Source organism: Eumetopias jubatus, unplaced genomic scaffold, assembly GCF_037043125.1.
Source record: "Eumetopias jubatus isolate StellerSeaLion01/CBP00866 unplaced genomic scaffold, mEumJub1_p1.0 scaffold_5, whole genome shotgun sequence".
NCBI lineage: Eukaryota > Metazoa > Chordata > Mammalia > Carnivora > Otariidae > Eumetopias > Eumetopias jubatus.
Window position 1 is genome coordinate 5839824 of NW_028274811.1, and position 71806 is coordinate 5911629.

The window sequence follows — 71806 nt, forward strand, 5'->3', positions numbered from 1 at the left end:
GCATGCTTGCACTCATACCCTATGAGACCGGCTGTGTGAAATCCCTAAGCTATCATTGCTTATTGCTTTGGCTGGCCAATCAAACCAGCCTGTGTCAATTACCTATTTTCTCTTTTTGTTCCACAGCTCCCAGAAGGAAGAGAGGCTCAGTGCTTGGAGAAGGTACTGTCACCCCAGAATCAGTAACCAAACCCTGGAGCCTGGAGGACTCAGTGCTATTTATAGAAGTTGCCACTACTCCTTTAATTCCATCTTCAAAAATGTTCAGGTTCACTTAGCATGTTGACACAACACTAGGATTGCCAGATTTAGCAGAGCAAAGCAAGCAAACAAAACCAAGATGCCCAGTTACATTTGAATTTCAGATAAACAATAATTCCTTAGTGTATGTCTTATAAAATAACAATAATTCCTTGTTTATCTGAAGTTCACATTTAACTGGGTGTTTTGTTTTGTATCGGACAACCCAACTGGCCGCACACCCTGTTTCCCTTTACTTTGAACATCTTAAATCTTAAGGATAGATCTAGGCTGGACAGGATGTGGGCATTGCTCTTGGGAGGGGGAACATTTTGGCTTAGCCTCCTTCTGCTCTCCTCAGTTTTAATTGCTGGCGACATGCCCCACAGCCCCCTTCAGGGTTCTCCCATCCAGTAGTCACCCTTGGATAGGCAAGGGGGCACAAACCCCGCTCCTGCTGTGTCCACTTGACCTTCAGGTCCTCTTGGAACCTTGGCATCCAGACCTCAGAGATGCCAAAGGACAGTCGCCAGCCCGATCTAGCTGTTTGACGGAATCACAGTCTCCATAAGTGATCCTCTCCATGAGGGGCAGCCTACAGGGAGGACAGAGAATTGCATCCTACTCCACGCCTCCTGAGCCGACATCCCCAGCCTCCTTTCTGCTTCCAAGTCTATATATCTCAAAGATACATGCTTGCCTTTCCCTCAAAGCCTCTTCATCCCCTCAGAATTAGCACCTTTGGACTTGGTTTTTCTTCTCATTACTGTCCCCCCCCATACCACCCCAAGACAATTGGTCATTGCCTGAAATTGCTCACAAATGGATGGTTTAGGGAGGCGCTGGGATCTTCTCTGCCTCTGTGCCTCACATTTGATTAATGGCAAGAATAAATCTCACCTCCCAGTAAAGGCTTTGAGTCTGAGTAGTGAGCTTGGGGGCCTTCCAGGGCCTCCCTCCATGGCTTGGGTTGGGTTGTAAGATAGTCACCGTGTTTCTTCAGTGGGCAGTGAGCAGCACAAGGACGGGCTCCACATTTGTGGAAATAGTACATGAAGGAGAATCTGCTGCAGGTGGACAGAGAGGGGCAGTTGAAAAGTATGGGCCATGATCCTTGCCGTCCCTTCCTTTTGCTTTCATAAGACCTTTTCAGGAAACACACCTTCCTCCTTCTGATTGCCGAGATCCATCAACAGATCCCTGTTGCCCAGGCCACAATTTCTTCTGGGGCCTTCTCTCCCCTTGTTAACCCTTACTTACCCAGACCTTTCTGCCAGGGCCATCTGGGTTGTCCCAAGTGCTATTAAAAAAAAAAAAAAAAAAAAACCAACACAACAAAACTGATGTCCAAATGGCTGCCACTGGGATAAATGAAATTCTGTATTTAAAAAACAAAATAAAACCCTCATAGATATTTATGAAGATCTGCTATTTGGGGCTAACACTGTTAGGGTCACATAAGGTTAAGACACAAGTTCCTGCATTCAAGACTCATAGTGAAAGTCAAGATTTGAATACATTTAAAAGCCATTTCAGGATGACCCTAAAAGACTAGGAGATAATAAAATGCATTTTACATAGCTTCTAAAGGTCATCTAATGACACTGTCTTTCCTCATTTGTGGAATCAGAGCATTTGATCAGATTTTCCCTAAAGTTTCCTTACTTGTTCCAAATAGATTGTTCAAATTTTATATAATAAAATAACAAGATACTGTATTCACTCTGTGCCAGGCACTATTGCTGGCAACTCTTCCAGTCTTCATAAGAATACCATGAGATTATTCATTTCCCCCTCGGCAGGTGGGGCAATTTAGTCATGGAGGTTGAGAACCACCCAGCACTCCATTCTGGAGCTGGTATATAAACCCAAGGCAACAGGCTGTCACGTGCACATGACACAGACGTCCATCCTGCGTCTCTGCGGGCCTTTGCGCAGGCTTTCCCATACTTACTTTTCAGGCTGCACTTCTTCGCATTTTAAGGAGGGAGACCATATACTTGGAAAGCCTCCGCTATTTTCCATTACCTACAACCTTGGTCCTCTGGATTCAAACTGGTACAATTTGCAGCCCAGTTTCTAACATTTTAGAAACTATGTATCTATGGAACAATGGCTGTATCTCTTTTTAGGGATTTGGCTTACTGGAATCTGTAAATTTCACTCAGATTTTAAGCCCAAAGTCCTGCCTCATTCACTATGTCATGTTTCTTTCCTCATTTTCTCAAAATTGATCAGGTTAAATCTTCAACATTCTCTCTCTCTCTCCTACCCTTCTTTCTTGGTTTTGATTCCACAGCTTCCCAAGCAGGATTTCCATACAGCACTTCACTAAAACTTTGGTTTCCTCAGTGGCTGCTCACATCTAGCTACATTTTACAGCTGTTCACACTCCACTCCAGTCTCTGCTGGGGGCTGGGTGGAACTGAAGAACATGGGAAGAAATACCACCCGGACAGCTGCACCACGATGAATTCCAATACAAGGCAAAGAAGAATCAGTGCTGACAACTACTGTGGTTTCAAGGAGGGAGTGGCATTTGAGCTGGTAATAAAAGACTTCCAAAGATTTTCTGGGGGAAAGAGAAGCACAGAGTAGAGCCCAGGCTGCGGGAGGGGAGATGAATTCAGAGTCTCCGTGTCCCTCAGACCAAAGATCCCTGGTCTCTTCCCTGGAATGAAGTGCCTGTGCTATTCTAGGTATTGTCAAAGTCCAGAAAAGAGTAAATTATTTTTTTTCTTGGAATATTCTCCTCACTCTCGGTTGTAGCTGAGTATATCTGATCTATTTAATATATATGTGTATGTATAAAATAGCATACAGACACAAACACACACACAAACACACACCCAATTCTCTGCTGAAATTCCAGTTGTTTTTTCCCACTCAAGAAAGCATGTTAAATGCAAGCACATGGGGCACCTGGATGGCTCAGAAGGTTGAGTGTCTGATTCCTGGTTTCAGCTCAGGTCATGATCTCAGGGTCAGGGGATCTAGCCCCGTGTCAAGCCCTGCATAAGGCTCTATGCTCAGTGCAGAGGCTGTTTGAGATTCTCTCTCCCTCTCCCTCTGCCCCTCCTACTCGTGTGCATGCTCTCTCTCTCTCAAATAAATAAATCTTAAAAAAAAAAAAAAAGAATGCAAGCATGCAATCCTGGTATTTCCACAGACGTGTTCTCACATGGGTCTGATTATTTAGCAGGGTCAATCACCTGAAAAGGTCAGCCCTTTAACAGGTACTAGGAATCAATCAGTGTGTGACACAACACAGAGGTGATTGCCACACTGTAGTGAGACATTTGGGAGGCACAGGAAAGGATTATTAACTCCCAGAAGCCTGTGGCTTTCTTTTTTTCCTTAAACAGTTTCCAGATGATTCCTAATGAGTGTTTGCTGGGGTGCTGGGTTGCCTTTAACTTACATTCTTCCAATATTCCAAAGTAGCCTATGGTGGGGGTGTGGTGGGGTGGGGGGAAATGGGGGGACATATGTGGACACTTTTTCCTAGAATAAGATGGAAAACAGTGAATCACACATCTAGCAAAAGATCAGAGATGGTACTTTGAAAGATTTATGTATGTCCTTTCCTTTTTAAGACTAATAAGATCATTACTAAAAGTTACTTAAAATGTTTCCAATAATTAGAAATGGTTATTCTGGTTTAAAACCCATTTCAAAAAAGATAAGGGAATTATGATAAGGTTATAATGATAGTTTGGGGCTAATAGTTGTAATCATTTTCTCCCAAGTACTTTGAACTGCTCCTGTATGAGGAGCGTTGAAGGATTTGGTTGGGGTATGTGAGAGCTGGTCGCTGCAGTCAGGATCTTGAGTCCAAGCACCCTGATATCAAAACCAGCGTAGATTATAAGGAGTAAGAATATTCCTGTTTGAACTTGGTTCTGCTTGAAGTAAAGCATGCATGACCCCAAACCAGGAGTTACTCTCTCCTACCCTTTAAGACCTTGCTGATGACCCACTTAACCCCTGGAGATATTCCAGATTAATTTTTTTTGTCCCTCTAAACACTTCTTCAGTACTTCTGAAATGTCTTCAGTTTATTACTTGTACATTTCTTTATTCTTTCTTGAGAATAAGTCTCCTTTTTCCCTGTGACTGATATATTCTGAAGGCAAAAGGTACTTCTATTTTGGACAGTGCTCCCTTGACTTCTCCCTTCCCCTTCTCCTCCTCTCTCCCAGCTACACCCACCACCTGTGGAAGCTCAGTACAGGGAAACAGCCTCCTGGCATCAGGATTCAAGGTGTTTTACTCAGTAGGTAACTGGACAACCCTCACTAATGGAGATGGTCTATGGAAATGCTGACCCAAGCTGCTCTTGGTTTAAATGCAAATTCACAGATTTAAAAACAACCCAGTGACAGTCAGAACTTATAATTGTTAAAGGTGTTTAAAAGCAGATCAGCTTTCACTATGGCCTAATCATACTTTGAGAGCCCTGAAAAAGGGACAGGCCAGGTGAGAAACAGGAGTAGCTTCCTAAAGGGGCAAGGGGGGAAGGTGGGCCTCAGGGCTTTCTCTGTTCTCAGATGGAGAGGGCATTAAGTGATCTCCCATGAAAACTCAATGTGACCACCACCCTGGCACTTTCCGATTGCTATCTGTAAACTTCTAAACCCCATAGATATTTACATTGCTGTTTGCAGTTTTAAAAGAGTTCTCACAGCCATGGTTTCATTTGATCCTCATGAATACCTTGCCAGGGGTGAAGGATACATTTCATTATCTGCACGTTGGAAAAGGTAACCAAATCTTCCACCACAAAAATCAGAGGAGCCAGGAGCCAAGCTGGCATTAAACAAATTATACAAATTTGTTTTAACTGAATTAAACAAATTATACAAATTTATTTTAACTGAATTAAACAAATACAGAAATATATGAGTATTTTAAGGTAAACAGGTCTCTGCCCTAAAGAAACTCATAGTCCATTTGGGGAGAAATGCTCAAAATTAAAATAATTAAAATAACAATACAATTTAATAAGGAAAGACCAGATACAAGAGGGTCAGTGCATCCTTCACTGTGAAATGAAATGAAGAAAGTGCTATGATTCTAAGTGTACTTAAGTAGCTTTCATCCCATGACTGAATTGAAATACCCAGTGCACTCCACCTGCCACCTAACCTTCATCTCAAGTCTCTGCTTAATATTCTGGGTTTTACTAGGATTACTTACGTGTCTATAAGAAGTCCAGCTTCACACTTAGCTATGGTGATGTCTGAGCTTGTCACATCCTTTTCAGTCCTGTATTTGCAGTGCAACTTCTGGCGCTCCCCACCCTCCTGCCTTTTTTTTTTTTAAAGCCACAAGAAACATGAAAATGGGAGTGGGGGATATCTGTGTTCAGTGTTCCAGAAAAGTCCACCCTCACCTCCTGGATTTGCTGAAGGGAGTAGAGTTTAGAGAATGGTGTGGTGACTCATGAATCAGATACTAAGAAAGACATTTAGGAGGAGAGTGTTTTAGGAAAGAATACCGACCTGACCAAAGAGAGAGTGAGAAGACAAAGTCAGAACATGCCCACGGTCAGGACTATCTTCACCTGACAGAAGAATCATGGTGTGATAATTATGTGTGTATGGAGAGGGATAACTAATAGGGATAACAGATCATTTAAAATTGAGATTTCCAAAAATCTAGGATGGCACTGGGTATCAAAGCTCTCCAGAAAACACAAATTGTCCCCAAACGCCTCCTCCTTCATCTGGGGATTCTGTGGCCTTTTCTGTGGAGACTATGGTCTTGTCTCCTTATTCACTCCTTATATCACATTTGCAAAAACAGATATAAAAGTCTCTAGTCTACTCCTAAGTATTAATGTACTCTGAAGGCAGAGCATGGGCAGCAAGACCAGACTTCTGGCCTAACAGCTGCTGACACCTGTAATGTCAAATGAGCACAAAGACAGACTTAGAAGGCAAATAACAAACTGGGAAAATATTGGCAACATAAGTAACAATATTTTATTTTATAGTCTTTTTTTTAAAGATTTATTTATTTGAGAGACAGCATGAGGGGGGAGGGTCAGAGGGAGAAGCAGACTCCCTGCTGAGCAGGGAGCCTGATGTGGGACTCGATCCTGGGACTCCAGGATCATGACCTGAGCTGAAGGCAGTCACTTAACCAACTGAGCTACCCAGGCACCCCTTATTTTATATTCTATAAAGAGTTCTAGCAAATGAGTGACATGAATATAAAAGATAAAAGTAGGCAATTCACAGAAGTGACATAAAAACAGGTTCCATGCAGGATGCCTGGGTGGCTCAGTGGTTAAGCATCTGCCTTCTGCTCAGATCATGATCCCAGGGTCCTCGGATTGAGTCCTGCATTGGGCTCCTTGCTCAGCAAGGGAGCCTGCCTCTCCCTCTGCCTGCAGCTTCCCTTGCTTATGCTCTCCCTCCCTCTCTCTCTCTGACAAATAGGTAAATAAAATGCTTTTTTTTAAAGATTTGATTAGATTAAGATTTAAGGTTTTAAGATTTGACTATCACTGGGTTGTTTTGTTTTTTAAGATTTGATTATTTCTGGATGTTTTAATTTTTTCATTTTGCTTATTTATGGTTTACTGTTTTTCTCTAATGAATGTCCATTTCTCTTATAATAATTTTAAAAACCGGGTAATTACGTGAAAATAAAAGGATAGAAGTAAAGGCATTAATAAATTCTGAATTCACTGGAATTAAACTGTAACTGATCATTAATAACTAAACAAATCATAAAGTGATAGCATTTACCTTGAATTAATTAGATTTAGTTTTTCCACCATCAGAAGTAATAAGGCCTAGAATAAAAAGTGACTTGAGTTATAGAAAATAGTCACAATGCAGGCATTACCTGTCTTTGAAACGTGAAATCTGTACCTGTTATGTGTTTATATGTGTGGGGCCTAGAAAACATTTGGAAGGATATCCACTAAATTTAAAAGTGGTCCCCTTCAGCAGGATGGGATTAGAGGAGGAAGGAAGATAAGTTTTTCTTGACGCTACTCTGTATTGTTTGACTTACTGGAACAAGCATGCAAAAATCTAAGTATCTTTAAAAAGCATATTATGAATATTTACAAATATGAACAATATCTATGGTATGGTGAGAAAAAAGGTCAGAATGCAAAATATACCATATCATGTATCTACATGTGAGAAAGGCCTGGGTGGGAATACTCTATCATGAAAATAGTTGTTCATTTATTAGTTCATTTATTCCACAAATATTTGTTGAGCACCTACTAAGGGTTAGGTACTTGGGATATAGCAAGGAATCAAGTAGCCAAATATGGCTCCCCTCATGGAATTTATATTCTAGCAAGGGTAGACAGACAATAAGTAGTAAGCACAGTAAATATGTTAGTTGGTAAGTGAGTGCTATGGAAAAACTGGAGCTGATTAAGATAGACTAGCACTGCTGTGAGTGAGGAGGAGGGTTACATGGGTTGGTCAGGGAAGGCCTGACTGAGGTGACATTTGAGAAAAGGTTTGAAAGAGGTGAGGGGGTGAATTAGACAAATATCGAGAAGAGCTTTATAAGCAGAGGGGACAGCCAGTGCCAACGCCCTGAGATGGGTTCAAGGAAAACCAACGAAGGCAGTGTGGCTGAGTCAGAGTAGGCAGAGGGACAGCAGGTCAGAGATAAGCAGGGCAGTTAGTTGGTGTTGGCCTCTGTAAGGAATTTGGCTTTTTACTCCAAGTAAACTGGGCAACCACTGTGTGGTTTTAAGTGGAGAAATGCCAGGATCCCTTTGGCTGTTGTACGGAGATTAGGCTTTTGCGGGGGGGGGCGGGTGGGCAGTATAGCAGAGACCTGGTTGTTTGGGTGAGGGATGCAGGTTGCTATGGGGATGCTGTGGTGTTGGATACTAGGTATAGTTTAAATGCAGAGTCAAAATTTCCCAATTGGGTAGAGGATGTGAAAGAAGTGTATGAGGATGGCTTTTAAGGTTTAGGCCTGAGTGAACGAAGTGGAGTTGCCATTAATTCAGATGAGAAAGAGAGCTGGGGGCGCCTGGGTGGCTCAGTCGTTAAGCGTCTGCCTTCAGCTCGGGTCATGATCTCAGGGTCCTGGGATCAAGCCCCGCATCGGGCTCTCTGCTCAGCAGGAAGCCTGCTTCTCCCTCTCCCACTCCCCCTGCTTGTGTTCCCTCTCTCGCTGTGTCTCTGTCAAATACATAAAAATCTTTAAAAAAAAAAAAAAAAGAAAGAGAGCTGGATGGAAGTTTGAGCTGGGGAAAGAACTTATTTGTGGACCTGTTATGTTTGAGTGTAATAGCAATATAAATTCTGTTTGAAGAATGTTTCTAATATTATGATGACATCTTTCCAAAGAAATCATTTCAAGACTCTTGATTCAGCAATTATTACGTTCCCAGTACTGAAAATATGCATTAGTCACTTGCTAGTAATCTGGAGAAATCATGGGAACAGAAGATATGCCAGAAGACTGGAGCCTAGTTCCAGTTTTCAAAAACGGGGAAAAAACCGAGGGCTGCAAATCCATCCACAGTCCTGGCAATATTCTGGAACATGTGAACTCCAAAAATCAGTTATAGCTCCTCTTGGATTCAGCTTGGAGTTGAGCAAGTCAGACCAATATATGTAATAGGAAAAACCCAAGCTTTCCTTTCATGTCTTCTTTCCTATTCTAGAGAACTCTTCACTTCTGATAACGTCTGACACCAAATATGTGGGGTTTTTTTCCCCCCAACCTAGCAATTTTCTCTGACACCAGCTGGTTATTCCACAATTTAACTCAATTCTGACACTAACTACCTGGAGATAGCTAGCATCAGATCCCCCAGTTCCATGAGACTGACCACACTTCAGATACCAACCATATGTAGCAGGTCCCCAAGTTACCCACAACTTCTATCTGACTTGGCTCCTCCCCTTGGATTTGATTATTTGCTAGGGCAGCTCACAGAACTCAGGAAAGCACTTGTTTACACTCACCGATTTATTAAAGGATAAAGGATACAGATGAACAGCCAGATGAAGAGATACAATAGGGTAGGGTATGGGAGGGTGCCAAGTTCAAGAGCTTGGAACCAATGCAACCACAGTCAATGACCAAATATTAGAACAGAAGATGCTCCTAGTGTTCATATCACTCAGGAAATTCCAAGGGTTTTAGGAACTTTGAGCCAGGAATGAAATGAAGACCAAATATACATATTCCTTCTTCTAAATCATAACATCTCATAAGGTAGGCCAGAAGACTGAAACCTAGGTTATCAGAAAGGAGGTAAAAACAGAGGCTGCCAGTCCGTTCATGACTATGAACGGCAAGATTCTAGGACATGTCATTAAGGGGAGGACATAGGAACTCCAAAAATGAGTAGTAGCTCCTCTTGGATTCAAGCTGCACTCAAGAGCAAGTCAGGCCAATACATTAAAAAAAAAAAAAAAAAAAGCAACCGGGGCCATTTTGGGACTTGCAAGTCCACTGCAGGAGTGGAAAGGTTTCTTCAGAGAGAGGTCTCAGGTGCAACGCGAGAGCGGCAGTACTGGGTAGTGTTACAGACTGGGAGGCTGGAGGCCGTCTCTACCACCTTCCAGTCCTGTAACGGCAGGCTGACTCTCTGCTGTTCAGGGAGTGGTAACCAAGTATTAATACTGCGCGTATTAATACTTGTAAAGTGCTTCGCACAACGTGTACAACGTGTACAGAAGACGCGGGGCGGGGGAGGGCATTCATTCTAGAGCACTCTTACCCTTTCCTTTCTCTTTTCTGACCCAAGGAAACGTCCTGCCAGGACGAGAGAAGCAGCGAGAAAGAGCGATGAACAAAAAACTTTCCTTTGGTTCTGCTACATAGCTGTCGGCACAGGAACGGTTAACACAGGCCTCGGTGCTTTCCGAATTGTGTCTCGCCGGGAGGACCCACAACCTGAGAGCGGAGCTGCCTGGGCCGCGGGCAGCACCGGGTCCGCAGACGGTTGCTAGGCGATCGGAGGAAGGCCGGGGGCCAAACTACCCTACCCCCTTCCCACCCACGTCCCACCCACGTCCCACCCACGTCCCACCCAGCCAGGCCGGCCAAGCGTCAACACCCGCGACCCGCCGAGGCGCCGCGACGCATGCGCTCTTCCTACCGCGCGGCGCGAAGTGACGCGCGCTCCCACTCGCCGCCGTACTCTCTGCCCCGCCCCTTCTTGTACGCTCGCCCCAAGCTCAGTTCTCTTCCAGACCCGGTCTTGCCCACACCGCGTCTTCAGTCTTGTGAACAGTGCAGACCCACGTCCCGCGCTCCCGTGGTGGCGGTGGTGATGGGCGGGAGGGAGGGGAGCAGGGTGGGGTGGAAGAATGAGGCGGGATGAAGGGAGGTAGCAGCTGCCGCGGACTTACTTCCGGAGCACGGGCGGAAGTGGCTGCGGTGGATGGGGGCGGGGGAGGAAAGGAGCGCGAGGGGAGGGCCCGGCCGCCGGGGGTCGAGGGGGTGGGGCCTGGGCCGCTGGTCGGGACCCAACCTGGGGCCTGGACTCCGACCTGGGAGGGCCACGGCTTCTGAGACCAGGCGGGCAGGACCCAGGTAACGACCCATCGCAGATGGGGTGAGGGTCGTCCAGGTGGTAGAGGGGTGGGGGTCACAGTCTAGAGTCTAGGGAGGGTCGCAGTGTCACTCCCTTTCCCCGTGAACACGGAGCACGGGGTTCGGAGGAGAAGGGTGGGAGGAGTTAAACTTGGGGGGGGGGTCATGTGAACGCCACGCCCCTACAGGAAGGAAGAGGGGTGTGTGTGTGTGTGTGTGTGTGTGTGTGTGTGTGTGTGTGTGTGTGTAAACTTAGAAGAGAGGGGACGAGTGTGTGTGTGTGTGTGTGTGTGTGTGTGTGTGTGTTGTGTGTGTGTAAGTAAGTGTAAACTTAGAAGAGAGGGGACGACCGGAGTGGGCTTCCCAACCGAGAAATTGGAACACTCTGCAGCTGGCAGGACTCAGGCCTCTCTTCCAGGAGAGTGTTCTCTCAGTGGCCCTGGGAAGGAGTTTGAGATGAGATTAGGAATTCCATCCCTGGCACAGTTTTGGAAGCAGAGGGGGAGGTGAGGGTGAAGGGAAAGGAGCAAAGAATGTATGTGGAAGGTGCCAGCATCTAGGTCTGGAATGGATTTAGTTCATTTTGGGAGAGCTGACCCGGCGATTAAAACACTGAACAGTCTAAGAAGCTTGGGAGATGTAGGAGATTAGTGTGTGGCAGTAAGACAAGAGGGAGAAGGAAGAAGGATGTTCTTTTCTGTGTTTCTTAGAAGACAGTCTCCATTGATGATAGAGCAGGGTAAAGGAATCTAATTTTTTTTAGGTAAGGGATCTGGTCTTAGGAATCCATTTGGGTATATAATAGATTAGAAAGTGTCGTAACGTTTAAATATTCCACAGGTTAACACTGAAATCAGCCTTCTGGCCATGCCGGTTCTATGGCCTGTTTCTTCTCATGAACCCCAGCAGAAGACAGACCGGCCAGTCCTCACAGTGGATAACTTCCCTTCCTTGAGCAAGAGATGGGATAGAACCTGGGATCTGCCCAACACCAGACTCTGGGCTTAATAAGCCAGCTGAATGAAGGAATGTAACAGACCCCTGGGAGGGACACCGAACCCTGCAGTGGGGGGGGAGGGGCGTGGACATACCCCTTCCCCCCCAGACTCCTCCCCCTCAGTCCACTCAGCCATGGCCTTTGGACCTGGATAAGAGGAGAGAAGCTGCACTTTGTTTGGTGTGTCTGATTTGGGATTCTTAAGTTTTGGAAATGGAGTGCTGGAAGGGGGTTTGATGATCTCCAGGGGAGCAGCTGAGAGAAGAAAGGTAAGGTTTCTGTCTCACTTCCCACTGGGTGTCTTGCTGCTTTTGTGCAGAAAATGTTGAGTGGGGCAAATCTGGAGACGCTGCCATTTAGGAAGTGCCTGATGAGAACCCTTACCCTGATGGGTACACAGGAAGCTTCACCTCTGTTTCACTCTCTTACTAGAGTGCAGACTTGTTCCCAGCCTATCTTTACCCAGGCAGAAGGAGTACCTTGCAAGGGCTGTGTGCAATGCAATTGTGAAGTTAGGCCTAGGAGAACATGAAAAGAATTTAGGCTTCTGAGGAGAGGTTAGATTAGAGATTAGATTATTTATAAGGGCCAACACTGAGTCAACACATTTTGGGCTAAGTAATACTCTAGGATGGATTACCTAGGCAGAGGCAGTCTGCTGTGTTTTGGGGGAACTAACTGAATAGAACTGCCTTGGGGGAGGGTAGAAGATGGTCTAGGTAACTTCCTAAATTGTCTTTCTTCCTCCTCCCTCTAAAGGGGGTTTAAGCCGTGAAGCCTTATGCAGATAGCAGAGGAACAGAATACAGGTTTGAGATCAGTTGAATTTTTGTTCTAGCTCTGACTTTCTTAGTGTGCAACCCTAGATATATGGGTTAAGCTCTGCCATGTTCTGTTCACCTGTAAGATGGGGATAACTGACTTTACAGGTCCCTCACAGGTTGTTACAGGAAGCAAATGAAATGATAGATTTTGAAAAGTATCCAGGGCCGTGTCCATGGAAAACAGTACCATTGACATTGCTTGATAATGCTTGTATAATTAGTACATCCAAAAAAAACTCTGAATTAGGAGTTCTTTTATTGAATTAGTGTATTGGCGAAAGCCTTGGATGTCCTCAATGAAAAGCCTGCCCTGAATTTGTCTCATCTTGTTCCTGTTAAACAATACTTGGGACCATCAAATGGTGGAAAAGGTGCACGGGTCCTTGGAGAACTTAGATTGAGGGACTCTGGTCCTCAGGGCTCTCCACACTTGTGATAAGTATGCCTCTTTGGGGTAGCAGATTAAAGAGGGGTGGAGGAAAGTATAAGTCTCAAGGGCCAAGTGTGTGGTTAGGAGACAGAGCTCCATTTCTTGGAGTAAATGCTAGGCCTTTTCTTCCTGTGCCATATCCTGGTATTCTCTCCTGCTCTTGAACATGACAGTTTTTTTTGGACTGCCATCTCTAGCCCTTTATATTTTTGCAGGCTCTCTTTCCAAAGACCTGTTCATAGTTACCTTCTCACCTCCTTCCTGCTCCTTCCTTGAACTCCAGTTTACCTATGCCAAGATACCTGCTTTTCTCAGTGACAACAAACAGAAAGGAGATGTGTTGGGAATTTTGATAGACAGTGGGGTATGGTGGCCTGGGGGCACAGGGCAGAAAGCTTGGCTTCTAGCATCTCCTTGCCTTTTACTAGCTGTGTAACACCTGGAGCTCACATTCATTGGGGTTGGCAGCAATAACTAAGGTCATTTGCAAGCTGAAAATCGTATATTTATGACTTGGTTTCTTTTTTCCCCCTCCTTCACCAGCCCAGTGGTGAGCTGTTCCTTCTCTGATCTGAGGCTGGCTTGGGGCAGTATCTTTCAGCCCAGGCTTCTACTTTAGAAGGTATAGATTTCAGGGTGGCATGTCACTTCCCCCAGCTTAGCCCAGCAAATTCCTGGTGCCAGTCCTTGCGAGGGATATCTGGCCCCAGAATGCGTCTGCAGCCCTCACCTTACCCGGAAGGCCTGTGAGTGCACAGAGTTGTGCTATATTTATATGGCACTTATGTTACGTGAAGTGTCCAGGCTGCTGGGTCACTTTTCTGTCACCACACTGTTGTAAGGAAGAGAGAGCAGGGATTATTCCCCCAGTTTGATATGTAAGGGGAAGCTACAGAAGCCTTGAGCACAAAGGGCTTGCCTAAGTGTGGAGAGGCAGATACTGTAATCACCTGCCCAGTGCTGGGCCTGCCCAGCATCTGACCTGATGAGGGCCATCTGCATTCTGCTGCAAACCTTCAGGGAGGGGAATTCAGTGCCCTGTCAGACAGCCTCTTTGGTAAGACCTTTCCTCCCTAGACTGAACCAGAATTCCTCTCCCCTGTCATTTTCACCGAAAGTTCTAGTCCTGTGCTCTGCCTGACCCTGTCACAAGATAGCTTTCTCAAGACAGTCATCGGCCTTCTCACAGGGGTACCAGGATCTCAGACCACTTACCCAGGACCTGTGGTAGACTTAACCAAAAGCTGTGGATGTGTTTTAACTGAATTTATTTATACCATTCTGTCATACAAGAGGAATTGTATGTGGCTAACCAAAAGTCTCATTTCACAGACATTGCTCACTGGTCCTTGTATTAATCTTTTCTCTTTTCTTTGATCTTGATGAGCTGTGTTTCTGGGTCTCCAAGGGGAGTCGGGATGTTGGGAGAATGGGAGAGGGAAAAATAGACACAACATTGATTTAAAACTTTGATTTTACTTCTTCCAGCCAAGATCTGTCTTTTAAGTTCAGAGCATGAATTTTTTTCTAAATTGTAAAAAAATTCAGGGTATCTTAGGTATGGTTTATGGGAAGGCAATTGGAACAATTTTCACTTCCTTCTTATTTTTCCAGTCCTCTTTTGGAGGTGGTGGGGGTGGGCAGGATACAGTATTTTCACTTCTAATTCTCTCTTATCTTGTGATCAGATCTTCCTATTTCTTCCATTTTCATATATTCCAATTTCAGTTTCATTCCCAGAATTCAGGTACCTAGCTCCTTGTTTCTGTCTTTCTTCCCCCTTCTCCCCTCCATAACACCTCCTCATGAAATCTCCATCAAAAGCCCAGGACCTCTTTTCCCAGGTCAATGTGGCACCTATCACCCTGGCTTCTTGCCTCTCAGACCAAATGTTTTCTCTTGTTTCCATCCAAGAATTCAGCCCAAACCAGTTCTCTAACCAGGCTCTTTCTGCTTGGGACAGTCCTTTTGCAGCTGGGGAATTTCTACCCTTAGATCTTCCTGTGAGCCTTGGAATTTCAACAAAGGATTGTAGTCGTTGGATGTTGAGTTCTGGTGCACAAACAGTACCCCATTTTGTCCCCACTGAACTGCCTTCGATAGAGAAGGATTATTATTAGAGGTGGGAATGTGACATCTCATGGGCTGGTTGGTCTGCCCCACTTTTCAGCATCCTACCATGTCCTTTGTCCTGGAGGGTGATTTTAGCTCCTGATATCTTGTATCTACAAACCAGTATTTCCCAGCTTTTTACACTTCTCGGAATTACCATTTTCCTTCTTACTTTGACATGGAGTGTGAGTGTGTAGGCCTCCCATATCCCCCAACTCCCTTCGTAAGGAAAGCATAAAGAGAGGGCAGAGATGCAGAGACAGTGGCTACTGGCTGGCATATGGGCATGGGCTTGCATTTCCTGCCATGGTCCATGAAGTCAGCTCAGCTGGAAACCTTGGACACACACACACACACACACACGTCCAGCCTCAGTAAGGTGTCAGCTCTTTTCTCACTCTGCTCCTTCAGGGCTAGGCTCCAGCTGCTTCTGCCAGAACTTCCCTGCTGCCCCACTGTGCACCTGTCATGTTGGACACACAGCCATCTGAGAGCATTTGCACTCAAGGGTGTGTAAGTGGAAGGAATAAGTGCAGAAATGCCTGGGTCTAAAATCTGGCCATACCCCTCACTAAGTCTTGGGACCTTCAGCCAGTTGGCACTTATTCTGAGATTCACACTCCTGATCTGTAGAATGGGATGATAATGCACACTCTGCAGAGCTGCTGGGAGGGTTCTGCATGTGGAGGCTTCTGTACAATTGGTTTATTTCCTTAGCCCCAGGCAGGGGGGCCTTTAGGGCATGCCCTGCCTTTTTGTGTCTCTAGAACCCTTCATAATTCCTGGTTTCATGTAGAAACAAGTTAGTGAGCGAAATCAGTCAGTAAGCACACACTGCTAAGTTCCTGCCTGCTGTGTGGAACACAGGAGGGAAGTGGATTGGGGGAGGGCGTTGTGCTTGTACAGCGTGTCCTCATCACTTTGGTAGGGCTGGCCCTAGACTGGGTGTGCATGAGTAGCCAGTAGTTCTCAGTTCCCCACCCTCACTTCCCAGGATCAGACACAGACATCAAGGCTTTTCCAGGGGGCTCCCTCACCCCCTTTCATAGGGCTACCACATCATCCTTTATTCCTTAGGTCTCATGGTTCTTACCCCAGGGACAAGTCTGTCCTCTGCTCCTGTACTCAGAGTGAACAGCTCGCATTACCCACCTCGAAAGAAAAAAACAAAAAAAGTATTTAAAAAAGAAAAAAGAACAACAGCTGGCCCCCTTCTGCTTTTGGCAGCAGGTGTTTCCTCTCTGGCTTCTTTTTTGGCACCTTGGTTCTTGTTCTCACATCCCTGCACCCTGTGGCCCCTCTGTTGCCCCAACTCCTCCCTCCCGGAAGCTAGAGTTTAGCAGGTTGATGAGCGCTGTCCCCAGACCTTGGCCTTGGATTTGGTGGACGCACCATCTGGCTGCCCCGCCTACCTCAGGCAGGGCTCTCCCCATCAACTCTATGGGGCTCCGGGCTCTGGGGCTAGGGAGGGCAAGACTCCCGAAGTTTCGACTGGACAGGGTTGAGGGGTCGGGATTGTGAGCAGGGAAGGGCCCAGTGTAACAGCTGTCAACACAGCGCCTCCTGAAGTTCAGGACCCCGGAAAACTTGGGATGTCCGGACGGCCGGTAATTGCCGCGTCGGGCGGAGGAGGCGGGCCGGGGAAGCAGGGCCCCCGGCTAGTGCGGGCGGCCAGTCCCGCCCCTCGGCCCTCCCCGCCCCGCCCTTCTCGGGGAAGGGCCACGTTGCTCGCCTGGCGGGCCGGCCCGGCGCATGTAGGAAGGGCCGGCCGGGAGGAAGGCGCCGGCGTCCGCGCGAGCGCTGGAACGCGCCGGGGCACCGGGCTCGTCCCCCGCGCCCCGGGGCGGCCCAAGTTCAGGTCCGGGAGGTTGGGAGGACCTGGTGAGTAGGGGCCCGAAACGCCGGCGTCCGTCAGTTCTGAGGCTTGTCCCGGGGAGGGGATGGAGGTCCGACTGAAGGAGGCCCCGCGGGAGCAGAGAGGGCGCTCCCGGGGCTCGGGTCCCGGCTTGAGAAGCGGCTCCTCTCCGAGCGCTCCGTGTCCCCCGACAGCCCGGGTGCCCGGGAGCCCCAGCGAGAGGGACTTGGCCCGGCCCGCCCCGGGTTTCGGCCGCGCACCGCTCCCGAGCCGGGAAGTCGAACTCCGCGTTGCGTTCTCGGAATCCCGGGCCTCCAGCTGTTGGAGGGAGGGCGGGCTCCGCGGGGAGGGAGGCGGTTGTGAAACTCGGTGGTAGGGCGTACGTGGGTGCGGGGCCAGAGGAGGTGGGATTACTGCAGAGAGTTTGGGGAGCGGGAAGGGGAGGTGGCCTTTGCCAAACCCCACCCCAGCGTCCTTTCCACTGGTTACTAGGGTTCTTTTACAGCCGCAAGGAAGAACTGACTCCATTTGAAAATATGTAAATTAGAAAAAAAACTTTTTCCTACTTGTTAGCTAACGTGTGTGGTGGGGTCGGGGGCTTCTGAGACGTACAGAGCCCCCATCTTATAAACTGGAGCAGAGGGGCTGTGTGGCCAGCTGATCTGCGTTTGTACTGAACAGTGAGCCCCAGGGTGAGGCTCCACCTTGGTTAACCCTTGCCCCTGTGGCCTGTTCAATTACTCTTTGCGTTAGGTCATCACTGGCTGGGAGAGCCAGCTTTGTTTTCTGTCGTTTGTAACAGTTTTCAGACCATGGAACCTTTTCTTTTAGATGCTTACATCCCCTGAGTCTGCCTCCCACGGTGAATCACCCCTGTCTGACCCCGTTACTGGAGACCATTGAGCTCTTCTGGATTCCTGCTTCTGTGTCCTTTTCTGAGTTAGCACTGTAGTTTTGTTTAACCTCAGTTGCATATGTGACACCTTAAACTCACTTCCTGTTTGGGACATTGGGGGAAATTGTCCTATGCTTTTCATCATCAGAAACCAGGGAACCTGGGGAAGATCCAAATAATTTCTTTTTCAGTTCAGCTAAGGGAACCAAGGTGCAAGTGGGTCAAGTGACTTGCCCAAGGTTACCTGGTTTCCCAGGCTTTCATACTTTTTGCTGTGCTAACATCATGCTTTCTTTTATCCTTTTCTTTTTCAGGATGAATAACCTGCATCCCTTCCTCCTAGGTCTTACTCTCTAAGCTCTTGAATTATTCAGTGTATCTTCCCTGACTTCTTTTCATTTCTTCCGTCCTTGTGAAAGTATGGAGCCTGATACATGATGCAGGAGTCTAGCAGAGGCCTAATAATGAACGATAAAGTAATTCAGTTAGGTCTCCATTATCTGAGGTGTATTCTGTACTTTGGATTTTTTAGGCAGTGTTTTTTAACATGGTAAGCAAGACAAAGAAGAGATAGCCTGCAATATTACTTTAACTCCCATACTTTTTTTGAAGCTAAGTATGACTTTTCCATTATTGCTCATGAAGGGAAGTTAACTATCTGGTGTTCTTTTGCTGTTTAAGATATAGTTTTGCCAGAGAGTGGGGACTGGCTGCAGAATACCATGGAATCAGGGTGTTGGAAAGGGATCACAGCTTCTAGGCAGTCCTTCAGAGGGAAAAAACTGAGACCCACAGGAGTTGGGACCTGCTCAGAGCCTCCTGGGTTTGGGCTAAGGGTTTTACACACTAAAAATGCTCACTCATCTTCCACCACGGTGCAGATGTCTTTGTACCTGGTGGTGTGGATCAACTGTGTCACTTCCCTAAAGGAGTGTGAAAATTCTGGCAAATCAGAACTCGTTTTTTTTTTTTTAAACTTTATTTTAAAATCAGAACTAGTTTTGAATCTGCGCCTTGCAGGCAAATGTGCATTAATAACAGAACATCAGGAGCTCAGTTCAGAGTTAAGGACTCTTGTTCTATTTTAGAAAAGGAAGGTGTGGCAGATTATATTTTCCCAAAATGGTCACCCCATAAATATCCCATTCCACTTGTTGTTACAATTGGACATTGTTCTCCACCCACCAGTGGTGGGATCTATGGTTTTCTCCCTTTGAGTGTGGGCAGGCATTCATGATTCCTCTGACCTATGAGTAAAAGACAGAAGTGATCCCAGGCTGGATCATGATAAGGATACAGTTTCACCTGGTTTGCTGTCTTTCTTGGGACACTCATCTTTGGAACCCAGCCATCAAGTTCAGAGGAAACCCAGGCCACGTGAAGAGGCTACGTGGAGGTGTTGCAGCCAGCACTTCATCAAACCATGCTAACATCGACCTGCAGACATGTGACCGAATAAGCCTTTGAGGGAGAGTCCACCCCCCAGCTTTTGAGTCTTCCAGCTGAGGTCCCAGACATCATGGAGCAGAAACAGGTCATCTGCTCTGCCCCACTGTCCAAATTCCTGACCTTTTGAAACTGTAGGAGAGAATAAATTATAGCTATTGAACATTAAGTGTTTTTATTGTTCAGTAATAGCTATTGGTAAGGAAGGGAATATGAGTAGAGGCAGACCCTCAGATTTTGGACTTGGGGCTTTGAGCACAGAGGACAGGAGGAACACTTGCTGTGCTTATCAGGGGTACTTAGATTCTGTTTTACTCATTATTTCAGGTACTTACTGCTATATCACACATCACCTCAAAACTTAATGGCTTGAAACAACAGAATCATTTTATTCCTATCTTAGCTCTGTGGTTCTTGCTCGTGGTCGTTCAACGTGGTTGCAGTCGGATGTGGCCACGGCTGGGATCATCTGAAAGGCTTCCTCCCATGTCTGATTGTTGATGCTTGCTGTTGGCTAGAACCTTAGCTTGGGTTGTGAACTGGAATACCTGTGGGTGGCCTGTCCTTGTGGCTTGGGCTTCCCCCAACTTCTGTGGCCGCATTCAAAGAGCATGCACCTCAGGAACAACAGGTGGAAACTGTATTGCCTTTCATGGACTAGTTTTGCAAATCATGCGTGGTCACTTCCTCCATAGCCACAGATCAAAGAGGGAACGTAGACCTCGCATCCCCCACCTCTAGTGGGAAGAATGGCATTACATTTTTGTAAGAAGAGCATGTGGGGGGGGATATGTGGTGATCATCTTTGGAAAATGTAATCCTTCACTCTCATGCTGCTGGTTTGGTCTTTCTCCCTGATTCAGTTAATAATGCAAGCAGTCTGCCAGCTAGCCACTTGAACTTCATATGTGTGTCAAGCACTGTAATAGGGTTAAAGGTCATAGAGCTTTTTTCCTCAGGAGTAAGGTGAGAACCACATAAGCACAGCCACAGATTCTGTTACAGTGTGAAGGGGAGAAACAGGAGGTGTGGGGAGAGTGTGGTGTGAGGGTTGTTGTGGGAAGGCCTGGCTCTACCTGGGATGTTATGGAAGGATTTGCTGAACCGGGCTCGAAAGAGTGTGTGAGTTCCTACAGTGGGTCCATGGGTGATGTTTCAGGATGAAGGAACAGCTGGAGCTAAGACTGCAGCATATAAGTGTACTTGTTGGGGGAAATAAGTAGCTTGCTGAAGCCAGAGAATGGGGTTCAGAGGTTAATGGTTGGGGGTGAGCTTGAAAAAGGATGTTGAAGTTAATTTGTTCTGAAGGCCTTGTGTGTCCTAATGAATTTGAGTTTAATTCTGTGAGCAGTGGTAGCCCCTTCCTGGTTTTTAAGGCAGGTTAGTGTTGTGACCAGCTGTGCACTCTAGGAAAGAAGGATGCTCTGGTGCTGTTGGGAAGGTTGCTTAGGGGAATGCAAGATTGGCATTAGGTAGACTAGCTGAGAAGCTACATCAAGAGTTCAGGCTTAAAAAACAGTATCGCATAAGGAAAGAGAGTTCAGGTTCAAGGGCTTGAAATGGGACTGTGGCAGTGAATGAGTAACTGTCTCTTCGATTTTCATAATTCTGAAAGGCTTGGGGCTGGATATGTTTCAGAATTTAGAATTTTTTGGATTTTAAAAAGATGATCTGGTGCATTTATTATATAGTATGAAGTGTGGAACAGCACACCATAATCCAGCATCTTAATTTCTGTGGCAAATGTATAAATAGTCACACTAAATGGATAATAAATACTATAAATAGCCTTACATTAGATCACATCAGATTTCACCAAAGGTTTTACTGCCAAATGAGTGTAGAAAACTTCTCTTTTTCAGTGCTTTTTGGCCATGGGACTTGTAGGTAAGGGATTGTGGGTGAGTGGCATCTGCACAGAAGTCACTTTTTAGGTCATTGGTAAATCTCTCTTGATGGTCAAAGATCCTAGCACAACAACTTGGCTGCCCTGGGGAGCTGGTGCCCGTTCTTGAATAGTTTGTAGCTGAGGGGGTTTAACAGATCTTGAGCAAGAAGTTGCACTGATAGCAATGATTGTGATTGTGAAGGGGGGGTAGACTTCACATTGTCTGACATCTTCCCTGGCAGAGACATGAGTGAAAGCACACCAAATGAAGGAGGGAGGGAGGAACAGACCAGTCATTCAGGCACATGCAGAGGCCTTGAGGCAGGCTCAGAAGGATCTAATAGAATGGAGCAGAGAGAGCCAGCTGGAGAGGGGATGGAGGAGTGACTGGCTTAATTTATGTCACAGCTGGGCACTATTCTAAACACCTGATGCAGATTATCTCACCCAATCTTTATAGCAGTCCAGTGTGGTATTCTATTGTAATTTCCATATTAGAAGTGAGAAGATTGAGTTTCAGAGATGTGAAAAAACGTGGGGTGGTGCCAAGCATTTGTTACTCCTGATGGTAGGCCTGAGAGCAGCACTTCCTCAATGAATGTGTTGGCTTGCTGGCTTTACCATCCCTTGGGCACAGCACATGTGCTTGTGTATGCACACACCATTCATTAACTTCCATACAGAGGAGGATCCTGTCTGGAGAGTATGTGAAGAAGCAGTAGGAAACGGCACTGGCTCTGGAAGAGTCTGTGTAGAGAGCAGTGGGGCTTGGGAATAGACATGTTGCGTTCTCTCTGGAAAGAGGACCAAGTTCTGTTTCACAATTTAGAAAAAAATGGTCATGATCTGGAGAACGACGGCCTGAGCCCTTAGGTAGAGGCCTCGGCTGGACTGGGACAGCTGTTTCCTGTGGGCCGTCCAGCCATGCTTTATGCTTACAAACATGCTTAGTCCAGTCCTCTGAGGGATTGAGAAGATTGCTTTGATCCGCATGGCTTAGAAGGATGGGAGACAGGAGGGCTTCTCGGCTTCCGGAAGTGGATGTGGACCACCTAGTTCCTAATGTCTGGAGAAGAGTGAAGGATTTTACATGTCATCTGCACGGTAGAAAGGATGTGGTCCCTTGGGGTTTTCCCACCAGTCTGAGAGCTTGCTGGTCTGAGGTGGCTCATCGATAAGTCAGAGACAGGTCTGTTCCTCCAACTTTGAGGTAGCATTTCAGATGATGGAGTTCAGTCTCTTTTTTCCTTCCTCCATCCCTTCCTGCCCAGTCAGTTAGGAGGCAGGAATTCAGGGGATTGGGAACCCTGGATAGGAGATTGGAGGGAAAGATCCAACAATGACCACGTCCTGCGGGGCAGTGAAGAAGTTAACTGGAAATCTGTTATCTCTCTCTTCTAGGAAACTCTGATTTGTATATGAGCACTGATAACATAGGAATTTAATGACACAGTAGAGTGGAAACGGACTTGAGTTTTCCTTTTTATTTTCTCTCCTTTTTTCACGTTAATCACCATACATTACATCATTAGTTTTTGATGTAGTGTTCCATGATTCATTGTTTGTGTATAAAACCCAGTGCTCCATTCAGTACATGCCCTCTTTAATACCCATCACCAGGCTAACCCATCCCCCTACCCCCCCCAGAACCCTCAGTTTGTTTCTCAGAGTCCATAGTCTTTCATGATTCATCTCCCCCTCCAATTCCCCCCCTTCATTTTTCCCTTCCTACTATCTTCTTCTTCTTTTTTTTTTTTTTAACATATAATGTATTATGTGTTTCAGAGGTACAGGTCTGTGATTCAACAGTCTTACACAATTCACAACGCTCACCATAGCATATACCCTTCCCAATGTCCATCACCCAGCCACGCCATCCCTCTCACCCCACGCCACTCCAGCAACCCTCAGTTTGTTTCCTGAGATTAAGAATTCCTCATATCAATGAGGTCATATGATACATGTCTTTCTCTGATTGACTTATTTCGCTTAGCATAATACCCTCCAGTTCCATCCACATTATTGCAAATGGCAAGATTTCATTCCTTTTGATGGCTGCATAATATTCCATTGTGTATATATACCACATCTTCTTTATCCATTCATCTGTCGATGGACATCTTGGCTCTTTCCACAGTTTGGCTATTGTGGACATTGCTGCTATAAACATCGGGGTGCACGTACCCCTTCGGATCCCTACATTTGTATCTTTGGGGTAAATACCCAGTAGTGCAATTGCTGGATTGTATGGTAGCTCTATTTTCAACTTTTTGAGGAACCTCCATACTGTTTTCCAGAGGGGTTGCACCAGCTTGCGTTCCCACCAACAGTGTAGGAGGGTTCCCCTTTCTCCATATCCCCACCAACATCTGTCGTTTCCTGACTTGTTAGTTTTAGCGATTCTAACTGGTGTGAGGTGGTATCTCATTGAGGTTTTGATTTGGATTTCCCTGATGCCAAGCGATATTGAGCACTTTTTCATGTGTCTGTTGGCCACTTGGATGTCTTCTTTGGAAAAATGTCTGTTCATGTCTTCTGCCCATTTCTTGATTGGATTATTTCTTCTTTGGGTGTTGAGTTTGATAAGTTCTTTATAGATTTTGGATACTAGCCCTTTATCTGATACATCATTTGCAAATATCTTCTCCCATTCTGTCGGTTGTCTTTTGGTTTTGTTGACTGTTTCCTTTGCTGTGCAAAACTTTATCTTGATGACGTCCCAAGAGTTCATTTTTGCCCTTGCTTCCCTTGCCTTTGGCAATGTTTCTAGGAAGAAGTTGCTGCAGCTGAAGTCAAAGAGGTTGCTGCATGTGTTCTCCTTTAGGATTTTGATGGACTCCTGTCTCACATTTAGGTCTTTCAACCATTTTGAGTCTATTTTTGTGTGTGGTGTAAGAATGACACTTTCATTCTTCTGCATGTGTCTATCCAATTTTCCCAGCACCATTTGTTGAAGAGGCTCTCTTTTTACCATTGGACATTCTTTCCTGCTTTGTCAAAGATTAGTTGACCATAGACTTGAGGGTCCATTTCTGGGCTCTCTATTCTGGTTCATCGATCTATGTGTCTGTTTTTGTGCCCATACCATACGGTCTTGATGATGACAGCTTTGTAATAGAGCTGGAAGTCCGGAATTGTGATGCCACCAGCTTTGCTTTTCTTTTTCAACGTTCCTCTGGCTATTCGGGGTCTTTTCTGGTTCCATACAAATTTTAGGATTGTTTGTTCCATTTCTTTGAAAACAGTGGATGGTATTTTGATAGGGATTGCATTGAGTGTGTAGATTGCTCTAGGTAGCATTGACATCTTCACAATATTTGTTCTTCCAATCCATGAGCATGGAAAGTTTTTCCATTTCTTGGTGTCTTCCTCAGTTTCTTTCATGAGTATTTTATAGTTTTCTGAGTACAGATCCTTTGCCTCTTTGGTTAGATTTAATCCTAGGTATCTTATGGTTTTGTGTGCAATTGTAAATGGGATTGACTCCTTAATTTCTCTCTCTTCTGTCTTGTTGGTGTAGAGGAATGCCACTGATTTCTGTGCATTGATTTTATATCCTACTACTTTACTGAATTCCTGTATGAGTTCTAGCAGTTTTGGGATGGAGTCTTTTGGGTTTTCCACATACAGTATCCTATCACCTGCAAAGAGTGAGAGTTTGACTTCCTCTTTACCGATTTGGATGCCTTTGATTTCTTTTTGTTGTCTGATTGCTGTGGCTAGGACTTCTAATACTATGTTGAATAACAGTGGTGAAAGTGGACATCCCTGCCATGTTCCTGACCTTAGGGGGAAAGCTCTCAGCTTTTCCCCATTGAGAATGATATTCGCTTTAGGTTTTACATAGATGGCTTTTATGATATTGAGGTATGTACCCTCTATCCATATACTCTGAAAAGTTTTGATCAAGAAAGGATGCTGTACTTTGTCAAATACTTTTTCTGCATCTTTATTGTAAGGATCATATGCTTCTTGTTCTCTCTTTTGTTAATGCATTGTATCACGTTGATTGATTTGCGGATGTTGAACCAACCTTGCAGCCCAGGGATAAATCCCACTTGGTCGTGGGAGGTCGTCCTTTTAATATACTGTTGGATCCTATTGGCTAGTATTTTGGTGAGAATTTTGCATCCATGTTCATCAAGGATATTGGTCTGTAATTCTCCTTTTTGATGGGGTCTTTGTCTGGTTTTGGGATCAAGGTAATGGTGGCCTCATAAAACGAGTTTGGAAGTTTTCCTTCCATTTCTATTTTTTGGAACAGTTTCAGGAGAATAGGTATGAATTCTTCTTTAAATGTTTGGTAGAATTCCCCTGGCAAGCCATCTGGCCCTGGGCTGTTGTTTTTGGGAGATTTTTGATGACTGCTTCAATTTCCTTAGTGGTTATAGGTCTGTTCAGGTTTTCTGTTTCTTCCTGGTTCAGTCTTGGTAGTTGATACATCTCTAGGAATGCATCCATTTCTTCCAGATTATCTATTTTGCTGGCATATAGTTGCTCATAATATGTTCTTATAATTGTTTGTATTTCTTTGGTGTTGGTTGTGATCTCTCCTCTTTCATTCATGATTTTATTTATTTGGGTCGTTTCTCTTTTCTTTTTGATAAGTCTGGCCAGGGGTTTATCAATCTTGTTAATTCTTTCAAAGAACCAGCTCCTAGTTTCATTGATCTGTTCTACTGTTCTTTTGGTTTATACGTCATTGAATTCTGCTCTGATCTTTATTATTTCTCTTCTCCTGCTGGGTTTAGGCTTTATTTGCTGTTCTTTCCTCAGCTCCTTTAGGTGTAGGGTTAGGTTGTGTATTTGAGACCTTTCTTGTTTCTCGAGAAAGGCTTGTATTGCTATGTACTTTCCTCTTAGGACTGCCTTTGCTGCATCCCAAAGATTTTGAACAGTTATGTTTTCATTTTCATTTGTTTCCATGAATGTTTTTCATTCTTCTTTAATTTCCTGGTTGACCCATTCATTCTTTAGTAGGATGCTCTTTAGCCTCTATGTATTTGAGTTCTTTCCGACTTTCCTCTTGTGATTGAGTTCTAGTTTCAAAGCATTGTGGTCTGAAAATATGCAGGGAATGATCCCAGTCTTTTGGTGCCAGTTGAGACCTGATTTGTGACCTAGGATATGATCAATTCTGGAGAATGTTCCATGGACACTAGTCAAGAATGTGTATTCTGTTGCTTTGGGATGAAATGTTCTGAATACCTCTGCGAAGTCCATTTAGTCCAGTGTGTCATTTAAAGTCTTTATTTCCTTTTTGATCTTTTGCTTTGATGATCTGTCCATTTCAGTCGGGGGGGTGTTAAAATCTCCCACTATTGTATTGTTGTCAATGTGTTTCTTTGCTTTTGTTATTAATTGGCTTATATAATTGTCTGCTCCCATGTTAGGGGCATAGATATTTACAGTTGTTAGATATTCTTGTTGGATAGACCCTTTAAGTAGGATATAGTGTCCTTCCTCATCTCTTATTACAGTCTTTGGTTTAAAATCTAATTTGTCTGATAGAAGGATTGCCACCCCAGCTTTCTTTTGGTGTCCTTTAGCATGGTAAATGGTGTTCTACCCCCTCACTTTCAATCTGGAGGTGTCTTTGGGTCTAAAATGAGTCTCTTGCAGACAGCATATCGATGGGTCTTGTTTTTTAATCCAATCTGATAGCCTGTATCTTTTGATTGGGCATTTAGTCCATTTACATTCAGGGTAACTATTGTGAGATATGAATTTAGTGCCATTGTATTGCCTGTAAGGTGCCTGTTAGTGTATATTGTCTGTGTTCCTTTCTGGTCTATGTTACTTTTAGGCTCTTTATTTGCTTAGAGGACCCCTTTCAATATTTCCTGTAGGGTTGGTTTTGTGTTTGCAAATTCCTTTAGTTTTTGTTTGTCCTGAAGCTTTTTATCTCTCCTTCTATCCAGCCTAGCTGGATATAGTATTCTTGGCTGCATATTTTTCCCATTTAGTGCTCTGAATATATCATGTCAGTCCTTTCTGGCCTCCCAGGTCTCTGTGGTTAGGTCTGTTGCCAGTCTAATGTTTCTGCCATTGTAGCTTACAGATCTCTTCTCCAGAGCTGCTTTCAGGATTTTCTCTTTGTCTCTGAGACTCATAAGTTTCACTATTAGATGTTGGGGTGTTGACCTATTTTTATTCATTTTGAGGGGGGGTTCTCTGTGCCCTCTGGATTTTGATGCCTGTTCCTTCCCCAGATTAGGGAAATTCTCTCCTATAATTTACTCCAATATACCTTCTGCCCCTCTCTTTCTTCTTCTTCTGGGATCCCAATTATTCTAATATTGTTTCATCTTATGGTATCACTTATCTCTCGAATTGTGCCCTTGTGATTCAGTAGTTGTTTATCTCTTTTTCTCAGCTTCTTTATTTTCTATCATTTCGTCTTTTACATCACTAATTCTCTCTTCTGCCTCATTTATCCTAGCAGTTAGAGCCTCCATTTTTGATTGCACCTCATTAAGACCCTTTTTGATTTCAGCTTGGTTAGATTTTTGTTCTTTTATTTCTCCAAAAAGGTTTTTCTAATATCTTCCATGCTTTTTTCAAGCCAAGCTGGTATCTTTAAAATCGTCATTCTGAACTCTCGTTCCGACATCTTACTAATGTCTGTATTGATTAGGTCCCTGGCAGTTTGTACTGCCTCTTGTTCTTTTTTTTTTTTTTTTTTTTGAGGTGATTTTTTCCATCTTGTCATTTTGTCCAGAGGAGAATAGATGAATGAGAGAACAAAATGCTAACAGGGTAACAACGACCCCAGATAAATACACACTAAACAAATCAGAAGAGACCTGAAACCGGGGGGGAAAGAAAGAGAAAGAAAGAAAAAAGAAAAAGATTTAAAAAAAAAAACAGAATATGATCAGATATGATCAGGCTGGTGCATAGATCAGTGCCACACACTAGATTTTGGGCATATTTTGGTCTTAGAAGAAAGTGCCTCTCAAAATTTTAAAGAAAGGAAAACTTATATATGTACAAAAATAAGGGTAAATAATATGAAGGGTTGGAATATGACTGCAAAGATGAAAATTATAAAAGGTTTTATAAAAGGAATTGATAAGAAGTTTGTTGCAAAAAGAAAGAGGAATTAAAAAAATGAAGAGGATGTGATCCGGCAGGAGACTAGTACAAAGCCATACACTAGAGATTTAGGGTGTATTTTGGTCTGTTAGAAGAAACTGTATCCCAGAATTTAAGGAGCGAACAATATGTATGTATATACCAAAAATAAGGTTAACTACTATGAAGGGATAGAATATGACTCTAAAAATGAAAAGTAAAAAAGATTTTTTTAAAAAAGGGATTGATAAGATGTTGGTTGCAAAAGGGAAAAAGAAAAATTCAAGAAAAAAGAAAAAGGAAGTTAAAAAAAGAATTAACTTTGAAAGACTAAGGAATCATGGGCAAAAAGCCATGAATTCTATGTGCAGTATTCCCCTAGTGCTGGAGTTCTGCCGTTCTCATTGATGGGTAAACTTGGTCTTGGCTGGCTGTTCTTGCTGATCTTCTGGGGAGGGGCCTATTGCCGTGGTTCCCAAATGTCTGCTGGAGGCGGAATTGGCCTGCCCTTGCCGGTCCGGGCTAAGTAATCTGCTTGGGTTTGCTCTCTAGAGCTTTTGTTCCCTCCAACCTTTCCGCACAACTTTGGAGGATGAGAGTGAATATGACAGCCTCCCAATCTCCGCCCCGGAGGAGCCGAGAACTTGGGGCCCCGCTCCTCAGTGTGCCCCCAGAGAAAAGCAGTCAGTCACTCCCGTGTTCCCGGTCTCTGGCCGCACTCCGTGCTCACACAGCCTGTGACCGAGTGTTTCTATCCCTGGCACCCAACTCAGTGTGGAGTCTCCAAACCCACCAGATCCCTGCGGTGCGCTCCCGTGCTACTCCTCCTAGAGGAGGAAGGGGAGTCTCCCCGGATCTGCTGCTTGTTGGGTCCCTGCTGGAGGAGCAGTGGCCCGACTGTGCCGCGGATCGCGGATCACAGTTTATGGCAACCCTGAGCTGAGAGCCCACGCCTTAGCTCCGTCTCTGCAGCCGGCTTCCCCCCTCCAAAACCTGGGAGCTCTGCCGCCCTCAGGCACCCCCGATCTTTCTGTGACCCCGAGGGTCCTGAGATCACAGTGTCCCGTGAGGGTTCCACCGCCTGCTTAGCCACTGGAGCGACATCCCTCAGTGGAGCCAGCTTCTAAAAGTTCCAATTTTGTGCTCCGCGGCTCTATCACTTGCCAGAAGCGGCCGACGGAGGCCCCCTCCCCCACTGTCTATCCTCCCAAATATCGCCTTAGATTCACTTCTCCTCATGTCCTACCTTCCAGAAAGTGGTCGCTTTTCTGTTCAGAGAGTTGCTGCTATTCTTTTCTTCGATCTCCTGTTGAGTTTGTAGCTGTTCAGAATGGTTTGATCCCTATCCAGCTGAATTCCTGGGACCAGACGAAATCCAGGTCTCCTACCCCTCTGCCATCTTGCTCCTCCCCCTCCCGGACTTGAGTTTTCTGAGGGACTGGTGCTATGGAGTTGAGGTGGATGGTTTCTCAGAAGACAGGTGGAGGTGCTGCCAGCAGGGGCTTGGGGAGTCTCCCCAGGAGGAAGACATAATCCATGTTCCTTTAGAGACATAATCCATGTTCCTTGAGCAGGCAGATCCATCAACACTTTGATCTTTTGACACTGGATATGCCTGCTCAAGAGTCCAGAAGTGCAGAGATGAGATCTGGAACCTGAGATTTTGGTGGCTGTGAGGCAGAGGGTAACTGGCAGAGCAGCAGGCACAAAAGGGCACATACCTAAAGCTTCAGGGTGTGAGGAGTGGAGACTAGAAGTAGGAAAGCCAGGGAGAGAGTTGCATGGTCTGTAATGTCAACTGTCTGGAAATTGGAGGGTGTGGTAGATCCTTTCAAGTAGTGAGTTCTGGTAGGGGAAGAGGGTTGGTAGGGCCATGCCTTTCTGTAGTAAGATGCTGTCCCAGTCCCTTCCCAGAGCCTGGCAGTCAGCAGGTGTGTGATGAGTGATTAAGGAGTTCAGGACAAATGGATTGCTTCAGTTGCCCCTACTGATGTGCCTAACTGGGGCCATATTGGACAAAACTAGTCACAACTGTGGGCCATGTCCCCATATTGATTTTAAGAAACTTTATTTGGAAATAATTTCAATTTACAAAAAAGATGCAACAATTAAAATAGTATAAGGACACTCATTCCTTTACTCAGATTCACCTATTAGCATTTTGCCACATTTGCATGCTCTCTCTATGTATACATGATATTTTTTTCTGAACCATTTGAGAAGTTGGTTCTGTCATGACTCTGTACTCCTAATTACTTTAGTCTGAATTAGCTAAGAATTGGGATATTATTTTCCATAACCACAGTATGGCTATTTGTCAGTCAACATGGATACTTTAATTGACTACCTACATTCCAGTTTTGTCATTTGACCCAATAATGCCTTTTCTTAAAGGGAAAGTTTTATTGAGGTATAGTTGACATAGAGTAAAGTGCACATACTTAAAACGTACAATTTGATAAGTTTGTAACTATTTACCCCAACAAGATAACAGCAGAGTTTCCTACTGTCCCTTTGTAATACCCCCCCTCACTGTCCTCACTGCCTCCATGCCTAGGCAACCACTGATTTGCTTTGTCACTATCAATTACTCTGTATTTCCTGGAGATTTATATAAGTGGAATCAGTGTATGTGCTCTTATTTTAGTCATTCACAAATCGCATATTTTGAGATTCATCCATGTGTTGTATGTGTCAGTAGTTTATTCCTTTGAATATTATTCCATTTTATAGGTAAGCCACAGTTTGTTTATCCGTATTCCTCTGTTGATGGGCATTGGGTTTTTCCCAGGTTTTGGTGATTATGAATAAAGCTGCTATAAACATTCAAGATAGTTTTTGTATGGATGCATGTTTTTATTTCTCTTGGCTATATATCTAATAGTGGACTTGGTAACTCTGGCATTTTGACAAACTACCAAACTGCTATAAAAGGACATTAATTCCATACCTTACACCATATACAAAAATTAACTCAAAATGAACCATAAACCTAATTGTAAAACCTAAAACTATAAGACCTGAAAGAGAAAACATAGGGAAAGATATGTGTGATTTTGGCAAAGATTCATTAGATACAATGCGAAAAGCATGATCCAGAAAAGATGAAACCCTTGATAATTGAATACCATTAAAATTAAGACCTTCTGGGGCTTCTGGGTGGCTCAGATGGTTAATAAGTGTCTGCCTTCAGCTCAGGTCATGATCCCAGGGCCCTGGGATGGAGCCCCAATTCATCAGGCTGCTAGCTCAGTGGGGAGTCTGCTTCTCCCTCTCCCCCTGCCTCTTTCTCAAATGAATAAATAAAATCTTTAAAAAAAAAATAAAGATAAAATTAAGAACTTCTGTTTTTCATTTGACACTCTTAGGAGGACAACTGTTTGAATTTTTGCATCTGATGGGTGAGAAATTTTATCTTAGTAGAGTTTAATTTACATTTTTCTTGTAAGTGAAGTATCTTTTCATATGTCTAAGGACCATTTCAGTATCTTTTTGTGAGTTGCCCTTGTCTCAAGACGAGGAGTTTTGGCTTTTTACCCCCTCAGTTTAAAAGTTCTTTGTCTCCTAGCTTCTTATTTGTATATATATTGCAACATTCTCTCCCAGTTTGTATTTTAACCTGGCTAATGGTGTTTATATCATGCAAAAATGTCCTTATTACTGCATCTAGATTTTGAATCAAACTTAGCCTTTATCTGTACTCAGGTTATAGAGGAATTGACCCGTATTTTCTTCTAGCACTTGTATAGTTATATTTTTTATATTTATTTATTTATTTTAGATTTTATTTATTTGACAGAGAGAGACACAGCGAGAGAGGGAACACAAGCAGGGGGAGTGGGAGAGAGAGAAGCAGACTCCCCACCACGCAGGGAGCCTGATGTGGGGCTTGATCCCAGAACCCTGGGATGATGGACTGAGCCACCCAGGTGCCCCTATTTTTTATATTTATATCTCTAATCCACTTGGAAGTTATTCTTCTGTACAGGTCTAATTTTGTTTTTCAAATAGCTACATAGTTGTTATAACAACTAATAAGACCATTTTTTTTGCCCTAGTAATTTTCAAATATCACCTGTATCATGTATTAGGTTTCTACATGTATTTGGGTCTATTTTCTATAGTTTAAATTGTATTCCTTTGGATGATCTGTTTATTTACCTACTAGCATCACATAGTTTTAATTATAGAAGCTTTGTAATGTGTAGTATTTTAATGGCTGGTAGGGTTAGTCCCTCTTTCACACGTTGTTTTCATTATTTTCCTAGATGGCCTTGTATGTTCTTTTTTCCTTTCATTTTTTAATTTATGTTCAATTAGCCAACATTCAATACATCATTACTTTTTGATATAATGTTCAGTGATTCATTAGTTGCATATAACACCCAGTACTCATCACATTACTGTTGGTTTGTCTAGCTCCCAAAAAACGTATTTTTATTGAGATTTCTGATGGTGGTCAGATGTCCTAACCAAGAACAAGGATGTGTAAGTCCTCCTTTATGTCTTTAGGAACTATAGTCTTGTTCATGTAGGTTTTGAATATTTCTTGTTAAGTTTATTCTTACATAATCATTTTTATGGCTGTCCTAAATAGGGTTTTCTCATCCATTGTGACTTGTAATGAATTATTACTTGTGGATATGAAGGCTATTGATTTGTGCATGTTAGTTAATTATTTATTTTTATTTTAAAGATTTCATTTATTTATTTGACAGAGAGACAGCAAGAGAGGGAACACAAGCAGCGGGAGTGGGAGAGGGAGAAGCAGGCTCTCCCGATGCAAAGCTCAATCCCAGGACCCTGGGATCATGACCTGAGCCGAAGGCAGCCGCTTAACCGACTGAGCCACCCAGGCGCCCCTGTGCATGTTAATTTTTATATCCTGCTGCTTTGCTCAATTCTTCAGTTGTTTGGGTTTGTTTTATCATTGATTCCCTTAGAGTTTCCCAGGCATATTCTTACAGTATCAACAAATAGAGATAGTCATGCTTCTTTTTCTACTTCTGCCTTTGTCTTCTGTAGTCCATTCACATTGGCTGATCCCTCCAACAGAATGTTAAATAGTCATATAGATGGTGGGCAGCTTGGCTTTGCCCCTGACCTTTGTGGGAAGGCCTCTAGTGCTTCCTTATTAGGTAAGGTCTGGCTTTCGCCTAGAGGTGTGATTATATTAGAGTTTTTCTTTCTTTTTTTTTTTTTAAGATTTTATTTATTTGAGAGAGAGAGAGAACATGGACGCATGAGCTGGCAGAAGGGGCAGAGGGAGAGAAACTCCAGCAGACTCCCCGGTGAGCCCAGAGCCCGTGTCTCAGGACCTAGAGATCTTGACCTGAGCTGGATACCAAGAGTTGACACTTAACTGACTGAGCCACCCAGGGGCCCCTGATACTAGAGCGTTTTTTTTTTTTTTTTTTTAAGATTTTATTTATTTATTTGACAGAGACACAGCGAGAGAGGGAACACAAGCAGGGGGAGTGGGAGAGGAAGAAGCAGGCTTCCCGCCGAGCAGGGAGCCCGATGCGGGGCTCGATCCCAGGACCCTGGGATCATGACCTGAGCCGAAGGCAGACGCTTAACAACTGAGCCACCCAGGCGCCCGATAATAGAGTTTTTAAATCAGTAATCTTTGAGCAGTTTGATTTGAGGAATGGGAGACAGATGGGCTCACCTCCACCCCTGCCCCCAAACTCTGGATGGAAGATGGAACTGAAGTCTGTCAGGTATGGAAGGGAAAATAGGATTCCCTTGCTTCCTCCTTTACAACATCACTCTCTACTTCCTCCTCAAACTGTATTGCTTTTCTGAGGACTCATGGACTCAGTGTGGAGTGGGGGAAGTACGTTGTCCTGTCGTATTTATCCCAGATTAGGAGATAGGCAGCCCTTTTCTAAGAGAGCTCTGGAGTGAGCCTCCTGGCCTCCCTCCTCCCGCACTGTTGCTCCTATTCTTGGGTGCCCCTCCAGCCCCCAGGCCTCCACCCTGGCACAGCCCCATGTCTTTGTGATGAAGGTTGGTTTTCTCTGTCCTCACTGCAGGTACATGGCTGCTTCCTAATCCCGAAGGCCAGAGAGAGCGTCCCTCGGGCTGTGGAAGCCAACTAGGCAAGCCAAGGGCAGCCTCGAGCCCCACCCTTGCCGGCCTCCCCCGTGGGGGCCAGGATGCTGAAGAAGCAGTCTGCAGGGCTTGTGCTGTGGGGCGCCATCCTCTTTGTGGCCTGGAACGCCCTGCTGCTCCTCTTCTTCTGGACACGCCCGTCGCCCGGCCGGCTGCCCTCGGACAGCGCTCTTGATGACGACCCCGCCGGCCTCACCCGCGAGGTGATCCGCCTGGCCGAGGACGCCGAGGTGGAGCTGGAGCGGCAGAGGGGGCTGCTGCAGCAGATCCGGGAGCATCATGCCCGCTGGAGCCAGCGGTGGAGGGTGCCCACTGCCGCCCCCCGCAGGCCCCCGCGCGTGCCTGTGTCCTCGCCGCCAGCCGTGATCCCCATCCTGGTGATCGCGTGTGACCGCAGCACAGTCCGGCGCTGCCTGGACAAGCTGCTGCATTACCGGCCCTCGGCCGAGCACTTCCCCATCATTGTCAGCCAGGACTGCGGGCACGAGGAGACAGCACAGGTCATCGCCTCGTACGGCAGCGCCGTCACACACATCCGGCAGCCGGACCTGAGCAGCATCGCCGTGCCGCCCGACCACCGCAAGTTCCAGGGCTACTACAAGATCGCGCGCCACTACCGCTGGGCGCTGGGCCAGGTCTTCCACCGGTTCCAGTTCCCGGCGGCCGTGGTGGTGGAGGACGACCTGGAGGTGGCGCCGGACTTCTTCGAGTACTTTCAGGCCACCTACCCGCTGCTGAGGGCCGACCCGTCCCTGTGGTGTGTGTCCGCCTGGAACGACAACGGCAAGGAGCAGATGGTGGACGCGAGCAAGCCGGAGCTGCTCTACCGCACCGACTTCTTCCCGGGCCTCGGCTGGCTGCTGCTGGCCGAGCTGTGGGCGGAGCTGGAGCCCAAGTGGCCCAGGGCCTTCTGGGACGACTGGATGCGCAGGCCAGAGCAGCGGCAGGGCCGGGCCTGCGTGCGGCCCGAGATCTCCAGAACCATGACCTTTGGCCGCAAGGGTGTGAGCCACGGGCAGTTTTTCGACCAGCACCTCAAGTTCATCAAGCTGAACCAGCACTTCGTGCCCTTCACCCAGCTGGACCTGTCCTACCTGCGGCAGGAGACCTACGACAGAGATTTCCTCGCCCGCGTCTACGGGGCTCCCCTCCTGCAGGTGGAGAAAGTGAGGACCAGTGAGCGCAGCGAGCTGGGGGAGGTGCGGGTACAGTACACCGGCAGGGACAGCTTCAAGGCCTTTGCCAAGGCCCTGGGAGTCATGGACGACCTCAAGTCCGGGGTCCCCAGGGCCGGCTACCGGGGCATCGTCAGCTTCCTGTTCCGGGGCCGCCGTGTCCACCTGGCCCCGCCGCAGACCTGGGACGGCTATGACCCTAGCTGGAATTAGCAGCGCCACCTGCTCCTCCTGGGCTCACTTCTTGCCATCTCGTGGGCTGAGATGGGACCAGGTCCCTGGGCTGCATCATTCTCTCCGTGTGTCTCTCCTGGGTACATTTATCTTTCCTTTTTCTTTTTTTCTTTCTTTTCTTTTTTTTTTTCTTTTTTCGAATGGCATTCAAGAGCACAGAGGATAAGGTGAGGGTTATTCTCCTGTTCCCAAGGGGGTCAAATCAGGGGAACCTTGCTGGGGTATGTTGGGTGGTATTAGGCAGGAAACCACTGTGTGGTAGGGAGAGACTCGGGCATGTGGGGGCCACAGACTTCCATGTTCCAGGTTTTCTCCTAGAGCATCTGCAGAGAGGTGGGCAGCTTTAGCTGTCTTGACCAGCTCTCTTTCCCTTGACCTGGCTCTTCCAAGCAGAGTCTGAGCTCACCTCCTGTATCTGCTCCCCATTCTCACCTTCCCCCAATTTGAGGGGTTGTTGGGTTATTTGAATAGGAGATGTAATCTGTGGCCAAAATGAGACTAACCAGAGGAGTGTCATCATCAGAGTCTGGGTGGAGCTGTTGGGCTTTCGGGGTTTACCGCCACCTACCCCTATTTCTCTGCTACCCTCTCCTTATCCCTGATCTCCTCTCTGCTCTTCTTTCCTTGCAGCGTAGCAGTTTGTGATTCTAAGATGAAAAGTTGAAGGGGAAAAGCAAGACTTCTCATCAGCTTATCCCCAGAAGTGGGAAGGGGGTTGGGGAGGCATGGTAGGGAGAAAGCCCTGGTGTGCCGGGACATGCATCCCTCATCTTGCCTCAATGAAACAGACTCTGTTCCCGGGCCCTGGCCTTTCTAAAAATTGATCCCTTCCCCGATGCTGTAGGAGGTTTCCTGCTGGCCTTGTGGAAGAGCGGTTAGCTCCTTGTGTCCCTGCTCCCCCGGGGTTTGGTGCACAGGCTCCTCCCTGAAGGTTGAGGCTTCTGGTGGCCCTCGCAGGGTAGGTGGACTGCCAAGACAGGATGGCTCCTGCCTCCCTCCCCTATCCCCCAGGCATTCCCGTGTCTGCTCAGATTAGGATGAGGATGGCAGGTTGGAGAGCAATGTGTGTGTTTTTGCTTCTGGCCTGACCTCAGTTCATGGAAGAAAATTGAAGCTACAGAATTATTTTCAAAAATAAAGGCTGAATTGTCTGAAAAACTGTGTGTGTGTGTGTGTGTGTGTGTGTGTGTGTTTTTATGTGTCCTGGAACAGGACGAGGGGGTGGAGAAGGAGGTGAAAGGTACAGGAAGAAGGAAAAAGAAGGGAGAACAAGGGCTGAGGGAAAGGCCTGGATGACAAGAGGAAGTGGATCAGCTAAAGGAAGGAAAGCAGATGACCGGAAGACGGGAGCTGGGAGGAGTTGGGTGTGAAAGAAAGGCCAGGCGTGGAGGTGGGGGGAAGGGGGTGGTCTATGGCTACAGTGCCCTGCTGCTAATCTCTGGAGTTGGGCTGTGAACCCTCGGTGGACTTGAGTTTGCTGTAAGCCTGAAGACCTGGTCGGAGAGGACCTAGGCAGTCCCTGACAAAGTGGGGTACTCTGTGCTGGGTGCCGCATTTCCTGGGCCTCTTGGGCCTGCCCCTGAGCTCCAGGATGCAGAGCTGTCTCAGGGAGTGGCACCCAGAGTCCTGACCATGACCCCAGTGGGAATGTCTTTTATACTGCCGCCTAGAGCACACGCATAGAGCTGGCAAGCGTCCTCTGAGACGTACATCACGTGAAACACATGCTGAGAGTTTCTGTTCACTATTTTTTGATGATTCATTAGTGGGTTTGAAAACCCTGGGTAGGTAACTTTGTTCACAGATACCGTTCTGGAGCTTCACACGTGTGAGCTGTGGAGGGAGTGGGGTCACCTGGTCCCAAAGAGAGTAGTTCCGGCCTCCCTTCTGGGCTTAGGAATGCTGGATGTGCTAAGGGAAGCAGGGTCAGACGTTCATTTTAGTCTTTCAGATTTCTGTAGAGCTAGTTTTGTCTTCCCATGTGCTCCTCGATGGATCATTTAACCCTGTTTGGGGGTAGGGAGGTGGTCGATACCCATGATTTGCAGGCAGGGAAAGGCCCAGTGACACACTGGGCCAGGACTACTTTGGCTGCCAAACTCCATGTTCTTCACACTAAATGCTAAACAATTGCTCACCAAGCACATTGTTCTGAGTGCTCCGTGGTTAACATGAACTCATTTAATCCTCAAAGCAATTGTGGGTGGCAAGAACTCCTGTTTTAGAGGTGAGGAAACAGGCACATAGAGGTTCCTTTGCCCAAGGTCACACACCTAGTTGGGGTGGACTGGTGGATTTGAAAGGGGCCCATGCTGTGAACTACCCCTGATACTGGACCATTACTTTCTGTCCTTTACTGCCTTCCTCCAGGGATGCCTCCTCAGTCTCTGGTCTCCCCTTCATCAAGCCCCAGGGTGGTGGATGGGACCTGACTTCCTGGCCAAGCAGCACATGGTCTGCCTGAGGTGGTGGGCTGGGCAGGGGCAGCCCCCCCGGGAGAGATTTGAGAGGAGATGCCACCCTTAGAAGATACCGGCTGGTTTCTCAGGTTTCTCCTGAAGCAAGGAGAACTTTTGGGGTCTCTGGGTCCTGTTTCTCTTCCTTCCCATGTAGGTCCTTGGGCCACATTTGCCCTGTCATCTTCACATGCGGTTCATGTGTACTTGGCTCCTCTCCCTTAAGAACCCTATGATCCTCCTGTGTATGCAAAGCATGTACAAATACCAAATGCAAAAGTACCATGTATTAAAGATTTCAGGATGAACCTTGAGTTCAGAGATTTAAAGGTAAATCCAAAGAGTTCACCCAGCTCCCTGCAGCTCCCCTGCCAGGGGGGCCTTCCCCGAAATAGCTGGTGACCAACTGGCATGGCTGGTGCCGGTTGCAAGTTCCCATAGGTGGAGGGTCTCAGCTGCCTACGGAAGGCCTTGCAGGAATGCCGTGTGGTTGTGGGTCCAACAGCTGCTCAGGCCAGGCCATCACTTGTCTGGCTTGGCCTTGGCACTTCTACCTCTACCTGTGTCCCACAGCCCCTCCTTCACTTCCTGCCAGCCTCCTTCTCCTGGTTCCTAAGAACCACTGTGTCTGCCTTCCCTCCATGAGTCTTCCCTCCACCAGTCTCTTGTCCTTTGTTATTGTTAACAAATATTCAAGTAAATTTTAAAGATCTGATTGGCCTTATTGAACGACTCATGATCAGGCAGCATCCTATCTGGCAAGCAGAAAGGAGTTCTAAAGCACTACAGGAAGGTAAGGTTTTTAAAGGCAGGACAAGGAAGTCGTAAACAAACAAAAAAAGTTATTTTGGGCAAGGTCCCCTCCCTTCAGGGAACAAAAGGGTCTTAGGTGGATTACCTCATCAGTGCTGACCAGGAAATTCCAAACTGGTTAAAACTATATTCCTGGGGAAGATTGAAACTGCAATCAGGTTAGGTATGAAGCCCTGTTTAGTGGCATGGATTTAGCACAAGGGACTCCATTTTGGATCTCTTGTTTCTTTTTAACAGTCTTCTCTCTTTTCTGGGTCATCCTGGTGGAATCTCATTTGTGAGGTGAGTCACCTTCAGTGTGGACACATGGGTGGAGTCCCTGACCATGCTGTCCCTGAGCTGACCCCCCTGGGTATGTTCAGAATCCCACCAGGGCTGAGGGGCCAGGCTAGAAATGGGACATGGGGGACTGAGGATGGGAGCAGGGGCTGAGGCTGGGGCCCTGGCTGGGCTGGAGGGGTCTGTGTTTAATGTTAGATACAATGCCCATTTAAAATGAAAAGTAGGGGCACCTGGGTGGCTCAGTCCGTTGGGCAGCTGCCTTTGGCTTAGGTCATGATCCCAGGGTCCTGGGATCGAGCCCCACATTGGGCTCCTTGCTCCGCAGGGAGCCTGCTTCTCCCCTGCCTGCCACTCCCCCTGCTTGTGCTCTCTCCCTTTCTTTCTCTCTCTCTCTCTCTGTTAAATAAATAAATAAAATCTTAAAAAAATAAAAAAAATGAAAAGTGTAACTTACTTTTTACTTATTACGAAAGCAATACATGTTCATTGTAGAAAATCAGGAAGTGGATAATAATAAAAACATTCACACTTAAACATTCCCCCTTATCTCTGTTTATACCTACCAGGTTTCTTCTTGGGTAAATAAAACATTTATTCATCAATAAAACCCACGAAGTTACAGAAATATTTATTTGGCTTTAGATGAGTTGAACAGTTACATATACCCTATATACATTGTTTCATAACCATGTCAAATATTTACCTGCCCCATAATTTTCCTCATTTACCCTCTTTCTTGATAATCTTCAACAAACCTGGATTTCAGGCTTTCTGACAGGATTTCTGTAGAAATCAGTGGTTTGCCTCCAGTGGAGCCCTTGAATCTCCAAGGCCCTTGAACTTTGTCCCATCCACCTTCTGGGCTCACCTGGGCAAGTCACAGAATTTATACTTGGAGCAGAGGGGAGGGGAGGAGCACCACCTCTTTTGTTCTGAGGCACAGAGACCAGGTCCAGTGGTAAGTCCTATCATGTGAAGGAACTACTCTAGACCCAGCTCTAGCTCACTGCCTGTATGTCTGACCCTGGACCAGCCATTTGTCCTACCAGAACCTCTTCCTGTGAGGCAGGGACAATAGGGCCTCCCTTTGGGGTGGTTGTGAAGATTAATATGTGTGAAAGCAACCGTCTGAGTCCTCGAGAAATCTCTATCGCTGGTGCTATCTTTCCCCCAGTTTCATTTTTGATCCCACCTTATGGTGGGAGGAAGCAGAGTGGATACAGGCTTAGCTGTTGAGAGAAAGGGGCCTGGGTTGTCCTGAGGCTGTTTCTCTCTCTCTCCCACTGTCCCTTCAGCTTACTTGAAATCTGGCTCTTTATACTAAAATGCTAAGACAAGATGTTGAATTGGGTTCAGTGGCGCACAGAAATCACTCATCACGCTGTCTTATGTAAGTGAGAGCTAGGTGGTAGAGGGCTGCATAACAATTCCTGTGTCACCAGGGGCCCAGCTGTCTTCTGCCTCTCTGTCTCACTCCTTAGCAGGAAGTTTCCATCGTAGGTGTTATTCTGGCTGTGGGAGCCCTGGCCATCATGCTCATGGTTTAGGCAGGAAGAAAGAGGAAGGAAGAAGGGCAAAAGGTGAATCCCTGCAGCCAGTGCCCCTTTCTTGGAAGCCAGCAAACAGCCCGATTATAGCTCCTGGGCCAGAACCAGATCACACAGACATACCAGTCTGCTGCAAAAAGTAACTGTTCAGCAGAATCAGATTATGATTCCTCTTGCTAAGGAAGAAGGCAGTGATTGTGTGGGAAGTTTTGGGATGTCTGGCACACACTGGGCCTGGGAGACTGAACTTGGGACAATGACAGGATTTGATGGTGGGGAGATTTTGAGGAGTGCGTTAGGAAACTTGACCTGGAGAGGGGCTGACTTTAAGCCTCCTATGGCCCTAATCCTAGTGGACTGTGTGAGAAGCATGGCCAATGTGCTTATGGGGGTGAGGCTTTCCCAGGGTCACACATGACAACTGAAATTCTTAAAGGCCACTTAGCCCCAGAAATGCTTCTTGACAAGGGAGCAGATTATTTTCCCTTAAGCGTTTTTTTAAAAAGACTTATTTGAGAGAGAGCACAAACGGGGGGTAGGGGAAGAGGGACAGAGGAAGAGAGAGAATCCACAAGCATATCCCCCCACTGGGCACGGAGCCCGATGTGGGGCTCGATCCCATGACCCTGAGATCATGACCTGAGCTGAAACCAAGAGTCAGTCGCCTGACCCCTGACCAAGTGAGCCACCCAGGCGCCCCTCCTTATACCCCACATCATTCCTGGACCCTCTGCCTGCTGGTGCGCTATTGTGGGAAAACTTCCAGGAAAAGTCAGGGCCTGGCACCTTCTGACTGATCCCCATTTGATGTTTTTATTCCTGTTTTTTTTTTTTTGATGTTATTATTCCTACTGCTCTTTCTTTCTAAGGGAAGAAGAAGGGATTTACATTCTTGTGACCATTGCCTAAGCCATGTACCCACGGATCTGTGTGCCTTTTCCCAGGAGATGCCCTGCACAGCTGTATTAAAAAGCAGAGGACCTTTATCTGATAGGGGGTCAGTCTGGCAGCTGGAATAGAGACCCAGCATGATCCTGGCCTAAATAAGATGGTCTGTTTCTCACTTGCTCAAGGATCCACGTGGGTGGTGTTTCTGGGCTGCTACAGCGCATCCACACCCACCAGGGCTGTCTTTCATTTGTCATCCTGGTATCTTCAACACATGGATCTCAGACCCTAGTCAAAGATGGTATCCTGGCTCCCATCAGGAAGGAGGAGAAGAGGAGAGAACAAGCCTCTTTTGTTTTAGAACAGAACCCAGAATTTGTACAAACCTTCCCTCACCTCCCACTCACAAGAACTTGTTCTTGCTCCCCAACTTTCAGGGGAGACTAAGGAAATGGAGTGTCCACCATATGTTCAGCTAAAACTTCTCTCACCCCGTAAGATAGGTCAGCCTTCTCTGGGTACAAGCAATACGGCAAAACCTGTCAAAAAAAAAACCTCTCCTTGAATTTGCAAACACGAAACCAGCCCTACAAGAAATATTGAAAGGGGTCCTCTAAGCAAAGAGAGAGCCTAAAAGTAACATAGACCAGAAAGGAACACAGACAATATACAGTAACAGTCACCTTACAGGCAATACAATGGCACTAAATACATATCTCTCAATAGTTACCCTGAATGTAAATGGACTAAATGCCCCAATCAAAAGACACAGGCTATCAGATTGGATTAAAAAACAAGACCCATTGATATGCTGTCTGCAAGAGACTCATTTTAGACCCAAAGACACCTCCAGATTGAAAGTGAGGGGGTAGAAAACAATTTACCATGCTAATGGACACCAAAAGAAAGCTGGGGTGGCAATCCTTCTATCAGACAAATTAGATTTTAAACCAAAGACTGTAATAAGAGATGAGGAAGGACACTATATCCTACTTAAAGGGTCTATCCAACAAGAATATCTAACAATTATAAATATCTATGCCCCTAACATGGGAGCAGACAATTATATAAGCCAATTAATAACAAAAGCAAAGAAACACATTGATAACAATACAATAATAGTGGGAGACTTTAACACCCCCCTCACTGAAATGGACAGATCATCTAAGCAAAAGATCCACAAAGAAATAAAAGACTTTACATGACACAGTGGACCAAATGGACTTCACGGATCTATTCAGAACATTCCACCCCAAAGCAACAGAATACACATTCTTGTCTAGTGTCCATGGAACGTTCTCCAGAATAGATCACATCCTAGGTCACAAATCAGGTCTCAACTGGTACCAAAAGATTGGGATCATTCCCTGCATATTTTCAGACCACAATGCTTTGAAACTAGAACTCAATCACAAGAGGAGTGTCAGAAAGAACTCAAATACATGGAGGCTAAAGAGCATCCTACTAAAGAATGAATGGGTCAACCAGGAAATTAAAGAAGAATGAAAAACATTCATGGAAACAAATGAAAATGAAAACACAACTGTTCAAAATCTTTGGGATGCAGCAAAGGCAGTCCTAAGAGGAAAGTACATAGCAATACAAGCCTTTCTCAAGAAACAAGAAAGGTCTCAAATACACAACCTAACCCTACACCTAAAGGAGCTGAGGAAAGAACAGCAAATAAAGCCTAAACCCAGCAGGAGAAGAGAAATAATAAAGATCAGAGCAGAATTCAATGATGTGTAAACCAAAAGAACAGTAGAACAGATCAAAGAAACTAGGAGCTGGTTCTTTGAAAGAATTAACAAGATTGATAAACCCCTGGCCAGACTTATCAAAAAGAAAAGAGAAACGACCCAAATAAATAAAATCATGAATGAAAGAGGAGAGATCACAACCAACACCAAAGAAATACAAACAATTTTAAGAACATATTATGAGTAAATATATGCCATCAAATTAGATAATCTGGAAGAAATGGATGCGTTCCTAGAGATGTAACAACTACCAAAACTGAACCAGGAAGAAATAGAAAACCTGAACAGACCTATAACCACTAAGCAAATTGAAGCAGTCATCAAAAATCTCCCAACAGGGCGCCTGGGTGGCTCAGTTGGTTAAGCGACTGCCTTCGGATCAGGTCATGATCCTGGAGTCCCGGGATCGAGTCCCACATCGGGCTTCCTGCTCAGCGGGGAGTCTGCTTCTCCCTCTGACCCTCTTCCCTCATGCTTTCTATCTCTCATTCTCTCTCTCTCTCAAATAAATAAATAAAATCTTTAAAAAAAAAAATCTCCCAACAAACAAAAGCCCAGGGCCAGATGGCTTCCCAGGGGAATTCTACCAAACATTTAAAGAAGAATTAATACCTATTCTTCTGAAGCTGTTCCAAAAAATAGAAATGGAAGGAAAACTTCCAAACTCATTTTATGAGGCCACCATTACCTTGATCCCAAAACCAGACAAAGACCCCATCAAAAAGGAGAATTACAGACCAATATCCTTGATGAACATGGATGCAAAATTCTCACCAAAATACTAGCCAATAGGATCCAACAGTATATTAAAAGGACGACCTCCCACGACCAAGTGGGATTTATCCCTGGGCTGCAAGGTTGGTTCAACATCCGCAAATCAGTCAATGTGATACAATACATTAATAAAAGAAAGAACAAGAACCATATGATCCTCTCCATAGATGCAGAAAAAGCATTTGACAAAGTACAGCATCCTTTCTTGATCAAAACTCTTCAGAGTATATGGATAGAGGGTACATACCTCAATATCATAAAAGCCATCTGTGTAAAACCTACAGCAAATATCATTCTCAATGGGGAAAAACTGAGAGCTTCCCCCCTAAGGTCAGGAATGCGGCAGGGATGTCCACTATCACCACTGCTATTCAACATAGAACTAGAAGTCCTAGCCACAGCAATCAGACAACAAAAAGAAATCAAAGGCATCCAAATCGGCAAGGAAGAAGTCAAACTCTCACTCTTTGCAGATGATATGATACTTTATGTGGAAAACCCAAAAGACTCCACCCCAAAACTGCTGGAACTCATACAGGAATTCAGTCAAGTGGCAGGATATAAAATCAATACACAGAAATCAGTGGCATTCCTCTACACCAACAACAAGACAGAAGAGAGAGAAATTAAAGAGTTGATCCCATTTACAATTGCACCCAAAACCATAAGATACCTAAGGAATAATTCTAACCAAAGAGGCAACAAATCTGTACTCAGGAAACTATAAAATACTCATGAAAGAAATTGAGGAAGACGCCAAGAAATGGAAAAACGTTCCATGCTCATGGATTGAAAGAACAAATATTGTGAAGATGTCAATGCTACCTAGAGCAATCTACACATTCAATGCAATCCCCATCAAAATACCATCCACTTTTTTCAAAGAAATGGAACAAATAATCCTAAAATTTGTATGGAACCAGAAAAGACCCCGAATAGCCAGAGGAACGTTGAAAAAGAAAAGCAAAGTTGGCGGCATCACAATTCTGGACTTCCAGCTCTATTACAAAGCTGTCATCATCAAGACAGTATGGTACTGGCACAAAAACAGACACATAGATCTATCAACCAGAATAGAGAGCCCAGAAATGGACCCTCAACTCTATGGTCAACTAATCTTTGACAAAGCAGAAAAGAATATCCAATGGTAAAAAGACAGTCTCTTCAACAAATGGTGCTGGGAAAATTGGACAGCCACATGCAGAAGAATGAAACTGGACCATTTCCTTACACCACACACAAAAATAGACTCAAAATGATTGAAAGACCTAAATGTGAGACAGGAGTCCATCAAAATCCTAGAGGAGAACACAGGCAGGAACCTCTTCGACCTCAGCTGCAGCAACTTCTTCCTAGAAACATCGCCAAAGGCAAGGGAAGCAAGGGTAAAAATGAACTATTGGGACTTCATCAAGATAAAAAGCATGTGCACAGCAAAGGAAACAGTCAACAAAACCAAAAGACAACTGACAGAATGGGAGAAGATATTTGCAAATGACATATCAGATAAAGGGCTAGTATCCAAAATCTATAAAGAACTCGGGGTGCCTGGGTGACTTAGATGGTTAAGCGTCTGCCTTCAGCTCAGGTCATGATTCCAGGGTCCTGGGATGGAGCCCTGGCTCCTGGCTCCTGGCTCAGCGGGGAGACTGCTTCTCCCTCTCCCTCTGCCTCTCCCCCTGCTCATGGTTTCTCTCTCTGTATCTCTCTGTCTCAAATGAATAAATAAAATCTTTTTTAAAAAATCTATAAAGAACTTCTTAAACTCAACACCCAAAGAACAAATGATCCAATCAAGAAATGGGCAGAAGACATGAACAGACATTTTTCCCAAGAAGTCATCTCTCAGGATCAGGGAAATCCAGATCAAAACCTCAATGAGATACCACCTCACACCAGTCAGAATGGCTAAAATGAACAAGTCAGGAAATGACAGATGTTGATGAGGATGCAGAGAAAGGGGAACCCTCCTACACTGTTGGTGGGAATGCAAGCTGGTGCAGCCACTCTGGAAAACAGTATGGAGTTTCTTCAAAAAGTTGAAAATAGAGCTACCATATGATCCAGCAATTGCACTACTGGGTATTTACCCCAAAGATACAAATGTAGTGATCCAGAGGGGTACATGCACCCCGATGTTTATAGCAGCAATATCCACAATAGCCAAACTGTGGAAAGAGCCAAGATGTCCATCAACAGATGAATGGATAAAGAAGATGTGGTATATATTCGCAATGGAATATTATGCAGCCATCAAAAGGAATGAAAATAGCTAAAAAGGAATGAGATCTTGCCATTTGCAATGACGTGGATGGAACTAGAGGGTGTTATGCTGAGTGAAATAAGTCAATCAGAGAAAGACATGTATCATATGACCTCACTGATATGAGGAATTCTTAATCTGAGGAAACAAACTGAGGATTGCTGGAGTGGGGGTGGGAGGGATGGGGTGGCTGGGTGATAGACATTGGGGGGGTATGTGCTATGGTGAACGCTGTGAATTGTGTAAGACAGTTGAATCACAGACCTGATAGCAAAAAAAAGAAGATAGCAGGAGGGGAAGAATGAAGGGTGGAAATCGGAGGGGGAGACGAACCATGAGAGACGATGGACTCTGAAAACAAACTGAGGGTTCTAGAGGGTAGGGTGTGGGGGATGGGTTAGCCCGGTGATGGGTATTAAGGAGGGCACGTACTGCATGGAGCACTGGGTGTTACATGCAAACAATGAATCATGGAACACTACATCAAGAACTAATGATGTAGTGTATGGTGTTTAACATAACATAATAATTTAAAAAATTAAAAAATCTCTCCTTGAAGATTGTGTTTGCTTATTTTCTTTTTAAAGCTTCTATTTAGGAAAAGGGAGCAGCCCCTCAGCCCCAAATGGGGTAGGTGAGTGGTGATCAGGCCTCACCAGAGCCCTCAATGCCCTCCTGGATGAAGACAACAGGAGGAACACACCGTGGGACCAACCAGCTCAGCCAGCTCCATGAAGCCATGCAGTGGGACTGAGGTTAGATCATGAAAAGGCACCCAGCTTCTGCCTGGTTTGCTGGGCTGCTCGAGCTTGGCGTCTTGTGCAGAGCTGCCATGTCAGAAGTCTCATGACCCTGAGACTGTCTTGCTGGAGAGACCACAGCCATGTGAGCGAGCTGTCTTGCATCTCCAGCTGGCCAACATCTGAGTGCACCTGCATGGGACATCCGAAGGGATAACTGTCCAGGCAAGCCCCTCCTGAATTAACGACCCACAAACAATGAGCGAACTCAAATGGTTGTTTTATGATGCTAAGTTTTGGGGTAATTTGTTAAGTGACAATGGTACCTGGTAGTCTATGTTCTGTTATGGAAATATTAGAAGATTTTAGTAATCAGAAGGGAATGTTTGAACAAATACTTTGAGAATAAGAATTTTTCAACATTTACTCATCAATGCTTAGGAGTGAGGGTATCTAAGAGACTGGTTTTAATATGTAGGCAGAAGTGGTCCTTGAATTCATAGACGTGAGTCTTTCTTTTTCTCCCAAAACTTTTCTCAATTTTATATTCAAGATATTCCCCAGTTTTATTACAAAGTCTCAAACCCACAGAGAAACTGAAAGACTAGTTGCCAAAAAGACTCATATTTCTTCTACTGAGATGATACAACAATTAATATTTTGCCATATGGCAAATACCTGTAAGTTTTTGTACTATTTGACTAGAAAGTTGAAGAATGAATTTTATTTTCAAATAACCTTCCCCCCCCCGATCATTTAAGTCATATATGCTCATAGTATAGCTCTTGTAAAATGTAGAAAGATAAATAGAAAATAAAAGTCCTTCTCCAAAATAAACTCTTCTAGATCTGAAAAAGAAAGAAAATAGTTTACACATAACCCCAGCTGACTTGATTTCTTGGTTTGCTGAACAAGGTGAGCATCTGATTTCGGTCTTCCTTGGGTAGGGGTGCCCTCTACCGACAGCAGGGTGAATTGTCAAGTGGTGGGAATTTCACTCAGACAGTCTCTTGTGGGTTTTGCTTGAATTGATTCCTCAGATTCCTAATTCGTGGATGAATCAAGAAAGTTGAGTTTTTGAAACCACAGAACAGATCCTTAGGGACCCCCTACCTGGGGATTTTACCAGGGTCTTGGGCGAAGCCTGACGTCAAACAGCTAGGCTGACTTGCTTGATCTGGTTATGTTGCTCCTGTGAATGATGGACACAGGCTCCAATCCGGGTCCTGGCAGTTCTCCACCCCAGGATGACACACACGTGTGGCTCCAAACACCCATCTTCCCCCACTGAACTAATGACCCTGATTTTTCTCGGATTCTTTTTCCGTTTCTTCCTTTGGTTCATCCTTCTCATCCCCTTTTCTCCAAACATGTCTTGTTTACACTTCCCACCTTTTGGGACCACTGGCATGAATTCATTTCACTTTTCTTCTTTTTTCCACCGACTTATGCCTCATTGAAAATTTGCACATTTAAGTATTCACATTTACATAACAAGGTCTCTATCAGATTTATAAAAGGAATATGACCTCACTCCATCTAACCCCCCTTTGATGTGCTATGCAATTCTGAAAAGAGGAAAAACTTTTAGCCTATAAATATACGAAGTAATCCCTAATTTCTATTAATCAGGGAAATGAAAACCAAAACCACATAAGATAATTTTATAGACACTTCATTGATCAAAATTAAGATATTTGACATTACCAAACATAGAAGTGGATCCATTGTTGGGGGTCAAGGGAATGTGATTTAGAGCGACTACTTGGAAAACAATTTGAGATGACTTTGGATGGTTGAATACTTGCATACTTTAACACTTATGAATAGAGCCTAGAAAATTCTTGCACATGAGCCTCAGGAGATGTGTGCAAGGATGTCCATACCAACACTGTTCATGGTAGCAAAAAATTGAAAACACTACGATGCCCATTTGTGGGAGCAGATAACATAAATTATGGTATAGCCACACCATGAAATGGTAGTGCCAATGAAAGGAAGTGCCCCACAATTAATGATGGCAACCTTGCTGAGTCTTTGTAACAATGGCGAGTGAAAAAAAACAAGTCCTAGAAAAATATGTACAGTATAATACCATTTGTAGAAGGACTATATACAAGCAAAACTAAACAATGTTGATTAGGCATACATCTCTGTGTACCTCCCTCCCTACTTATCTGTGATGCAGAGGAATTAAAAACACAAATATAGAATAGCACTTACCACCAGTGGGGTCGTATGGGGACAGAATGGTGCAGAAAATAGGAACAGGGTGCAATAGAGAGATATAAATTGTTAGAAATATGTAGTTCTTATGTCAGAGTGTTCATTATATTATAAATAGATAAACTAATTAATGCATAAATAAAACATGATGTGGGATTCTATCGGTAAAGATGAAGAGGAGAATGGATATGGAAGGTGAACGAGGAGATGACTCTTCGATTCCTTGCAGGAGTAACAGAACAGAAGGAGGTGCCGTTTAGAGTTACAGAAATAAATTGAGAAATGAATGATGAGTGTGAGGATAATGAATTGAACTTTGAACATTTTTATTTTGAGTTGTCCATGTGACATCCAGTGAGTAATCTAATTTGTGGGTCAAGATCTCAGAGGAGAGGTCTAGGATGGAAAAATAAATTTATAGGTCAAGGCCATGAGAGGTGGGCTTCTGATTGCAATGTTTAGAACTCAGACATGGATGAAGCCAGGCAAGCTTTTTCATACAATGATTGGCCATTTGGATATCCTCTTTTGGAAATTGTTCTCAAGTATTTGCCCATTTTAAGAAATGGGGTGTTTGTCTTTTGATTTGTAAATCTTTAACAAACATATTCTAGGTATAACATCTTTTTGTTTATATCTACTGCACATATATTTTTCTCAGTCTGTGCCTTCCTTTTTATTCTCTCAGTGGTGTTTTTTGATACGCAAGTGTTCTTTTTTTTCCTCTTCAAGTTTTTCTTTAAATTCTAGGAAGGTAACATATGGTGCAATATTGGTTTCAGGAGTAGAATTCAGTGGTTCATCACTTACATACAACACCCGGTGCTCGTCACAAGTGCCCCCCTTGCCCATCTAGCCCATCCCTCAGCTACCTTGCTCCATCAACCCTCAGATTGTTCTCTATTGTTGAGAGTCACTTATGGTTTTCCTTTCTTTTTCCCATTTCCCATATGTTCATCTGTTTTCTTTCTTAAATTCCACATATTAGTGAAGTCATATGATATTTCTCTTTCTCTGACTTATTTTGCTTAGCATAATACTCTCTAGCTCCATCCATGTCACTGAAAATGGAAAGACTTCATTCTTTCTGATGGTTGAGTAATATTCCATTGTATATATCTACCACATTTTCTTTATCCATTCATCCACTGAGGGACATCTGGACTCTTTCCATAATTTGGCTATTATTAATAATGTTGCTGTAAACATCGGGGTGCATGTACTCCTTCAAATCTGTATTTTTGTATCCTTTGGGTAAATACCTAGTAGTGCAATTGCTGGGTCATAGGGTAGCTATTTTTAACTTTGTGAGGAACCTCTATACTGTTTCCAGAGTGGCTGCACCAGCTCACATTCCCACCAACACTGCAAGAGGGTTTCCCTTTCTCAGCATCCTAGCCAACACCTGTTGTTTCCTGTGTTGTTAATTTTAGTCATTCTGACTGGTGTGAGATGGTATCTCATCGTGGTTTTGATTTGTATTCCCCTAATGATGAGTGATGTTGAGCATCTTTTCATGTGTCTGTCAGCCATCTGGATGTCTTCTTTGGAAAAATGTCTATTCATGACTTCTGACCATTTCTTAACTGGATTCTTTGTTTTTTTTGGATATTGAGTTTGTTTGTTTTTTCAAAAAAGGAAACATCGAATTTAATTTAAAGGAAAAAATCAGAAGTTGTCTGAGAAAACAACAGAACAAATCAATTCCTGAAAAAAGAGTTCTGCATCTTAGTGATTACATTTATTGAAACAGTTGGAAAAAAATTAAAAAGCCCTTTAAGAATTTTTGAGTTATCTGCGAATTAACTCATTTCAGTAGTTAGAAGAATCCTTGATCATTTCTTATATCAAAATTTACACAGGTTTCTATTTTGAATGTCTTCTACATTTAAAGAGGCAGTCATACAAAGTCTTCTACACTCTATACACAATAAATTCTGTTTCAGCCAACTCTTAATGGTGGGACAACTAGTACAACGCCATGTCTCCAGACAAAAAGCATCAGAATAGTCCATTTTGTTGATTTCTATATCTCTTCGTATGTTTCCTCATCAATTTCTATAGTGGTCACCCTTTCCTCCACATCATATTTAAATGCTGATCATAAGCACATAATCTGCTTTGAAGCTCTCGGTCATTTCTCATTTTCACATAAATTTGCTCATCCAGGCTGAGCCCGATGAGATCCAGGGACTCTTCTGTGGTGTTGGTAGATTGTTGCCAGTCCATGTCATCCACCATGTTTCAAACCTTGCATCCTTTACCCTGGTGTTGAATTTGATAAGTTCTTCATAGATTTTGGTTGCTAACCCTTTATCAGATATGTCATTTGCAAATATCTTCTCCCATTCCATTATCTGCCTTTTAGTTTTGTGTTTATTTTCTGTTGTTTAAGATCTTTTGTGTCTTTCAGTCTTGTATCTTATTGAATGATAGCTACCATTAGTTGACATTACCATATTAAGGTAAATTTAATGTTATTAGGATATAAATTTGTAGATTTATGGAATATTTGTGATGTTCTGTTTGAATTTGAATGCTTTTTACTTTTTCTCACTTTCCTTGTCTATGGTTTTCCTCAGAATTGCTGAGAATATAGTGCCTTAAAAGAATGATACCTTTTGTCAATAAACCTTGTGTTTTAAGTTAGTCAGAGAAAGACGAATTCCATATGATCTCACTTTTGTGGAATTTAAGAAAGATATGGAGCAGAAGATATCTGCAAATGATATATCAGATACAGGGCTAGTATTCAAAATTTATAAAGAACTTATCAAACTCAACACCCAAAGAACAAATGATGAAATCAAGAAAATGGGCAGAAGACATGAACAGACATTTTTCCAAAGAAGACATCCAAATGGCCAACAGACACATGAAAAAGTGCTCCACATCACTCAGCATCAGGGAAATCCAAATCAAAACCCCCATGAGATATCACCTCACACAAGTCAGAATGGCTAAAATTAACAAGTCAGGAAATGACAGATGTTGGCAGGGATGCAGAGAAAGGGGAACCCTCCTACACTGTTGGTGGGAATGCAAGCTGGTGCAGCCACTCTGGAAAACAGTATGGAGGTTCCTCAAAAAGTTGAAAATAGAGCTACCATATGACCCAGCAATTGCACTACTGGGTATTTACCCCAAAGATACAAATGTAGTGATCTGAAGGGGCACGTGCACCCCAATGTTTATAGAAACAATGTCCACAATAGCCAAACTATGGAAAGAGCCAAATATCCATCAACAGATGAATGGATAAAGAAGAAGTGTATATTATATATACATACACACACACACACACACACACACACACACACAATGGAGTATTATGTAGCCCTCAAAAAAACCCGAAATCTTGCCATTTGCAGGGATGTGGATGGAACTAGAGGGTATTATGCTAAGTGAAATAAGTCAATCAGAGAAAGACATGTATCATATGATCTCACTGATATGAGGAATTCTTAATCTCAGGAAACAAACTGAGGGTTGCTGGAGTGGTGGGGGGTGGGAGGGATGGAGTGGCTGGGTGATAGACATTGGGGAGGGTATGTATTATGGTGAGCGCTGTGAATTGTGTGAGACTGTTGAATCACAGACCTGTACCTCTGAAACAAATAATACATTATTTGTTAAAAAAAAAAAAAGATAGCAGGAAGGGAAAAATGAAAGGGGGGAAATCGGAGGAGGAGACAAACCATGAGAGACTGTGGAACTCTGAGAAACGGAGGGGAGGGGGTGGGGGGATATGTTAGCCTGGTGATGGGTATTAAAGAGGGCACACACTGAATGGAGCAGTGGGTGTTATATGCAAACAATGAATCATGGAACACTACAACAAAAACTAATGATGTAATGTATGGTGATTAACATATCATAACAAAAATTTTAAAAAGAGAGCAGCTCTCAGTTTTCAAGAAGACAAACACACAATTCACTTTATGACATCCACAAAGTTGTATCAAAGTGTTCATATGGTGATCTTTCTCATGTGACTTTAATACAAGGGTACCTTTCCATGCCATTAAAAATGCTTATGTCTCCAATAGAAAATATACTTCTCTTCAGGTCTGATCAGGATATTTTTAATATCAGAACACTTTGTAAAATGTCACTGAATAATTTCACAATTATTTTACCACGTTATTTGTTCTGTATGCAGGCATAGTTATTTTATCCAGTTAATTCAATACAGGGCTTAGAAAATTTTTTCTTTTTTATTATTGTATTTATCCTCCTGAACAGAAAGAGTGTTCACTTTTTTATGTGAAGAAATTTTGACAGGTCATTTCTTGGCTCAAACTCAGAATGTTATTGCTGAGTTTATTCTATAATCACCTGATATATGTGATTTTATAGAGGAGACATTGTATATTTGATTAAATGAACTGTAACTATTTTTCCATGTGTTTAATCTATTATGTGTCAAATTTCTCTCCTGTGCCAGACCAAAGAGATAATAGTTGCCACCAACATATAGCGGTACCCACAGCACATTTGGATCCTGCTATCATGTTGGACTCTAGAGAAATACTAAAATAATATTGGCTTAAAGGCACTATGCTATTCATATTGAGAATCACAGTCCAGTACCAGTAAAGCAACATTTGGGTGTTGGCCACTAGTATAGGTGTAATTATTTAAAGAGTTTATATGTAAATCATTAAAAAAGTAAGACATGGGGGCGCCTGGGTGGCTCAGTTGGTTGGGTGACTGCCTTTGGCTCAGGTCACGATCCTGGTGCTGGAGTCCTGGGATCGAGTCCCACATCGGGCTCCCTGCTCAGCGGGGAGTCTGCTTCTCCCTCTGACCCTCCCCCCTCTCATGTGCTCTGTCTCTCTTCTCTCTCTCTCTCTCCCTCTCAAATAAATAAATAAAATCTTTTTTTTTTTTTTTTTTTTTTAGTAGGAGTGGTTTATTTAGTCCATTCAAATTGCCTAAGTACCAGGAGTGGGCATGGAGCCAAACCCTAAGATTCCCAGAGCATGTCTTAGGGAGATCGCAGGTTGCCTTAGGGGAATGCTTCTCAAAATATGGTCCCCCACACCAGTAACATCAGCATCACCTGGGAACTTGTTTGAAATGCAATTTCTTGGGCTTCACCTCAGATATACTGATGAGAAACTCAAGGGCTGTTTCATCCAAACCTCTAGGTGATTCTGATGCACGCTCTATTTGAGAACAACAGCCTGGCAGCATCTCTTATGTGTTGGCCAACAGGACCTTAATTTGTTGTTTCCTGATATATTGGTTGCTATAATAATTTAAGACAACACATACTTATATAAAACTAAAAAGAGCTCTATGACCAAATTCTAGAGAGTCCCTCATCCTGGAATACCCATCTCTCAGACACCTCACTCTCTCTCACTTCCTTCAGATCTGGGCTGAAATATTACCTCTCCAGTGAGGCCTTTCCTGTCCATTCAAATTAAAATCATGACCTCATCCTACCTCTGCCTTTTTCTCTGTGGTGTTTGTCATCTTCTAATACATTTTTTTTTCAAATTTTTATTTAAATTCTATTTAGTTAACATATAGTGGAATACTGGTTTTGGGAGTAGAATTTAGTGATTCATCATTTACATAGTTCTCATCACAAGAGCCCTCCTTAATGCCCACCTCCCTCCATCAACCCTCAATTTGCTCTCTATCATTAAGAGTCTTTTATGGTTTACTTCCCTCTCTCTTTTCCCCCCCCTTTCCTCTATAGAAATAAATAAAATCTTGAAATAAAATAAGACATGAATCATAGGCTGTCTCCCAAAGAAATAAATTAAAATACATTCAATAAAACAACAGAGATGACAATTTTAATATTTGCTTTTACCTTCCTATGGGATACATGGTTGACCACCTCTAATTCATGCCTACTCTCTCTAAATGACAATCACACACTGAAGAAGCATTTCTGGTGGATTGACAAATAATGTCTTTTTCCAATGACAATCTTGAGGACATTGTACTGAGCCTGGACATGAGAGCACCATATTTCCCATAAATTCAAGTTGAGAAATAAAGTGGAAGAAATAAACTCAATTAAATTTTAATTTCAGGCAAATAATGAAGTTATTTTAGCATATGGATGTCCCAACTATCACATACACATATTACATGCAAGTATGCAAAAAAATGTTATGTTGTTTTCTGAATTTTAAACTTCACTCCATCCTGTATTCAGATTTAGTGAATCTGGTGACCCTGCCATGGAAAAATCATGGGATTTTGAAAACATGGTGCATATCTGGAAAAATGGAATATAAAAAAAATCCAGAGACATCATATAGGCTAATAAGAATGTAGAGGAGAATTTGGTCCTAGATGAAATTCTAAAAACTTGTAAATCTGAATGTCCATCTCAGCACTTACTCTGAGAAGAGACAACCAGGTTGTTCTGGGGCTGAGGCTGAAAATCCTGAGCAGTCTCAGAAGACGTAATACAGATAAAGTTTCTTCTCATTATTATGCCTTACTTGAGGTCATTCTGAGTATGTAAGCCCAATTTATGTACAATATTATAAATAATGGTGGAAAAATATCACCATTAAAATAAACCTAGGAGAAAACACATATCATAAAGTCTGTGGACTTACATAAAATGCCTAAAACAATAAGAAGGTGTAATGAAAGGAAGAAGTCATTTGCAATAACCCAAGTGATAGTTCTCATTAGATAATATGTTATTTGGGAGAAAATAAAGCTTGACAAAATGTATTTCCTCATCTTTATAAACATACTTTTAGAGTATTATTTAATAAATTATGTAATTTTCATCAGTTCTTTGCACATTGCCTGATGTATATATTTAATGGTATAATCTATACGACAAAATTATATCCTGTCTTCTGCATTATTAATGTATTACTCAATAACATTATATTCCTCATTAATCTTACCATATTCTATAAAAATCCTTGTAATACATGACTAGTTAATAGCATGAAGTCATTGTATGAATTGCAAGTGACAAGGTGCTGGTAAGTTGCTTGGGTTCAGTGGCAATAGTGTCATCATGAGAAACACAGCTGACAATTTCAAGCAGGAAAAAAGTCTTTCTAACTAGATCAGTTCCATGAAAATGCCTTTGAAAAAGGTCCAAACACCAAAAGAATAAGTGTGTTAAGCATCAGATATCATTGAACAACTGAAAAAAGTATCTACTGTGCTTTGGCAATTCTACAGTGCTGATGAAAGCACAACGTGTGCTGCAAAAGAGAGCATACTTCTAAGGCATTTAATTCTCAGCAATCCAGGGCAAAGACATATGCAGGGAAAGTGTCCCTGCACAAGTAAGAAATGGAAAAACACTGGAGGGGCTTGATCACAAACTGTGGCTTAGGAATTTTGAGTAACCCTTGAAAATCTGACTTGCAGTATTTTCTTCAATAAACACAACCAGAAAGATATCTGCAAAGTATAACATCCTTTTTTCAAAGAGTTTGTGACATGTCCTATCACATATTTATGCATCACAGTAATAAGAACATGAGAATCATGCCAAGTGTCTCACTTACAAATTTAGAAGAAAATAACATACCCTCTGTGCTTCAGGAACTCTGTTTAGGGTCAGTCAACCCCATATCTCAGAACTTCTCCTTCCTAAATGCAGGAAAGTCAGGGGCTTTTAACATGGATTATTTTAAGACATACTTAAAGTCCTCTAATGTTGAGGCACATAGTGATTACTTACTGACAAAGTTGCTTAAGATCTTAATGTCTTCATGGGACAAAAATAGAAAATCCATGCCATTATCATTTTGTTGCTTTCTGTTTTCTACCTATACTGAGTCCATGCTCTATATCTTTCATTTAAGGAATTAGACACTAGAAGACACCATTCTTACTGAACGTAAAAAACACTGATTTCTGAATTTCAACACCCAAATTGAAATATACTTGTCACTCGTTGTGAATATGTTTTATGGAACAAATTTCAATTGCAACTTTAAAAAAAGCAAGGATACTAAATTTAGAAGATTTGTTTTATAGTAAGAGATTACTGTGCCTTCAAATTTTGCAAATTATTATTCTATTATCACAAAACAACTTCATCCAAACTAAAATGCACCCAGCAATTTAAAGTTTCAATTTACTTAGAAAATATAAAATATGAAAACTGAATTTAAGAAAATACTTCAAACATGCTGAATATTTCCAACCCCATTCATGTAAACTAGTCATTAACTATGCAGAGATTTAATAAATAGCAAAAGGTTTTATTGCCAGGTCATTGGGGTAGCATGAAAATAGCACTACTATAAAGAATAAAATAATTTTATTTTTATCTACTAAAATTTAATTATTATAAAATGTTTCACAGATGTAATGCTTTCTGACATCCTAATTTTAAACAGTAAAAGCTAGAAATATATAAAAATATATCAAAATTAAAAGAATAAGGAAGTATGACTAAATCATTCTGAATTAGTTCATATTCATTATGATTTTCAAAATTTCAGAGAAATGTATAAAGTAAGTTCTAGTTCAGTTAATTTGTTAACAAAAGCATTCATAAAAGTAAAAAAATTCAAATTAGAATATTGCAAAAACACAAATATCATTACATGAATTTATGAATGTGTATCCTCATAACATTAATTAAACCTACATTTAATCTGGAAACATCAACTGAAGGTAGTTATAATTCAATAAGACATGACTGAAACTATGAAAAGAGAATTCTAATACTTCAACAAAACATCTTGCCTCATCCCACCTCCCATCTGACTCTTGAGTACTCTTTGTTAATGAATCTGAGAAACAGTCACTTACCCAACTGAGGCATTAGAGTGAGTCTGTGTGTGGGCGATGGGACTACAAGAAGTGGTTATAGGGAAGGGATGTCCTCAGCTCATCCCCCCAAACCCATAAGTGTCATGTCACCTGTAGAAGCAGGACAGCTTTAGCTTTGGGATATGTTACCAAGGAGAGACACCACAGGGAAAACTGAAATTACCTAATTCCTGGATAACAATAGATGAGGCATAACTGGGTCCCAAACTTTTCTATATGTAAGATCATTAACATCTCTGGTAAGCTCTATGCTCTTAGTACCTGTCAAAAAACCAAAAGTCTCCCAATAATCCTAACTTCAAACGCATAGAACACCATGTCAGATTGCCCAATGTATCTCTGATGGTTCAAGAGCTTATTGACAGCCTTCACACATGTTCTAAATTAGTCTTAGGGTCATAGCTAGATGATACAGCACATTTGTGGGAATGAAAAAAAAAATGTCTCCTCTACTTCACTTCTGTGAATCTTTCTTATAGGGAATTCAACACTGGGCCAGGGCACCTCCATGGTTAGAAAAATGCAGGCTACATTCCAACACCTAATCCTCCACCTGTGTGGCCAGGTGCATTTAGGAAAGGAAAAAACAAAAACAACAGCAACAAAAAACACAAACAAAAACACAAACCTCCAAGCAGCACTTAGGTTTGAGACATACATTCTTCTCACTAAGGTATCTTATTTGGCATGGACTTACAGGATCTTTTGGTGGAGTGATCTGTCACCCCAAACCCTCAGTCTACTCTTTTTTTTCTTCTCATAGTGCAGTTGTACTTCACACACTCAGCAAAAGGGAAACAACCCTTTAGAATCTTACATATTATTTGCCTTTTTGACTCCCATCAAGAAAAACTTTCTTATAACCACCTTTAACCTTCATCCTTATTTTTAAATTTTATTTATTTATTTTTTAATTTTATTGTTATGTTAGTCACCATACAATACATCGTTAGTTTTTGATGTGGTGATCCATGATCCATTGTTTTCGTATAACACCCAGTGCTCCATGCAGTTCATGCCCTCCTTAATACCCGTCACCGGGCTAACCAATCACCCCTCCGCCATCCCCTCTAAAACCCTGTTTGTTTCTCAGAGTCCATAGTCTCTCATGGTTCATCTCTCCCTCCAATACCCCACCCCCTCATTTTTCCCTTCCTCCTCCTAGTGTCCATGCTATTCCTTATGTTCCACAAATAAGTGAAACCATATGATAATTGACTTTCTCTGCTTGACTTATTTCACTTAGCATAATCTCCTCCAGTCCCAACCATGTGGATATAAAAGTTGGGTATTCATCCTTTCTGATGGCTGAGTAATATTCCATTGCATATATGGACCACATCTTCTTTATCTATTCATCAGTTGAAGGGCATCTCGACTCTTTCCACAGTTTGGCTATTGCGGACATTGCTGCTATGAACATTGGGGTGCATATGGCCCTTCTTTTCACTACATGTGTGTCGTTGGGGTAAATACCCAGTAGTGGGTCATAGGGTAGCTCTATTTTTAAATTTTTGAGGCACCTCCACACTGTTTTCCAAAGTGGCTGTACCAAATTGCATTCCCACCAACACTGTAAGAGGGTTCCCCTGCATCCACAACCTCTCCAACATTTGTTGTTTCTTTCCCTGTCCATTTTTGCCATTCTAACTGGTGTAAGGTGGTTTCTCAATGTGGTTTTGATTTGAATTTTCCTGATGGCTAATGATGATGAGCATTTTTTCATGTGTCTGTTAGCCATTTGTATGTCTTCTTCAGAGAATTGTCTTCTCATATGTTCTGTCCACTTTTTGACTTGATTATTTGTTTTTTGGGTGTTGAGTTTGAGAAGTTCTTTATAGATCTTGGATACCAGCCCTTTATCTGTAGTGTCATTTCCAAATATCTTCTCACATTCTGTGGGTTGCCTCTTTGTTTTGTTGACTGTTTCCTTTTTTTTATTATTGTTATGTTAATCACCATCCATTACATCATTAGTTCTTGATAGAGTGTTCCATGATTCATTGTTTGTGCATAACACCCAGTGCGCCACACAGAACGTGTCCTCTTTAATACCCATCACCAGGCTAACCCATCCCCCCAATCCCCTCCCCTCTAGAACCCTCAGTTTCTTTTTCAGGGTCCATCGTCTCTCATGGTTCGTCTCCCCCTCCGACTTACTCCCCTTCATTCTTCCCCTCCTGCTACCTTCTTCTTCTTTTTTTTCCTTAAAATATATTGCATTATTTGTTTCAGAAGTACAGATCTGTAATTCAACAGTCTTGCACAATTCACAGCTCTCACCATAGCACATAACCTCCCCAATGTCTATCACCCAGCCACCTCATCCCTCCCACCCCCCACCAATCCAGCAACCCTCAGTTTGTTTCCTGAGATTAAGAATTCCTCATATCAGTGACGTCATATGATACATGTCTTTCTCTGATTGACTTATTTTGCTCACCATAACACTCTCCAGTTCCATCCACGTCATTGCAAATGGCAAGATCTCATTCCTTTTTATGGCTCCAAAATATTCCATTTGTATATATAACACACCTTCTTTATCCATTCATCTGTCGATGGACATCTTGGCTCTTTCCACAGTTTGGCTATTGTGGACATTGCTGCTATAAACATAGGGGTGCACGTACCCATTCAGATCCCTACATTTGTATCTTTGGGGTAAATACCCAGTAGTGCAATTGCTGGATCGTATGGTAGCTCTGTTTTCAACTATTTGAAGAACCACCATACTGTTTTCCAGAGTGGCTGCACCAGCTTGCATTCCCACCAACAGTGTAGGAGGGTTCCCCTTTCTCCGCATCCCTGCCAACATCTGTCGTTTCCTGACTTCTTAATTTTAGCCATTCTGACTGGTGTGAGGTAGTATCTCATTGAGGTTTTGATTTGGATTTCCCTGTGCCGAGCGATGTTGAGCACCTTTTCATGTGTCTGTTGGCCATTTGGATGTCTTCTTTGGAAAAATGTCTGTTCATGTCTTCTGACCATTTCTTGATGGGATTCTTTGTTTTTTGGGTGTTGGGTTTGATAAGTTCTTTATGGATCTTGGATACCAGCCCTTTATCTGATATGTCATTTGCAAATATCTTCTCCCATTCTGTCGGTTGCCTTTTAATTTTGTTCACTGTCCTGTTGCTGTGCAGAAGCTTTTGTCTTGATGAAATCCCAAGAGTTCATTTTTGCCCTTGTATCCCTTGCCTTTGGCTATGTTTCTAGGAAGAAGTTGCTGTGGCTGAGGTTGAAAAGGTTGCTACCTGTGTTCTCCTTTAGGATTTTGATGGACTCCTGTCTCACGTTTAGGTCTTTCAATCATTTTGAGTCTATTTTTGTGTGTGGTGTAAGGAAATGGTCCAGTTTCATTCTTCTAAATGTGGCTGTCCAATTTTCCCAACACCATTTGTTGAAGACACTGTCTTTTTTCCATTGGACATTCGTTCCTGCTTTGTCAAAGATTAGTTGACCATAGAGTTGAGGGTCCATATCTGAGCTCTCTATTCTGTTCCATTGATCTATGTGTCTGTTTTTGTGCCAGTACCATACTGTCTTGATGATGACAGCTTTGTAATACAGCTGGAAGTCCGGAATTGTGATGCCGCCAGCTTTGCTTTTCTTTTTCAATATTCCTCTGGCTATTCGGGGTCTCCTCTGGTTCCGTACAAATTTGAGGATTATTTGTTCCATTTCTTTGAAAGAAGTGGATGGTATTTTGATGGGGATGGAATTGAATGTGTAGATTGCTCTAGGTAGCATTGACATCCTCACAATGTTTTTTCTTCCAATCCATGAGCATGGAACGTTTTTCCATTTCTTTGTGTCTTCTTCAAATTCTTTCAGGAGTATTTTATATTTTTATGAGTACAGATCCTTTGCCTCTTTGGTTAAATTTACTCCTAGGTATCTTATGGTTTTGGGTGCAATTGTAAATGGGATCGACTCCTTGATTTGTCTCTCTTTTGTCTTGTTGGTGTATAGGAATGCCACTGATTTCTGTGCATTGATTTTATATCCTGCTACTTTACTGAATTCCTGTATGAGTTCTAGCAGTTTTGGGGTGGAGTCTTTTGGGTTTTCCACATACAGTATCATATCATCTGCAAAGAGTGAGAGTTTGACTTCCTCTTTGCCGATTTGGATGCCTTTGATTTCTTTGTGTTGTCTGATTGCTGTGGCTAGGACTTCTAAAACTATGTTGAATAACAGTGGTGATAGTGGACATCCCTGCTGCGTTCCTGACCTTAGGGGAAAGCTCTCAGCTTTTCCCATTGAGAATGATATTCGCTATAGGTTTTTCATAGATGGCTTTTATGATGTTGAGGTATATACCCTCTATCCCTATAGTCTGAAGAGTTTTGATCAAGAAAGGATGCTGTACTTTGTCAAATGCTTTTTCTGCATCTATTGAGAGGATCATATGATTCTTGTTCTTTCTTTTGTTAATGTATTGTATCACGTTGATTGATTTGCGGATGTTGAACCAGCCTTGCAGGCCAGGGATAATTCCCACTTGGTCATGGTGAATAATCCTTTTAATGTACTGTTGGATCCTATTGGCTAGCATTTTGGTGAGAATTTTTGCATCCATGTTCATCAAGGATATTGGTCTGTAATTCTCCTTTTTGATGGGGTCTTTGTCTGGTTTTGGGATCAAAGTAATGGTGGCCTCATAAAATGAGTTTGGAAGTTTTCCTTCCATTTCTATTTTTTGGAACAGTTTCAGAAGCATAGGTATTAATTCTTCTTTAAATGTCTGATAGAATTCCCCTGGGAAGCCATCTGGCCCTGGGCTTTTGTCTGTTGGGAGATTTTTGATGACTGCTTCAATTTCCTTAGTGGTTATAGGTCTGTTCAGGTTTTCTATTTCTTCCCGGTTCAATTTTGCTAGTTGATACATCTCTAGGAATGCACCCATTTCTTCCAGGTTACCTAATTTGCTGGCATAGAGTTGCTCATAATATGTTCTTAGAATTCTTTGTATTTCTTTGGTGTTGGTTGTGATCTCTCCTCTTTCATTCATGGTTTTGTTGATTTGGGTCATTTCTCTTTTCTTTTGGATAAGGCTGGTCAGGGGTTTATCAATCTTGTTAATTCTTTCAAAGAACCAGCTTCTAGTTTCGTTGATCTGTTCTACTGTTCTTTTGGTTTCCATTTCATTGAATTCTGCTCTGATCTTTATTATTTCTCTTCTCCTGCTGGGTTTAGGCTTTATTTGCTGTTCTTTCTCCAGCTTCTTTAGGTGGAGGGTTAGGTTGTGTATTTGAGAACTTTCTTGTTTCTTGAGAAAGGCTTGTATTGCTCTATACTTTCCTCTGAGGACTGCCTTTGCTGTATCCCAAAGATTCTGAACAGTTGTGTTTTCATATTCATTGGTTTCCATGAATTTTTTTAATTCTTCTTTAATTTCCTGGTTGACCCATTCATTCTTTAGTAGGATGCTCTTTAGCCTCCATGTATTTGAGTTCTTTCCGACTTTCCTCTTGTGATTGAGTTCTAGTTTCAAAGCATTGTGGTCTGAAAATATGCAGGGAATAGTCCCAATCTTTTGGTACCAGTTGAGACCTGATTTGTGACCTAGGATGTGATCAATTCTGGAGAATGTTCCATGGGCACTAGAGAAAAATGTGTATTCCATTGCTTTGGAATGGAATGTTCTGAATATATCTGTGAAGTCCATTTGGTCCAGGGTGTCATTTAAAGTTTTATTTCCTTGTTGATCTTTTGCTTAGATGATCTGTCCATTTCAGTCAGGGAGATGTTAAAGTCCCCCACTGTTATTGTATTGTTGTCAATGTGTTTCTTTGCTTTTGTTATTAATTGCCTTATATAATTGGCTGCTCCCATGTTAGGGGCATAGATATTTACAATTGTTAGATCTTCTTTTTGGATAGACCCTTTAAGTAGGATATAGTGTCCTTCCTCATCTCTTATTACAGTCTTTGCTTTAAAATCTAATTTGTCTGATATAGGATTGCCACCCCAGCTTTCCTTTGGTGTCCATTAGCATGGTAAATGGTTTTCCACCCCCTCACTTTCAATGTGGGGGTGTCTTTGGGTCTAAAATGAGTCTCTTGCAGACAGCATATTGATGGGTCTTGTTTTTTAATCCAATCTGATAGCCTGTGTGTTTTGATTGGGGCATGTAGCCCATTTACATTCAGGTAACTAGTGAAAGATATGAATTTAGTGCCATCGTATTGCCTGTAAGGTGACTGTTACTGTATATTGTCTCTGTTCCTTTCTGATCTATGCTGCTTTTAGGCTCTCTCTTTGCTTAGAAGACCCCTTTCAATATTTCTTGGAGGGCTGGTTTCGTGTTTGCAAATTCCTTTAGTTTTTGTTTGTCCTGGAAGCTTTTTATCTCTCCTTCTATTTTCAATGACAGCCTAGCTGGATATAGTATTCTTGGCTGCATATTTTTCTCGTTTAGTGCTCTGAAGATATCATGACAGTCCTTTCTGGCCTGCCAGGTGTCTGTGGTTAGGTCTGTTGCCAATCTAATGTTTCTACTATTGTAGGTTACATATCTCTTCTCCCGAGCTGCTTTCAGGATTTTCTCTTTGTCTCTGAGACTCGTAAGTTTTACTATTAGATGTCGGGGTGTTGACCTATTTTTATTGATTTTGAGAGGGGTTCTCTGCGCCTCCTGGATTTTGATGCCTGTTTCCTTCCCCACATTAGGGAAGTTCTCTGCTATAATTTGCTCCAACATACCTTCTGCCCCTCTCTTTCTTTCTTCTTCTTCTGGGATCCCAATTATTCTAATGTTGTTTCGTCTTGTATTGCTTATCTCTCGAATTCTGCCCTCATGATCCTGTAGTTGTTTCTCTCTCTTTTTCTCAGTCTCTTTATTTTCCATCATTTGGTCTTCTATATCGCTGATTCTCTCTTCTGCCTCATTTATCCTAGCAGTTAGTGCCCCCATTTTTGATTGCACCTCATTAATAGCCTTTTTGATTTCGACTTGGTTAGATTTTAGTTCTTTAATTTCTCCAGAAAGCGTTTCTCTAATAACTTCCATGGTTTTTTCAAGCCCAGCTAGTATCTTTAAAGTCATGATTCTGAATTCTTGGTCCGACATTGTACTAATATCCGTACTGAGTACGTCCCTGGCTGATGGTACTATCTCTTGTTCTTTTTGCTGAGGTGATTTTTTTCGTCTTGTCATTTTGTCCAGAGGAGAATAGATGAATGAGAGAACAAAATGCTAACAGGCTAACCACGTCCCCAGCAAATGTACTCTATACAAATCAGAAAAGACCTGAAACCAGGGGGAAAGAAAGGGAAAGAAAGAAAAAAAAGAGAAAAGAAAGAAAAGAAAAACAAAAAGAAAAAGAAAAAGATAAATACAATAACAGAACAATACAAAAAAACCGAATATGATCAAAGATGATCAGGCTAGTGCATAGATCAGTGCCACACACTAGATTTTGGGTGTATTTTGGTCTGTTAGAAAAAAATGCCTTCCAAAATTTTAAAGGAATAAAGACTTATATATGTACAAAATAAGGGCTGATACAATGAAGGGATGGAAGATGACTGTAAAGATGAAAATTATAAAAGATTTTATAAAAGGAATTGATATGATAAGAAGTTGTTTGAAAAAAGAAGATTTAAAAAAAAGAAAGAAAGAAAAAGAAAAAAAAAGGGAGAGAATGTGATCAGGCAGAAGACTAGAACAAAGCCATACACTAGTGATTTAGGGTATAGTTTGATCTGTTAGAAGAAACTGTATCTCAAAATTTTAAAGAGAGAACAACTTATATATATGCCAAAAATAAGGGTAACTACTATGAAGGGATAAAATATGACTCTAAAAATGAAAAATAAAAAAATTTTTTTTGAAAAAGGGATTGATAAGATGTTGGTTGAAAAGGGGGAAAAGAAAAATTAAAAAAACGTTTAAAAAATTAACTTTGAAAAACTAATGAATCATGGTAAAAAAAAAAAAAGCCATGAATTCTATGTGCAGTATTCCCCTAATCCTGGAGTTTTCCCATTCTCCTTGATTGGTAAACTTGGTCTTGGCTTGCTGGCTGTTCCTGCTGATCTTCTGGGGGAGGGGCCTGTTGCCGTGGTTCCCAAATGTCTTTGCAGGAGGCGGAATTGCCCCACCCTTGACGGTCCGGACTAAGCAAGCTGCTGGGGTTTGCTCTCAGGTGCTTTTGTTCCCTGTTTTCTCTGGTACAGCTTTGCAGGACAGGGTGAAAATGGTGACCTCCCAATCTCCACACGGAGGAGCTGAGAACTCGGGCCCCCGCTCACCAGTGAGCCCCCAGAGAAAAGCAGTCACTCCCATCTCCCGGGTCTCTGGCCACACTGCGTGCTCACCCAGTCTGTGACCGAGCGTTTCTTTCTCTGGCACCCAACCCCATGTGAAGTCTCCAAACCCAGCAGATCCCTGTGGTGTGTTCCCATGCCGCTCCTCCTGGGGGAGAAAGGGGAGTCTTCCCAGCTCTGCTGCTTGTTGGGTCCCTGCTGGAAGAGCAGTGGCCCGACTGGGCCACAGATCACAGTTTATGGCAACCCCGAGCTGAGAGCCCATGCCTCGGCTCCGTCTCTGCAGCCGGCTTCCCCGTTCCGATCCCTGGGAGCTCTGCTGCACTCAGGCACCCCCGGTCTTTCTGTGACCCCGAGGGTCCTGAGACCACACTGTCCCGTGAGGGTTCCACCCCCCGCTTAGCCACTGGAGCGACGTCCCTCAGCGGAGCCGACTTCTAAAAGTTCCGATTTTGGGCTCCGCGGCTCTATCACTTGCCAGAAGCGGCCGACAGAGGCCCCCTCCCCCACCGCCTATCCTCCCAAATATCGCCTCGGATTCACTTCTCTGCACGTCCTACCTTCCAGTAAGTGGTCGCTTTTCTGTTCAGAGAGTTGTTGCTACTCTCTTCTTTGATCTCCTGTTGAGTTCGTAGGTGTTCAGAATGGTTTGATTCCTATTCAGCTGAATTCCTGAGACCAGACAAAATCCAGTTCTCCTACTCCTCCCAGTTTGATATAGTCTTAATAGTTTAATTTTGCTTTTGTTTCCCTTGCCTGAGAGGACATATCCAGAAAAAATATTGCTAAGATTGATGTCAAAGAAATTACTGCCTAGGGAATTTTTAAGGAGTTTTATGGCTTCAGAACTTAAATTTAGGTCACTAATCTATTTCATTTTGTGTATGATGTAAGAAAATGGACCAGCTTCAATTAGAGCTTGGGACAATGGTGGAGTAGAAGGACCCTGACTCACCTGGTCCACATGTATACAAGATATCATCCACATACAAGTCAATAAAAGGGAGAGTGACTGAAGAATGACAGAACAAAGTACACAACTAAATATAAAGAAGATGCTGCATCTAAATGTTTTGGAAGGTCAGAAAGGGGGGAAGGAGGCTGCCCATAGGAGGGAGGGAGCCATACTTATGGAAAGGGCAGAAGAAAATGTGCCCTTGCACCAGGAAGCTCACACAGAGACTAATCCCCATAACATTTGGCTTTAAAAAACAGAGGGGCTGAATTCCATGGGTTTGCAAAACTGTGGGTCATGGAGCCTGGAGCTTTAAAAGTCACCCAGCACTGGGTGAGCTGGGAGGCCCAGTGAGAGCTAGGTTGCTGCCCTCAAAGAGACAACAAATTGCAGAGAGGCAACATAAAAGTGGCAGTTTACACAATGCTAGGGGCAAATAGGAGACAGATTATTCATACTGATTTTGGAGCATATTGAGGGAATTCTTTGAAAATGAGGGAGGTTGAAGAAGTTGCTGTCTGTATTCTCCTTTAGGATTTTGATGGACTCCTGTCTCACATTTAGGTCTTTCAACCATTTTGAGTCTATTTTTGTGTGTGGTGTAAGGAAATGGTCCAGTTTCATTCTTCTGCATGTGGCTGTCCAATTTTCCCAACACCAATTGTTGAAGAGACTGTCTTTTTTCCATTGGACATTCTTTCCTGCTTTGTCAAAGATTAGTTGACCATAGGGTTGAGGGTCCATTTCTGGGCTCTCTATTCTGTTCCATTGATCTATATGTCTGTTTTTGTGCCAATACCATACTGTCTTGATGATGACAGCTTTGTAATAGAGCTGGAAGTCTGGAATTGTGATGCCACCAAGTTTGTTTTTCTTTTTCAACATTTCTCTGGCTATTCAGGGTCTCTTCTGGTTCCACACAAATTTTAGGATTATTTGTTCCATTTCTTTGAAAAAAGTGGATGGTATTTTGATGGAGATTGCATTGAATGTGTAGATTGCTCTAGGTAGCATTGACATCTTCACAATATTTGTTCTTCCAATCCATGAGCATGGAATGTTTTCCATTTCTTTGTGTCTTCTTCAATTTCTTTCATGAGTATTTTATATTTTTCTGAGTACAGATCCTTTGCCTCTTTGGTTAAATTTATTCCTAGGTATCTTATGGTTTTGGGTGAAATTGTAAATGGGATCCAAGCCTTAATTTCTCTTTCTTCTGTCTTGTTGGTGTATAGGAATGCCACTGATTTCTGTGCATTGATTTTATATCCTGCCACTTTACTGAATTCCTGTATGAGTCCTAGCAGTTTTAGGGTGGAGTCTTTTGGGTTTTCCACACAAAGTATCATATCATCTGCAAAGAGTGAGAGTTTGACTTCTTCCTTGCTGATTTGGATGCCTTTGATTTCCTTTTGTTTTCTGATTGCTGTGGCTAGGACTTCTAGTTCTATGTTGAATAGCAGTGGTGTTAGTAGACATCCCTGACGTGTTCCTGACCTTAGGGGAAAGGCTCTCAGTTTTTTCCCATTGAGAATGATATTTGCTGTGGGTTTTTCACAGATGGCTTTTATGATATATATATACAATGGAATATTATGAGCCATCAAAAGGAATGAGATCTTGCCATTTGCGATGATGTGGATGGAACTGGAGGGTGTTATGCTGAGCGAAATAAGTCAATCAGAGAAAGACATGTATCATATGATCTCACTGATATGAGGAATTCTTAATCTCAGGAAACAAACTGAGGGTTGCTGGAGTGGTGGGCGGTGGGGAGTGATGGGACGGCTGGGTGAAAGACATTGGGGAGGGTATGTGCTATGGTGAGCACTGTGAATTGTGTGAGACTGTTGAATCACAGACCTGTACCTCTGAAACAAATAATACATTATATGTTTAAAAAAAGAAGAAGAAGAAGAAGATAGTAGGAGGGGAAGAATGAAGGGCAGGAAATCAGAGGGGGAGACAAACCATGAGAGACTGTGGACTCTGAGAAACAAACTGAGGGTTTTAGAGGGGAGGGGTGTGGGGGGATAGGTCAGCCTGGTGATGGGTACTAAAGAGGGCATGTACTGCATGGAGCACTGAGTGTTATACACAAACAATGAATCATGGAACACAACATCAAAAACTAATGATGTAATGTATGGTGATTAACATAACCTAATGATAAAAAAAAGAAAAAAGAAAGAAAATGAGGGAGGTTGGAGATGCCATTTTCCTGCCCTGCCACTCAGCTTAAACACAGAGCCACCTGCAAGAGGCAGAACTACACAAACAGTTGCAGCCTCCAACCAGGGCTTGGGGCAAATTTTGTTAAAGCTGCTGTACATGCCACCCAGCCTCCAAGTGCACAGCTGCTGCTGCCACCCAGCCATGCACCAGCCAGCATCATGCCCCCTGCCCAGCTGCTGGATGCACAGCTGTTACCATGTGCAGCACACAGCGGCAGGACTGAGCCTAGCCACATGCCCTCAACCACTCATGCATGGACCTACCCTCACCCAGGCATCCTTGCATATTGCACTAAGCCTCATGGCCCCAGCCACATAGCACTTCAGGGCAACTGGCATAGGACTAGAGACCCAACACAAATTTTGCTAACACTGCTGTCCTACTCCCAAGTTATTCATTGGGCATGCCCCCTGAGAGCTGCCCCTCCTGTGTCCCACTAACACCACAGGAGCAAACACAGCCCATAACAAGCAGAGAGTCAGTACAGATAACTGCACTGAAAGGAAAAATGACTCAGACACAAGGGCAGGGCATGCACACTTCAGGATCTCTTCTTCATAAGATCACCACATTCAAGAACAGAAGACATAGCTAACTTCCTCTACACAGAAACAGATGCAGAGAGGCAGACAAAATGAGGAGACAAGAGAAAATTATTCCAAATGAGAGAACAAGACAAGGCCACAGCCAGAGAGCTAAGCAAAACAAATATAAATAACATGCCTGATAGAGAATTTAAAGCAATGATCATAAGGATACTCACTGCATATGAGAAAATGGAAGAGGATGTGAGTGAGGCCCTCAACACAGATAAGGAATAACATAACAAAGTACACACACACACACAAAAATGAGAATCTTTAATGAAATGAACAGGATAGTAGAAGCAGAGGAATGAATTAGTGACCTGGACGACAGACTAATGGAACATAGTTTGAGCAAAAGAGAAAAAGGAATCATGCAAAATGAGAGTAGACTTAGGGAACTCAGTGATTCCATCAAATGTAATAACATTCATATTATAGGAGTCCCAGAAGAAGAAGAGGGAGAAAAGGGGACAGAAAATTTATTTGGAAAACTAGTAGCTGAAACTTCCCTAATCTAGGGAAATAAACAGATATCCAGATCTAGAAGGCATAGAGAACTCCCAACAAAATCAATAAAAGAGACCCACACCTAGACATATTACAATTAAAGTGACATAACAGAGTGATAAAAAATGTTTAAGTAGAAAGACAAAATAAGTCAGCAATGCACAAGACAAAATGCATAAGGCTAGCAGGAGATTTTTCAACAGAAACTTTTAAAAAGCCAGAAGGGAGAGGCACGATATATTCAGTGCTGAATGGGAAACCCTACTACAAAGATACTCTAATCACCAAGGCTGTCATTCAGAATAGAAGGAGCCATAACGAGGTTCCCAGAAAAACAAAAACTAAAGGAGTTCATGACCACTAAACCAGCTCTGCAAGAAATATTAAAAGGGACTCTTTGGGTTACAGAGGAGAGGAGGAGTTAAGATGGTGAAAGAGCAGGGGGACTATGAACTTGTCCCTTGAACACAGCTAGATAATTATCAAATCATTCTGAAAAATCTAAGAAATCAGAGTTCTGAGAGAACAAAATCTGCAAGTCTCTAAGTAGAAAAGTGACCACCTTTTGATAGGTAGCAGGTGTGTAAGTTCACTTGGGGGGAGACATAGCTGTGGATTCAGTGGCAGGGAGAGAGCACAAAATCTGAACTTTTGGAAGTTCACTACTGTCTGATATGTTAAAGGTGCTCAGGTGGCAAAGAGGGGTGGAATCCCAGGAGTGACAGGGTGGTCTGAGGATCCCCTGGGTTGCAGGAAAATGGGTGGTGCCAACAAGCTGGAGGTTCCCAGGCATAGGAACCAGGAAGCCAGAGGAGAGCAGTGGGTCTTGGTGCCAGCTTTCTGCTATAAGCTACAAACAGCCACATGG

The 71806-nt window shown here is 43.3% G+C and overlaps 1 protein-coding gene, 1 long non-coding RNA gene and 1 pseudogene across 9 annotated transcripts; 1 reads left to right on the plus strand and 2 right to left on the minus strand.

Annotated features, from left to right (window-relative positions):
- Positions 1 to 9190: 9190 nt before the first annotated feature.
- LOC114200260 (uncharacterized) lies at positions 9191 to 10226 on the minus strand. The gene is made up of 2 exons (XR_003607426.2): positions 9968 to 10226; positions 9191 to 9838 (listed from the first exon to the last, which is right to left on the minus strand). It is a non-coding gene; the product is annotated as an uncharacterized LOC114200260 (long non-coding RNA).
- Positions 10227 to 10684: 458 nt separating this feature from the next.
- Positions 10685 to 36993, plus strand: MGAT1 (alpha-1,3-mannosyl-glycoprotein 2-beta-N-acetylglucosaminyltransferase). Of its 8 annotated transcripts, XM_088023222.1 has the most exons (5): positions 10685 to 10785; positions 11626 to 12051; positions 33515 to 33600; positions 33753 to 34032; positions 34348 to 36993. In XM_088023222.1, the coding sequence occupies exon 5, from the start codon at positions 34471 to 34473 to the stop codon at positions 35812 to 35814; it is 1344 nt and encodes a 447-aa protein (XP_087879348.1). In that variant the 5' UTR covers positions 10685 to 10785; positions 11626 to 12051; positions 33515 to 33600; positions 33753 to 34032; positions 34348 to 34470; the 3' UTR covers positions 35815 to 36993. The 8 variants fall into 8 exon arrangements, with proteins under 8 accessions (XP_087879348.1, XP_087879349.1, XP_027948093.1 ...); XM_088023223.1 differs by lacking the exon at positions 33515 to 33600; XM_088023225.1 differs by lacking the exons at positions 10685 to 10785; positions 11626 to 12051 and adding an exon at positions 16884 to 17029.
- Positions 36994 to 51526: 14533 nt separating this feature from the next.
- LOC148164256 (U6 snRNA-associated Sm-like protein LSm3 pseudogene) lies at positions 51527 to 51825 on the minus strand (annotated as a pseudogene).
- Positions 51826 to 71806: the final 19981 nt, after the last annotated feature.

Bases quoted from the DNA above. Each gene is read 5' to 3' on its own strand.
- MGAT1 (XM_088023222.1), top strand. From the start codon at position 34,471: ATGCTGAAGAAGCAGTCTGCAGGGCTTGTGCTGTGGGGCGCCATCCTC.